The sequence below is a fragment of the Mya arenaria genome, chromosome 15, assembly GCF_026914265.1.
Source record: "Mya arenaria isolate MELC-2E11 chromosome 15, ASM2691426v1".
Taxonomy (NCBI): Eukaryota; Metazoa; Mollusca; class Bivalvia; order Myida; family Myidae; genus Mya; species Mya arenaria.
The window spans coordinates 34,093,317-34,165,405 of NC_069136.1; the positions used below are offsets into that span (position 1 = coordinate 34,093,317).

A 72,089-nucleotide genomic window follows, 5' to 3' on the forward strand; every position below is an offset into this window, starting at 1 on the left:
ATATTTTTTTAACTGAAATTCATTTGGATTTCAGGGTTCCTACACAAAATTTAATGCGAACTAATTAAATTCAAGTTCAAACACTGATTTCGGTAATATCAAATTTTTTAGTCATGGTTGGGAGCTACGGTCTTCAACAATGTCGAATCCCGGAACCGTTAAGATTGTCTTTTATTTGTTATAAAATGGCTGTATTTTTGTGCCTCAGTAGATGGAAATCAGTTCGTTGTGTGCGGGCCTGTGCAGACTGAGCCATTGCGCGACATGGACAAGAACAAAAATGAAAAAAAACAACAATATTTGTGATCAGGTATTGTTATATTTATAGTATACTGATTCAAGTTGTATAACAATCTAGCAAAAAAGGTGGTCTAGTTTCATTCAGTTCTCATTCAGGAGGTTCGAACCATTCCAGGGACGTTCTTTCAATAATGACACTTCAGTACTGGTCACTCACTATTCGGATAATGGAACGGAAATTGATTCATATCAGCTGATTGGTGGCTCACACCGAGCGAAAAAAAAAGATACTAGAAAATAGATGAAAGAAACATACAAACATGCTAAATGATCCAATTTGTATTGCTATTTGTTGTTAATGCTTTAATATTCATAAAAAAGTCCGATATTCATAATATTAAAACACGAATCGTGTAAGTCAATTTTTGCATATTACATGGATCCCTAGTGCGATCCCGGAGAGTTCCAGGCCGGGCGTTCAGCCTATTCCAACTGAATATATGCCAGACGGAGTAGATCAGACTTTGCCAGGCCTTCCCACACCAAACTTACGTAAACCAAAGCGATAACTATCTCAAATACAGCTATGGCAGACATTTATTGGCTTCAATGGTTTTGGTTGGTACAAATACAAACTCAACAAATGAAAAACGGCTATATCTTGCTGACAGCCTAATGGCAAAGCATGTATAAAAAATGACTTTCTTGAGATTAAAAATCCAACAGACGAGAAGAGCTGATTTAAATCAAATATGTGTTTATGTCTTTGCAAATTGGAAATCAAAATTCCATCATAATTGTGTTTTCAAATACATCACACATTGAGGAAAACATAATGTTTGAAAATAAATCAGACCCTGAGTCAAACATTATGTTTTAATTTTTTAAATCTAAACTCCCAGACGCTAATTATGTTACCCTCGACGCACATTATAATCGATGTCGGTTCTGAAAAAAAACTCGTGAGGTTAAAGTTAAAATGTTCCATCTGTTTTCACCCTCGACTTGATATCACCAGGAATTATCTAATAAAGAGGCGTGATCATTGCCTCGCAAGCTTGCATACATGGGCAGTTTACAGCCTCATTTCACTTAAATAGATCACACCTTAGACACAAGTTATAATAACACCTTGAAGGGAGAAAGCCGAAATGTTCCATCTGTTTTTACCCCTGACTTGGTATCCCCAGGAACTCACTAATGAAAATACGGGCTCATACCCCCGCAAAACATACATTCATGGACAGTTAACTTTCATTTCACCTACACACCCAGAGCCGCAAATACTGTTTAAAGTCTGTCCAGGTGACACTTGGTAAGTGTAAACATATAAACACGTGTTACATAATGTTGCCCAGTTGTCATGCACGGTAATTTAAGGACGCCACTGGCTGATCCGCCCCTTTCTTTGTTTGAAACCAACTCATCTAGCTTCTTTAGCATTTTTTTACCTCCAGTGCCCGGTCATCTTCCGGCGTCGTCTCCAGTGATAATATCCGTCTTGTTAGTTTGTCGGGCATCATGGACAGTCATTATGTAATGTTGACAATAATAAGCTAACCTGGTCTTAAAACGTTCTGCATTGTGTAGCATTGGCACAAGGAACCCTTATTTCACATACCTCCCGCGGAAGAATGTAAGTAGTGTTAGTGGTGACTCAACAAATCGAACCGGCAAGCCCTGGATTGAGAAACAATTGTTTTATAACTCAACCAAGGATTCTACAAATGGCTCCATGCAAAAAACTCCAGGTAAATACCCCGGTTAGACTGAAACTTCGTTGGTTGCTATGGTGATGGAAACACTGTCAACGCCCATAAACATTAGCCGTAGCAGTAAAATAAAAACAATTAGGTAAAGTCCAATGATATCGAAGAACCAGGAAAAATATATATGTACCTTTATTGTGGTCATTTACGATTTTAAAGGAGTATCAAATCAATCAGGTTTTCAAAAACCACCATGTTTCAGTGGGCATAACACATATCATGTTAGCCAATGGTCACATATTTCAAGGAACCACAAATCTGATGCGCTCCCGGAGACACCCAGGTCGCCCACTGAGCCTGTTCCCTCTGACTATTAATAAAGACAAAACGCGAAACGGTATATACAAGCTGACAGTGTTTATAGAGTGTTTGTTATAGTCCAAGAAGTGTCAAATAATAAAAACTAATGGACACATGAAAAAGAGACTTTTTAATGATGAATTCTTCTAGTATTCTACTAAAGCGAATTAAAAATACGACCTCTCCCCTCTTTGTATTCAGGGGTGTCACAAGAACCAGACTTCTTAAAAATGCCTAGATAATGAAGATAAAAATAGCGTTTATATCAAGGAAAGACAAATTTATAATAAAAAGTTAGAATACAAATTTTAATAATATTAGTATGTTAAATCTTTATCAGAATGAACACTATTCTTAATCGACGACGATAATACTTTAGTCCGGAGGCCAAATATTTTAGCTAAACATTGCATGGCGGTGTATAGAAAACGTTTTTGCATACTTTGGTAGCCAGGACCCTCAATAAGTCGCTACTTTGGGAATGAACGCCGATTGCAACAATATGTGGCACAGAAAATACATAATTAGAGCTGTATTTGTGTTTGCTTTGTTCTGAATAGGCTTTATGGTTAATAAAATGTGGTCTACCTTGCACTAATTTGGCTTCGCATGTGTTTGTAAGGCTCTGAATGGGGTTCATATGTTTGCCAATAAGTGGTCTATTAAATACTGGGTAGGCTTATTCAGTGCTGCACTTATGTTGTTATTAATCTGAATTTGCTTTATGATTGCCATAACGTTGTAAATTTCGAGCTTATCAGAATCACATGGGTTTCTATTTGATCTAAATGAGCTTTTATATTGCAAAAAGTGTTATTTTCGCATTATGTGAGCCTACAAAAATTACATATGGGTTTGAAATAATTAGAAATTAATAATGGTCTTTTGGAACTGGTGCCATGAATAATAAGGCTAATCTGTCTTTATGAAACACAGATTTAAAATAGGTATGTCCGTTTCAACAAAGAGCACCATACTTAAATTCTTTTGATTTTATAATGGTTTTAAATTGTAGATACATTTGCATTTGAATGAATACCCGTGAAAAAAAATCAAATCGAAACATTGAAGAAAGGATATGTTAAACGTAAAACCTTACCTGTAGTTTTGTATAATTGTGCAATTTTGAATTACTTGTGTCATTATTGTTGTATCTATGAATCGCTGTAAATATATTTCAAGTGATTAAATTTTGAACTTGCAGACACACACGATGTGGATTTCAACACTCCTAAATCAAACAATGACCTTCATTGCATTACAAAATATGCAGGAGATATAGGTGTTCATATTGACCATTATCGTATACTTAGGTTTTACAGAATAAACACATTATGATAATTCTTTAATACAAACTATTGCAGTAAGGTGTACAGCCAGGTGTTCCAAGATAAAGCCATTGATAAACAGATTAAATCATTTTCAATCATTATCACGTTTGTTACATCAAGCTAATGCATACTAATTTGATAACTCCCGTAAGCATTTATTAACGTTTTATTCCATATTTTCATGCACATAATTTTTCGCCTAATAACGACATGTGCAATATACATGTACATATACATTACGAAATACAATATTTCATTTATGGTATTCAAAGAAATCTACGAATGGAACCAAAGTTCGCTACGCGGAAAAAGGTACATTAGACGTCTGATCAAGACATGTCTTCCGTCAGCTGATATTTTGTGTGATTTCTATGGGCGGAAATCGAAGATAGTAAGAGAAATATGCGAAGCTGTCATTGTTCAAACCGAAAAGCAGATAAAAACGCTTACTTAGTGTTCGGACATAGTGGCGGATATTTATCCATCGTATACCCTTGAAAAGGGAAATCACATTGTGTTTGTGATAACACTGAAACAACAAATTGATGTGACACTTTTTGAAGAAAACATATTTTGTTTGCAACTAAGTTACTTGTGTAAGGATGTGCTACTCTACCAAAGAAAAGTCCATGTACAAAATGAAACTGTTGAAAAAATGTCTATGAGGGACCAGCTGAAGGTAAAACGATGCAATGGTACTTGCGCATTATAACCGCAAGCACCCAAAAGTCACCGGGATACAGTCATGATAAAGATCAGCGGCTTTACATTGTGTTTTTCGTTCATGCAAAAGGCTTCATTCCGATTTACAAAGTTCCTTTTGTTGAAACATATGACGTAATTGCTAGAGATGTTCTGGAAGGCGTTTTTACTCCTTATATAACACCGTGTACAGAATACCATGACGACGTTTAAATGGGCTGCAAAATCTTTTGGAGCAACATACGCGGAGGAACCCTTTGGAGATTTTACGATCACCACAAGAATGGATTAGTTGGTGTAACATGCGCACATGCCTTGTTGAATAGTAAAGAATATTAAGAACGTTGTGGAAAACATGGAGCGAGTTTAAGCTTAAAGGACTGACCAGAAGAGTATCGTGATGTCGACATAAGACACGTATTTCAGCCTGAAGAAATCCACAACAAGGTTTCAAAGGGACAGATTGTTGAAGCGGCGTATTTCCCGGAGGAAACAATCGATCTGGGATAGATGCGGTTTTATTTCGAATTGACAACCGGTTACCATTGTCTGGTGAAAGTCCTTTCGTAGTGAGAGACGGTTACTATTATATAGTTGGTACATTTGAGTCGCGTGTTTGGTATGCATTGGCAGTCAAGTGTGTTGGCGTGTGGACGAGTGTCTTGGTTTGCATTGGTTACTACAATAACAATATCAGAAGCCAAACATTTAAAAGACGTTTTTAAAAAGCACACAGTTTATATGTTTTTTTCTAAATAACTGCCTACTATAAAGTATGACATGGTTAGTCTTATATGGTTAAGTTTATTGATCTATGTTGGGACAAGTGTGCAGTCCTTTTCTCCTCGTTTACTGATTTAAATCTCATTTGAACGTGATCTCACTGACCCGGCGTAGCAGAAAAACACTATAAATAACATAGTTAAGATGCAAATCGCTCAATGCCAAAGTACACATAACGAGATAAGCACATTGCCACACGACTTCAAACAAGGTAATCACAGACATTACAACATCGTTATAAATTCTAGTTTGGGTTACCGCTTATATATTTTTACCGCCAAACAAAAAATAATGTTTTGTTTTAGACTACCATATCTGCATTTTAAAACTGTAAATTAACAATTGGCAACATTCGCCATACAATAGTTAAATTCGGTGGTTAAACTTCTTCAAATTCAGTTCTTAGGCACACTTTGTACTGATCTCATGTATAATAACCTTTCAGATCTCTATATGTATTATGTTGAAGTGGACCGGAAGGCGCCGTTCTGTTTTATAATGATGCATGCCAATGATTTTCTTCTTGGCATGCACCATTAGTTTTGTAACGTTTTAAAGTTCCTTGTAACCTGGTCGAAATCATTGTATTTTGACGAGTTCTTGAACGTTTAGCTCTCATATTCACTTTTCTGTATTCATTTTTGATCTCAACGTAAACATAAACTCTATGTATACATATTATTGAAACGTATTTGATTGCCTTTGGTTATAAGCCTTTTAGGTTAACAAATGTTCTCATTTCTTCTTCAGGTGATCACATAGATCCTGCATTTTCATTCAAAACCAGTAAAATATGTGGAACCATACTATTTCGTGAAAAAGAGTTTCAGTAACAAAAGTTTGAGCGGCAACTGAACTCACCGAAGGTTTATTGGCAACCGAAGAGCCATTTGTCTGTTTCAAGACAATGGTTTTTAAAAGGTTGTTTGATGATATCCAGTTGAAATTGTTTAATCAATACCAAGTCCGTATTGCTCCAAGATTCGATTTCTTTGCAAGTCCAGGCGATTCTGGTGCACTGGTTTTAGCCGAGGATTTAGATAAAAGAATATGTGTATAGGAAAAGTTTAGGGCGGGGAGATGAATAGCCAGGTCACTATTGTTTTCAAAGTTCAAGATGATCTGGAACAATTCCAACTGTAAACAGTTTGAAAACGAAGACAGTTTGAAAACAATTGTTCGAATGAGCCCGACAATATACCAGATAGAAGCAATCCTACAACAAATTGGAACGAATATAAGTGGGTTTATGAAAAATCAACCATGAAATAAATTATGACCGGGTCTTTTGTTTGTACGCATTCATGACATTTGAGTCTGTTTGACTTATCGTTTCAGTTGGTTATCATATAAGACATGGTCCTGAAATGTGGTTATTTAGGGTATTTCATTTCTTTTGTTGATTGCTTTTGTTGTTTTGAAATGTATTCATTTAAATTGCAAACATACACACATTAACTATTTCAAATTGGCGTCATGTGAGCAGAACTCACCTAACAAGGTTTGCAAACTTCTACGCGTTTATATTCATTAGATAGATAAGGTCACTGCCTTAACAAACGATGGATTTTAGCTATATAATATTCGTATGCGTACTGAACCAATTTGTTAATTAAGCTTAATTATTATATGACATTGTTTTCAAATTTAGAATATATATACATATATATGTATATGCTATATATGCTTTATATGTTAACTACAGCTGTTATGTTAGAGAGCATTGATAATCGAAAGTGAACGCGAGTTGTTATACCTGCGAACGGACTCTTATAAGAAGGGCAAAGCCACAATACAAGTGTGGCTCGCGTCACTCTTACCATCCCCTACCCAATAACAAAGGGAAATAAATATGACCTTTCACCTTCATGGTAAATGTATGTGAGTTATCCGGATATATAGTAATCACTTGTCGTGTACTCGTAGAAATCGTTTCCAATGTACGCATTTACGTACATTGGTATCAATAGTGCAAGTATTTTGGTATGTTCATATCGGAAGCATTGACATTATTTTTATATTTATTAACCATATATCCCATTAGACGTCGATAGGTTAATGACAGAACCTGCTTTTTAAAAAAAGTTGGTAAAAGAGATATCAGATTCCGGCATTAACGTGGATGGCAGGATCAGGAAAATGAAAAACACACTGAACTATCTCAAAATTTTAATGATAAATTTGACACATGTATTTTGATATTCAAGCAATCTAATGTACAAAGGATAAATTTGTTTTCACTTCTCAAGGTAGTATTATAGAACACTGGTAAAAAAATGAGCTATAAATAAAGATTATGTAATTTTAGATTTGTCATACTTGTATCATTAATGTCATTACTATACATGTACAAACATTCTTGATTTCGCTGGCCTTTCCGTGGTTTTGACTCCTATTAAGGTGCACCTGTGTCGTATTAATGGTTACAAGAAAAGCACGATATATTTATGAAAGTAATTTTCATATATAAGAATGTTTTTAATGTATGAACTATTATTTCTCAATGCGATTTCATAGGTTTTACAGGGCAAAAAAACAACAACCCCGATTGATTATAGAAAAGCATTGTATTTGACATGCTACGATAGAATAAGAAAACTGCTTCATTTACAATAAGCTTATATGTTTTTACGATGAATATATGTATTCATTTTGTACATGCGTGTACATTGGTGATAAAAGAATAAATATAAAAAACGTGTAACTGTTTTATATTACTGATTAAAATATAGTTAATAAGAAAGGTTATGAGAAGCGTATACGGTAGTTGAGAGGCATAACTCAATCTCATAGTGTTTGGTAGTAACTCAATGTACTATGTCGTTACTCTCTTTTCTCATCGTGTAGAGGCTGTGGTGAAGAACATCTGGTAAACATATCGTCAAACATCAACGCTTCTAGGTTTTTTTCAGGTGCTTCCAAGTTAGCTTGGAAACGGAAAGCTTGTAGCAAAGCAGAGAATATCGCACCCTGGATCCATCCATTCGCCCATGAGATCGCTTCTCCTACGAAATAGACAGGTGGACTGGATTTGAAGATGGTTTTCATGCTATCGAGGTACTCGTGTGGCTTCAGACTGACAAAAGCTCCTTGTGTCGACGGGTCGTTCTCCCAAGCTTGTACCATTGCAACTTCAAACTGATTGTTATTGATAAATTCTGGATGTATTTTGCTGATTTGGTTGACAGCGGTCTGGATAGCTTCTTGGTGCGTCTGTGATCCAAGTATTTGGGCATCAGTGCCCCATGTGTAAACCATCAGTATGCCTCTTTTATCTTCAGGAACTTGGTCGTCCTCGTCATCCGTGTCGTCCTTGTCGCCCTCGTCGACATCGTCGTTCTCGTCGTCCTCTTCCTCCTTTTCGTCCTTTTCGTCCTTGTCTTCCTGGTTGGCCTCGAAACCGGGATAGTGCAACTGGCCTATTGTCATGTTGGTCTTGCTGAAGCCTCCAATAATACCTTGTTTTTCCCAGAACCTTTCTCGTGACTGTAGCATTATCTTTGTGGATGCAGTGTAGTTCATGTCAGTGATTGCATCACTCAACTGCAGTGTGAGGAGCTTTGGCATCTCGATGTCTCTCAGAATGTGTAAGGGAACAGTTACAAAAACAGCATCACCTTCGAACTTGTACTGCTGACCAGTTGTAACGTTTCTGGCGAAAACGGTCGTTGACCTGCCTCGACCTTTTTCAGATACCTCGATCTTCTCTGCTTTCATGTTGAAGAAAATGTTCCTTGAAAGATTGATGTCTCTATGGTAGCCATTGTTTTTTCGAAAGAATGCCTTTGGAAGAGCGTCCATTCCGTCCACGGGTATCTGGAGATGTTTTCCCCACCAGTCACCTAGTGTCTCGCGTAAACCACTCACCAACGAACTGTCCAATATCGGGGAGTATGATGCTACCTGAAAACAGGTCGCAAAGCTACAGTCGCGTATAAAATACTTAAAAATAAAACATGGAAATAGCTAATGTGAAAAAATATTAAGTAACTTTAAGGGCATATTAAGTAGAATGTATTGCACGACTCCCCCACTTTAATCAATAACATTTTACTTAATATGCTCTTTCAAACCTAAATATAATTGATTTGCCGACAGCTTATTTGCATATTTACATATTTCAGATGTGTGATAAAAGTTTTCCTACGTTAATTATGGATCCTCAACTCGATATCGGAGATTTGGAATTGTTTTTAATAGGTTGATTTAAAGAGGTGTTTGGACCAAGGAAGCTAATTGACCAGGGTTCACATTAAGGGCCGTCTCGAACGCATTACATGAACAGATAAACTGTCAATAACGCGAGACATTTGCTTATCCTCAATACAAGGACTCAGAAGTAGGATCTTTAAGAAGCCCTCGAAAACGTTTTATTGTTCAATTTAGAGTCATGACACGAATTTTGCACATCATTTTTAAGTTTTGCTCTTCTATCTAGTAGTCTGCAAAATAAGAAGTTTTGTGTGATAAACTCAGCACTGATACAAAGTTGGGGCTACGATAATTAATAGATGCGTGCAGACATACGGTGTGGTAATTATATGGCTGTAATTGGGCATTTACAGATGTAAGGACCAACCTTATAGGCCTTGATAGCAACTTCAGGCCAAGGGAGCCAATGACGCAACAGTTTGACTATACGGTATGTGGTCTTCGGGAAATGGTTTGGGCCTGTGGTCCTCAATAAGTCTATTGGGTCTTCGGTCCTCAGAAAGTCCTCAACCGAAAGCTTGCTCCATGTTTCTAACCAATCACTCCATCCGTCAAAGGTTCGGTTATGTCTAATATGTTTCATCACGGGAGCCGTTGTTCGCTCGAAGTAGTCCACTATAAAGATGTACATATATTCTTATGAACGTGTAATAAAATTCTACAATGTCAGAAACATTTCACAATACGCAATTATATATTTATTATATTCACCACAGAAGTACTGATTGATAAAATAAACATCTATAAACTGCTTTTGATATATTTGGTAATATATTCAAATAGCTGTTCCTATCATTCTGTTCATGTCTTTTTCAAGCCATTCTGTTTTATATCTCTGAAAACAAATAAGCAGGTTACTATATTATTGTGGTCAAACGTGTTAAAAGGGCTATAAACCCAACACGACCAGAACTATGATATTTTGCTTTTGCATTGAGGCTCTCGAAACCTTGCTAATGATAGGGCCCCGTTTGAGGCTCCCCGAATGTAAAGCAACATCATAGCAATAAAAGTTACCTTTAAAATAATTTGATGAATACATTTTTTGACGATCACTGTGTTTTGTACCAATACGGATGAATATTGAGTGGTTGTGAAAAACCAGGTCATGTAATATAAAACGCAAATGGACAGTTGCATATGTACATATACACATATAACGAGCAAATCGTCTCAAATTCGATAATAATTCACCAACATTATTAAATTCGTGCAGTTGAACACATAATGGTAGTATGTTGTAGTGAACTGGAATGGCTTTACAATGTAAATTAAACTATCATAGCGTTGTTAAGAAATAAACACAATTACTCATGATATTACAAAAGAGCAAAACAAGCAATAAAGGGTTTCATATAGTTTTTCATGTTAAACCAAAATATGTAGTTTTTAGTACCCAGGTCAGTTTGTTTATCATCCCTCGCAGACATTACTATTAATTGTTATGTTTTAGTATAGTGACTTGTGTATATACATATTACACATATTAAACACGTCAGCACGAATCAGGGTTTATGAAACATAGATAACCGGTCTGACAACCCTATAAGATACCTTCAAATTAATAAACATGTACATAAAACAATACATTACGTTAAATGTAGCACACATACTCGAAACAAAATGTCATTATATCTGTAGATTTTAACTGTAAATGCGTACATTACAATTATAATGTATAATTCTAAATATTCTAAATACGTTGACTGCAATTATAACGAATAAGCCTACATATTCTAACTACTATCACTACAAGAAAATATATAATTCTAATTAATCTTCACAATTACACTAAAATTATAATGTTTAAATCTTGATATCTTAATAATAACACTTCAATTATTTTGTATAATTCTCAATACTTACAAACACCTGTAACTTTTTCCTTTAAATCGTTCGAAAGATTCGCATCCCAACCAGGCCAATACTTGTCGCAGTACTTCTTATTGTTTTCTGAAAATTCTGCAAAAAGCACATTAAAGTTTGTGTTAAAACACTATGGTATTTGCCATGTATTACCATCATCATTTCTAGACAATGTACAATTTTACAATAGGGCGTGATGCTCTACTTTAAAGCGCACAACGTATGTCTGTGTAGCAATATGATTTGATAAAATTGATTTGATGTGAAATGTTATGATTAAGTTCTGGCAAAGAAGTAGTATTTCCTTTTTTTTAATTGTATTTGTAAATTAACGCGAACTACGCGAAGTTGAACTTTCTTTTGATTATTAAACATTTTTCAATAATTATGAATGAAATGATGACAGCTACGTATATTTACAGAGTTACTTCAAGTGCGCATGCTTATACCTTTCATTGTTATTTTGTCGCCATAGAGATACATGTAAGCGTTTTCCTGGTAGTTTTGGAACGGTCTCAATTCAATGTCAAACTTGTCCAGGTAGGCGTGAGTTAGGAAGTGATTCCTTGGTAGACGCATGGCGCCACCTGTCGGAATGAAATGGATATAGGTTTTACATACAAGCTGCAAATTCATGGTTTGATTTTTCTATTTGTAGTCATCAACTTTCGATTGCTAAATCTTACCTTTCTAGGCGACCATCACTGCATTTAGTGTGCTTTGGTCGTCTCACACATTAAAATAAAAAAACTGCATCGACATACCGGTAATTTCTATCTTTACAGTACTGACATTGAACATATACATTGCGTAGCACGGTCAACACACACATTTGAATGTAGGTAAAACAAACTGAACAACATGATGATGATCAATTACGATTACCAAGGTCTTGGTTGTATGCAGGCTTATTTCAGCAATTTCATGTCAGAATTCCACATCGAGTTACCATGTTCCGTTTATCTGGTTTTTACGTTTTAATTCGTCGTTTTGTCGCCGCATCAATCATCGTAATAATCGAAGCATAAATAAATCACAGATCTCTTTAAAGAAGCCCGCTTACCTTCGCTGTGCATCCCGTCGAAAAACTTTTCCCTACATGTCTTGATCCTTCCACCCACTCGAGATTGGAGTTCCAAAATCTGCACCTATTATATGAGGGTATCGTAAATAAATGTTTTGATTTCTGATAACTGTGCATTTGTATTCAAAAGTGGGATATTTATCTATTTCTATAAAGCAAATATTTCATCCAATAGGTTGTTTTGTTTTCAAATGACGGACTGTAAAATTGTTTTTGATAATACACTACAACCTGCCGTAAGCAGCCAATCATTTAATTGATAAAATATGGGTGATAGGCGAAGGTTGCAATTAATAAAGGTGATTATAGAATGAATGTTAGATATTGTTATCTTAAATGTGACTGCTAATTAGAAAGGCCTGACAGGACACCGCTAACATGGGTTTAACTGAACATCATATTGACATCAACTGGGAGAGGAATGCGAACAGTCGTTTTGCCGTGAGTTTCCCTCTATCCTAAAAGCATATATCAGAGTTTACTAGATTCTACGCTAAAGGGTTCGTCATGCATAAAAAGGATACTATTATTTAAACCACAAACCTCGTGTCCTGCCTGTGCAAGTTCAAATGCCGTAACGAGACCTGCTATCCCGCCACCAATGATGGTTACCTTCCGTTTCTCGCCGGTGGAAACTTTCGTTCGGTAGTACTCGCAATTGTACAACGTGTATTCTAGTTTATAATAGGCATGTTTGAGACCACCGTCGATGATGTCGTTGAAGAAGGCCTGATAGTTGTCATCCTGCTGAATCGGCTGTTACGACAAAATTTGACTTGTTCGAATAAATCAAAAACAGAACAAATGCCATTTACTCACGTTCCTGTATATTCCACTATTCTAAATAGTAACTTTACTGTTTCTTAAGTCGCTATATACAGCAGAAGAAAATGGGGTTTCAGGTTCAAACTCATGTGTTCTTTGATATTTTTGTCTTTCAGCAAGTGCCTGCTCGGAGACAAAACGTTAATTGACTCATTTAGCGTTGGGCGTTGTATAGCTAAGAAACTATTATTACTTTTGTCTTTTTAAAGGCACATCATACAGTTTTGGCGAAAGTTGAAAAATGTCCATATTTCGATTTATTATGACTTTGGTCATAGTGTACATGTAGGTATTTCAACAAATCAAACTGTTTTAAAAAGCTTTATTCAAGTTCACTTTGATTTTGATAATCAATTTTAATAACAAAACAATTAAAAAAAACAGCTGTCTCAGAATTGGTTGCTAATCGCGGTAAAAAGTGAGCCAAACAAGTGCATGTGTAGCTCCATAGTGCCAAATTGACCACATTTTCGTAACCATGAAGCCGATTAAAAGCAAATTCTGTGTATTTATAATAAAGCCCTTTTAGTGCCAAAAAGACTACATTTGGAAACCATAAGCACAATTTGGAGCAAAACATTCCCATGTGCTGCTTTTATTAAGCATATTCAGTACTAAATAAAATCACATGATGGCATCCATACAGCCCATATAAAGAACAAAACCACACATATGCAGCTCAAATTTAGCCTACTTAGTGCCAAGCAGACCACATTTTGTCAACCATGAAGCCTATTCAATTACACATGGTGGCCGTAATAGATTTAGATTACATATTGGATTTAGCCTTAGAGAGTCCTTACCCTAACCGCAACACTAGCGATTACTAAATGATGTTAACGATTCCATAAAAAGTAAGCTAATTTAAATGAAAAATATTCAATTTACATTTATGTCATCCAAAGTTGGATATACATTAATTGAATAAGCATCACAAACTATACAATTATACAGAAATGTTTGGCATTTTCGTTCCTTGACCTTGAAATGGCCTTGACCTTGACCTCGGAGTAGTCCATGCTGTATGCAAATGTAAGGTACATTTAGAATATGAGCAATATACATCGAAATAAACAGTCTTATCTATTTAAATGTGTGCCATATTTAGAGAAATAAAACACTCTATTAGATGTTTCTGGCGGTCATTTTGAACATCATCTTGTATTTCTTGATCCTGATAATACATAGGTTACACGATTTGAAATTAAAAACTCTGCAATACTGGAACACATTAAATGGAAAATTTTGTAGTTATAAGCATCGCCTTAAGAAAATATACGGTTCTTTGCCGTTAAAACAGGTAGGTTAATCATTTTCAAGGATAACATGATTGACAGAGCAACACAAAAACTGGTTTCGAAGAGTATCTGTATGAATATTTTAAAATATTTATAGTCATGATATATCACTAAACATGACCTTTTTTTAAACTATACACATGTTTTCCGCAAGAGTACAAAGTTTCAAAATTTTAATTCAATGAGCACAATTATTTCACAATATAAACCAACTAAAGCTAGGATATAATTACATAACTAGAAAAAAACTCAAAAATATATGTCCGCTAAAAACAGAACAAAAATTGGTTAATTTTGTTACATATTTTGCACCTTGAATATATCATTATTTGGAGAGTTTAAAATGTTTTAAAAAATATTCTGTAAATTGTCTTAATTTGCTTATGTATTGATTGAGACAGATTGAAAATACGCCTGGACACAAAATTGTGTGATGGTATAAATGTATTTTTAATAAAATAAAGTGATTTTTTATACTTTTGAGAACATTCGTTTTCTTGCTTTTATTCTTGCCAATAGTGATCATATTAAAATGTGCATAAATTTATCTTTAAAATTAGTATTATTACTCCTTTTTGTTATAACTTGTATTTACTTGTCTTACTGTGCAGAACATTGCTGCGAAAAATTAAGAAAAATATGTCCGCTTAAAAAACTGTCTGATGTGTCCTTAAATAGAAGATGTAGAATTCTACCACATTTGTAACCTTGCTAAAAGTAAAGTTTTTATCAATATTGGAGTTGCAAAAACAAAAATGACCATAGACAAAAATGTTTTAAAAGATAGAAATACTATTTAGTATATCATATCTAAGAATCAAAGTTGCAAATAAAATTTTAATGCTGAATGCAGATGAAAGACAGTCGAATTAAAAATATATTAATTATGATATCGAACTCTACCTTTGAGATCAAATAATGATACCGATTTAAAGCCTACATTTAGGATATATATATATATATATATATATATATATATATATATATATATATATATATATATATATGAAGCTTATAGACACATTGTGTCAACAATAAATAAAACCAATAAAATATGATAACAAAATATATTACCTCCATCTTATACGTTTTTCCGTACATGATGATGACACTAGCCCGCCAAAGGTCCGTTTAAGATTTACTTCCAACGGTAAGTTTCAACAGTTTATATAGCAATAGTAAGTGTCAAGGATAGATATGCATACTTTATTTTCCACCATGAACAGTACACCTACCGAAACTAACTCTACATTTGCACTGAGGCCCGCACGGACATGAATATGCTTAGACTGCAATTTCGAATATAAACAATATTCGTATCAAAATTGATTTAAAATGTAAACTTAGGCCCGAACGTAAAGCAAACGATATCCGCAAGTCTTGCATATAGGTATGTATGCAATAAAATGATTTTATGCTAACAATTGAATAAATAGACGTAAATAGAATGCACACTACAACACAGATTAAACAAATAAAATGACTTCGAATTAAAATTTGAATTGACAAATGCAAAACAATTCATTATTTGAGCAGCATTAAGGGAACATGTCAGTATTTCCAATTTCCTCAATTGTCTACATTATCTCTCAGTTATGAGAAATATGATATGTATAAAATATTTAGATTACACCGTACTAACACTACTGTTGATAAGAGCAAATTGTCTCGGAGGTCAATGCGGATAGCAACTTCGACTGATAAGCCCGCCTAATCTGGACGCTGATTGGTCAGTCGGGTATCGACCAATTAGTTTGACTGACAGGCTTCGTCATGTTTATTTGTTGATACGATTTACTTAGATATTTTATGAAGCTCAGAAGGTAAACACACCAAATATGACGTTTTTCGTTTCACATATTTTGCTTTTTATTATCGCATAGAAAAACAAAATCATACCGTCGTAAATCTGAAGGTATCGGGGTTTTCATTAATAAAACATCTCATATTTTACCAAAAATATTGCCACCGAACCAGATATGTTTTGTGTACAAAATCACAGTTAAAAAATAACAATACTCGAAGTAGTTTTGTTAAAGGATCTATCTATATTTCCCCAGAATCATCACTCTTTGTATTAACCATAATGATTTTTTTTAGTTTTGAAGACAATTACCTGATGCGAAACGATTATGATCATTTGATTTGGGCCGGATAATGTATTGGCCCCATCTCGAACATAACGTGTTAAGGTTGATCGCAGTGATTTTGGATTTGATGATTTTACTTTATGTGACAAAGAGATTTGGGAGATCGTTCCCACTACCTTCTTCTGTAGCTACCTAAATGAACAACGGTAAATCTACATTCATGAATAGTTCCGTACGCATACAAATATATTACAATATTGGAATATATTGCCATAATAGCCCTTAGGTCCTCTTACTTATTTTGCTTAAATAATTTTAATTTTGCTCAGAATTTTACCTTTCGTGTATTGACAAATGGCAAGATCATGCCCCTTTTCATTTTAGCACGCCTATTGAACACGATCTTTTATATAATTCTCATGAATATGTCAAAGTATTTGATGGAATGATGCACTTTATGACAATTTTCGACGCACTGTTACAAAAATATATTGCAAAATTGCCCATTTTCAACTCTATTGTAAATAATGTAACGTTTGATAGTCGTATTGTTGTTAATGATTGTTGGACAATTTACAGATTTTAATAATTCTGTAGAAGAGCCTATGTTTTGAAAAACTACTATTGTTACCGATAAGCCCTTTGTTGATCAAGACGTATGTAAAAAGGCTGACTGGTTTGATGAATAATGCTTTGAATGTTAAGCGAAAATATATTAATGCACTGAATAAATATACTAAGTGTAAACTTGAAATTAATTCGCGATTATTTTGTGAAAAAAGCTTTGTTATAATAAATGCCTTGTTTAAAAGAAGAAAAGACTTGTCATAACAAGAGAAAGACAATTGAAATAGCTAAGGCACCGTTAACCAAACGAATTTTGGAGGCATTTTTGAAGAGCTTGATATTCCGATCACTGTGCAGCAAATTGAAAATATAGCAAAAATATTAAAGAAAAATAACGCTTTCGCTATAGACAAATTGTAAAATAAATATTCTACTGCAACTATTGACATTTTATCGTCTCGTTTGGTAGACATTTTAACGGTTTTCTACATACCGGATGTTTTCCTGACCAATCAATGGTAAGTATTATAGTTCCTTTGTATAAGAAAAATGACCCCCTTGAAGTATATTATTATAGAGGTATTACGCTTGTCAGATTTTTCTCTAAATCCTAATAAAACCGGAATACCTAATAAACGTATAACAGATTGGGCGGAAAATAGTGATATTATAAGCGATGCCTTCGGTTTTAAAACTAAATTTGGTTTTAGAAAAGGTCGCTCAACAGTTAATGCATTTGTTTGTGCTAAATGCTGCTATAAGTAAATTTTTGAATGAAAATAAACGCTTAATCTGTGTAATTATATAGTTAAAGAAACCCTTTGACAGTATTTATAAAAACAGTCTATGGGTGAAGTTATATAATGATGTAGGTGTTCGTTGTAAAACGTTGAAAATTATACGCGATATGTACTTTAAAGTTAGAGCACGTATTAGGATTATGTAGTTCATGTTCTGATATCTTTGGATGTTCTATAGACGTAAAGCAAGAGAGAAGTATGTCTCATATTGTTTTCTTTATACTGAGAATATCTGGAGTTGTATTTATTTGATAATTTTGACTTGAAGGTATTACTTCAGAAGAAATATTGAAAAATAATTTCTGTCAGAATTGTTGAAAAATTGACGTACAATGGCTTTGACTTAGAAATTGTTGATAATTTCAACTATGAATTAAGTGATGATGTGACATATTGCGATTATATGTGTCAAACATTGTGAGCGTTTACATGCAGTTTTACATCTTATGTATCGTATTGCATGAATATCAGGTGATCCAAGGTATCATTATAAACCGAATATTGGAAAGAGACTTACCTTTAAGGTCATTTCTCCGTGTAAAGTTGGATGTGGACGGCCAAAAATGAAAGTGTTACGAGACTTCATGCTTTATCTAGTTTTGAGGAAAATCTTGTGCATTAGTAAAGCATTCATCCGTTGTTGTGGTGTTGCGACATATATTTGGGGTAATGAGAATTGACCAAACTTTACGAAATTTCCTACCAAACTTTTTTTTGCATCAATTCGAAAGAAAGGTCGTCAATATAAATATGTTTTAGTTGCAAAATGCCCTAGACTATTTAATAAACAATGTCTTGTGGGTTCTTGGAGTTATCTTTTCAAATAACTAAATAAATAAATATATTAATTATGCAATAATTAAAATTGTGGATTAAATTCATTTCCTGGCTACAACAATGCAAAAGCATTTTAAATATAGCTCCAATCACAACAAAGCCACAATATAAATTTTGATCGAGTAGTGTTGACAAACATTTCATTTTGTAAACATCAAGGGCAGTAATGTCAGGTGCGTCCAGGTTTCCTGATTCATTGTTTTTGCTATAACACGTCTTCGATTCGGTGAGTATTACCACTGTTTTTCATATGATTCAACGATATATATCATTAAAGACCATATGAAAAGCAAATGTTTGTTCACTATGACGCTTACTTTAGATAAAAAATATGTCTGTATTGAAAATCATGATAAATAGGTGTTTCTTCTTTTGCAATATCAATCTTAAATAACAAATTTCAGGGGTCAGAACACAAGCTCAACAAACATAAGTGATAATTCACATTATATTTGCCATATCGCCTCCAAGCTTACTAGATATTTGAAGCATGGGATAAACGATTGAAGAAAAATTAAAACAGGAAGTAAAGCAAAATAAACTGATATTAAAAAGAACTGTCAAGCAGATTTCAAATTGTATCATAAACATAAATCTAACCATTTCTATACTTTTTAAAGTGTATGAAGCTGTTGAATATCGTATTGCCGTTAAACATTGTATTGTATCATACATTTACATAATGACAAGGTAACCGCATTCTCTATAAATAACATTTCCAGGAAGGCTGTTACATAGAATTGAAAATATCGGTCAAAGCTGTTATGGGATGGTTTAGTAGAAACGGTATTTCCTAAAAAAGCGTTCCATGAAAACCATTTTGTTCGTGTATAATTATGTTTTTGTGAAGTGTCATTTTAATAATATTTAAACAGCTTTTTTTATTAGACAAAAATATTTTTCCTCTCTTATGAGGCCCTGGATACAAACATTTAAATAAAAGTTAAACATCTGTTATAATAACAAAATTTCGTCTATACCCAGCTTTAAAGAACATAGCATACATGAGTCTCGTAAAATTGTAATTTATTTAAATAGATTTCATAAAGTTAACCTGTAATTAAACAAGGTGGGAATGTGTCTAAGTTCATCTACATCGTATTGTAATATGTTATATGGAATATCTTGTTCAGAAATAAAAATATCCGATTTAAGAGCGCGCGAGTCTGTTAAAACACGATTCTGCCAATTATGAACCAAGCTAGAAATCAAATGAAACTGTTGACTTTTACTTATGAGTTTTGATTGCCACTACTATAGACCCGGTCACGATATTGCTACGAGGCCTTTTGCCTACCATGAGTAGCACGTGCCATCTATGGCCGAATATTTTCTGTAGTGTGCCCATTTGCCGTCCCTGAAAACATGGGAACATTTTTAACAAATTCAATTAGCGACTTTATGTAACATGCCAAATATACAGCTCATTTGCCGATTAGCAACACAAACTGTATTTAAGTTTAGTTTTGATCTCTACATGCATTGAAAGATTCCTAACCAGCCATGGGAACAAATAGTTTGTAGATGATACCTTGTACAGGCAAGGTAAATGCAGGTGCGCCGTCTCAGGTGACAGCCATCAAGGAAGCTTTCGATGCAATCCACACTCAAAACAGTTTTACAAAATTACTGACCTTTAGCGCTTTCATAATAAATTATTTGCTTTAAATATGATTCCATGAAACCGGTAATAAATAACCTTGTTTGTGTACAAAAAATGCATTTACGACATGTATATAAATCAGGGTCGGGTCAAGGATTTGGGGTAAGGGGGGTCGCAACTTCGGGACCAGAATCGTACTATTTACTAGTAATTGGTTGTGAGGATCCTCTCAAAATAACACTTTAGATACTCTTGGTCTGAAAAGGTGATGTCTGATGTATTATATTAATATGTTTCGTCGATTTTACTGCATAGATTGACATTTATACAATAACGATAACATATAGTTTTTCATGAATTATAAAATACTAGAAAAAACAACGAAATATAAAGAGATTATCATCGACATAATCATGTTATCTGTTTTTTGCAGAATACTTGAACTCTTTTGAATCTACCTACCTAACAAAACACACCGACAAAAGGATACCCCATATTACAAGGACGCGGGCTGTTTATGGTTAGACACAAGGATGCCCCATATTACAAGGACGCGGGCTGTTGACGGTGAGACACAAGGATGCCCCATATTACAAGGACGCAGGCTGCTGACGGGGAGACAAAAGGATGTCCCATATTACAAGGACGCGGGCTGTTGACGGGGAGACACAAGGATGCCCCATATTACAAGGACGCGGGCGGTTGACGGTGAGACACAAGGATGCCCCATATTACAAGGACGCGGGCTGTTGACGGTGAGACACAAGGATGCCCCGTATTACAAGGACGCGGGCTGTTGACGGTGAGACACAAGGATGTCTCATATTACAAGGACGCGGGCTGTTGACGGTGAGACACAAGGATACCCCGTATTATAAGGACGCGGGCTGTTGACGGTGAGACAAGACCACTGATCTTTATGTAAGACGATACAGAGGACTGACTTTCTTCATCTGATCACACGAGCATGAATATGTCTGTTTGTTTTCCTTATATTTACACCTCAACTTCCATTCCCTAAATGAACTGCCTTTCGGCAATTGCGTTTATCAATCGATGAACGCAACATCTTCGGATCGCAATTCATCGCATAAAAATATACACGAATTGACACCACGCCGATTACGATAAGGCTACGCCTACACTGCCACGTGACCCTTCAGTAAGGGCCCTCCGACATGAACACAGAAGCAGACGATATTTATACAGAATTTAGACTTGACAATCAGATAAAAAAATTACATGGAACATGGTAAAACATAGCAATAAAAGCTAGTATAACATTTATAAGTTAATCATTATAATTAATTAAATTCGATGCTTGATTCAGATAGCAATAATTTAATGTCTAAACTTTAAAATAATTAATTTCTAAAAAATATCGGAATTTTGTTTCAGTAGACCTCAAAATTTAGGGAAACAAAACATGTATTAATTTCTTTTACGAAAGTCAACAAAAATGGCTTTTGTTTAGATCAAAATGGATTTTGCTGTTTTTCTTCCTTTCTCCATTAAAAATAACCTTTTATACAAGTTTAGTGAATTATTATTATAATTATTGATATAACTACCGTAATGTTTCTCTCAATGAATAAATATTCGTATTAAATGAAATGCGAAACTGTTCCTACAAGGAACATACATTTAGGAGTTAGAAGTGATCATAGTCATTATTAATGCACAGGTTTATACATTGATTTGCGTCATTTACGAAGACGATTTTGTTTTATCCATACGTATATACGTTTTGTGATCTTTTGTTATATGATATTTGATCTTTTATCTAAATTTAATAAAAAAATGTAACTGAAATTAATTGAATTGTCTTTTTCACTAACAGTTTGTCCAATCAAACTTAAAAGCAAATGAATATGCTTCGGATTTAAAACTTTACGCACAAGAGGGAGAAAAATATCAAAATCAAAATAAATGGCGAGATGTCGTCAATATTATACACTAATACTCATAATGATATTTCTTGTTTTTTGACTAACGAAAAATATACGTATATTATCATATTTACGGTCACATTAAGAATTTGGAGGGTTAAAATAGTCTACCGAAAGGTCACTTTGTAATCAAACAAATTCCATTTTTTTTCTGCATAATTTGAGCAGCAATAAGGGCAAATGTCAGTGTTATAAATTTTCTTGTCTTAACTATCTCTCAGTTATAAAAAACAACATAATATTTTGTGTTTAATATATAGAAAACAGAACTGTTGGTATGTGCAGATTGTCGGAGGTCATGGCGGAAAGCAACGGGCAACTGATAAGCCCGCCTAATCTGGACGCTGATTGGTCAGTCGGGTATTGTCCGGCCAGTTTGACTGACAGGCCGCGTCATGTTAATTTTTCGATCTTGTTATTGTTTGTATTGTGTCAGCAGGTGCCTAAATATATAAATAAACATTTTTAAAAGTGTTAAATTATGATATGTTAAATGTATCGTTGCCATATATGTTTCAATTTTACATTCAAAAGTGATTTCAAGTGGGTGATCTTTTCCCGCGTTATCGTGACGTCATTTGATAAAACGTTTCCGGTTACAGTCGGGTCGTTCTATTTACAGAATGAGTAAGAAATGATTACTGAAAGGTTTTCTTAAATGAAATAAAGTATTTTTTTAACAATTCTTGAATCAAATAATGCACTATTGGTGTAAATATAAGTAATGATTTGCGGGATGGATGTCATTATCGGGGATATGAACGCAATTTGGCTGGTCAAAGTACGCATGGAGTCCTTCGGACTCCACTCACTTTGACTAGCTCAATTGCGTTCATACCCCGATATTGACATCAATCCCGCAATGCATTCCTTAATTAAGAAATTGCCGGATGAAATGCATATGATGAATCAACCGACCATTTAATGAGAAGTCGATGCAGACCTAATGAAAACTATCAATTTCATATTCAGATTTAATGACGTATTTAAATTGCAAACACATTCCTGAAGCAGTAAAATACATGCATGGCATATTCACAGCCACAACCTCATGTTTTCAATTAAGCCAACTTAACCTTCCGTTTGAATATTGATCTGATCAACCTATACTCATATATTACTTACATGTATATCTGTACCAACGTATAATAACTATCACATATTGATGAAAATTTCCAACATATTATTCATTAAGACTTTTTTTTATCTTCTTACGAAATGATTTCTCTTGAAAACGCAACGTTCATGACTTGACATTACAACTTGTTTGGAAAAAATCAACATTTACACAGCCGTTTGATTTCACGTGCGTTATCTATTGTTAAACGTTTATTGAAATAGAAACTACTGCGTAATATGACATTCTCATCAGCAGGTCGCTTGTACAGGTCATTTTCACTCGTTACCAGCGGTAGTTTGACGGCACCAGTCGGTGAAAGAAATATTGTGTTTCAAATTCACGATACGGAAGGAAACAATCGGGGATCACTAGGCAACAGCGCACTGTGTTACATTGTTTGTTGAAGCGAAGTGTTTTATATACGAAACTGCTATGACTGCTTTAAAGACATTGGAATCTCATTAGTCCAATATACAACAATTTGCAATTATGTTCTGACCGTTTGATAATATCTTGTATTCTGAACATGTCTGTTTATTTTAAAACACAGGCAATGTACACTTTAAAGAATGTGTTTTCTTATATTCAAATACGCGACGACAAACTCTTTAAAGTATGTACTTTAAGGAAATTAACCGTGTTTTGAAACATACGATTAAATAATATTATAATAGTATAATCAAGAAAGCTTTGGGCGAGCGTGCACATGGCTGTTGCTTCGCCCACAGTGGTCTTATAAGCCATGACTGATCGCTAATACAGAACCGGGGTCGAATAATATCAATGCTCTCTTTTTTAAACAATTTCTAAAAATACAATTACTACTCCGACGAACGGACAGACAGATGGCTCTTTATAGTATATTTTGTCTCAAAAATGTTCATCAAATAAACAAGTCATTTCAATAATAATATTCATATCTACGACTAAACTGCATCTCAGATAAGAATTTTAAGAGATTTTACAGAATACTTAAAACCTAAGATATTTCAATGTCACCAATGGTAACATTATAAAACAACTACATAGAAAAAAGAACAATTGTTATTTTTTTATTTGTAACCTAACAGTTTTTAAACTGTTTTAACCTGCTTAACAAAGCATAAACCTTAGTCCGACTAAGAAAGGTTGTTACATATGCGACATCTAGCTTGACACAGGCTTCATGGGCAGTCACAATCTGATGTCCATCTACGTTTATTATGTTCACCTTGTGAACATTACAGCAGTCATCGTATATATATATATATATATTGCATGTTTTACAAAACAACGAAGCAACCTCTGACCTGTCCCGAGGACGACAAGGTTCACACTGGCTCTCGATTCTTCCACCGAATGCATCACTTCCACATTATAGAAGTGAATCAAATCCCCTGGTAGGCACAGTTTTTTCTAATTAATGTATAGCTTTTTAATGTATAAAACAAACATAAACCCTTCGTCAGGTGAAAATCCGTCTACTTTCGATTAAGGAATGCCTATCGCAGGTAAATATTTAAAGCCCAATCTACCTGTTTTTATCGTTTTTAAAAATATTTGGAATGAATATTCCCACTTTTCCTAACACACTAAAACAATTTGTTTAATGAATGTCCCTTTAAGTTAATTTTCAGATTACATTAGCGAATCCAGTTCGGTGGGGGCGGGGTAACCCCGCACCAAAAAAGATTTAAATCGTCCAAGTTTACTTTTCAATTGAACATCGGGGAAAATAATAAAATACGCACTAAATGTACCATTTTGGACTAGACTTTGTTCAATAAATCTTGTTGGTGAACACACAACCTCGCTCACCAACACTTGAAACCAAATTAATTTTGGTTCTGAGAGAGAGACGCATTTAGTCAAAAGGATACGCCCACTAAGTTACCCCCCCCCCGTAGTGTCAAATCCAGGGTCCTTCCCTAGTGTATGAATGACAAATATGTATCAATGAGATTGATCTATAAAACATAAATAAAAATGGAGAGCCGTTAGCTATTTCGCAGGTGGCAAAATGTTTGCATATCTTCACAATATGACCACATGGGTATTGTAACTGTTGATAACAAATATGGCCTCTCATTCGGACGAACATATTTGTAAGTGTTTAAGTATAACTCATGTACGTCAATTTCAAACAAGTGACCAACAGGGCGGTGACTACAAGCATCCTCATTACTTCCAGGTAGTTTGGTATGGATCTATCAGACGATGCTACACAGAAAATACTACGAATTAGTCCATTGGATTTGGACGAGAAGATTTCCAACGTGTTCAATAATATAATTATATTTCAAACAATAAAACATCGGAGAGGTAACTCTTGACCATAGTTAAATTCAAAATTACTTTACAAATTTTTATAGTCATTAGACCATGGTTCAAACAAAATATCAAGCAAGAATATCTGTTATGTTAAGGCCGTAATGACATGACGAGAGTTCTTCATCAAATCATTTTATCTTTTTAAGGAATATGAAAGGGGATCACCAAGCGAATTCATGTGCAGTTAGGCTTAACATGTACCAATACATGGACAAACACATTGTACGCATTTCAAAGACCTTTATTTTTCATGCATTGAGATGTCAAAGAATACATACAGACATACATAAATCATGGTTTTAAGGAGTTATGAAAGTCTACTTTCAACTCATACTGAACTGACTTAATATGTCGAAATCTATGTTATTCTGCTATAGCAAATATAAGTCATGCTGCATTTAGGATACAAGGTTATCAAACAACTTGATACAAGTCCCCCAAATGCCAAATTGTTAATGGATACAAGTTTTGACCAACATTCATCTTTCTGCACTCAATGAGTACGATGCCAAGTCTATAACAGTACATCAACTTGTTTACTTTAAAAAACTCACGAACTAAAATCATCCCTTACAGACAGCCTCTTTATAACAAGTACATGTATAGCAAGTAAAATGGCAAAAAAAGAAGAACTGTCGCAGAGACAGCGCCCTCGACTATTCCGCCGCTTTTTAGTTTTGGTGAGACATACATGTATCACTGTATTTTACATAAGATCGTACCCAAAAACCTTTTTCGAATAATAAGTGGGCAAAATTCATGTTATATTCAAATAGCGTTATCGAAGGTTGGGTGGTTTTGGTCCTTGCAACAAATTTCAATTTAAAACATGATACATTTGCTGAGATTATTATAACAGAGTTATAAGTGGTTATATTTGAACATGAAAACTCTTTGACAAGATTTCTAAGACTAAGTTATCTTACATTGTTATTCATGAAAGTTGGATGGTTGATTGCTTTGTTTAAAGTTCAATGCAATAAAGCAAGTTGTTGCTGTGATATTAACCTATGTGTGCTAACATGCAAAACTTTAACCATATTTTTAAGTGGAGTAATAAAGGCCCATAATTTGCATTATACTAAAGAAACATTTTATTAAGTAGGCTGGAATGGACAGTTGGGAACACATATCTACATATGTAGAGTTGCAATGCAATAGTTGATGTATTTGCTGAGATAATAACTTTAAAGGCCTAGTTTAGGGAATGTTTGGCATGATAACCACCTGCTGTGCATCTCCTGCTTATTGTGTTGGTGTCACAGAAGGGGCCATATCTATAATAAAACTTCCAAAACTGCACAGCAGGATTTTCAGATCGGAGATCTGATAAGAGGGATCAAGGCCAGTAGATTAAGATTAATACATAGAGGTTGTGTAATGTACACAGTTTTGGGGGAGGTCACTTATAAGAGGCTTACACTAGGCCTTTAAGGTGCTTACATACAAAAGTTTAACCAAACTGAGACACTGATGCCGATGCTAGGTGAAGTAATATAGCTCTCTTTATTCATCAAATAGTCGAGATAAAAACGAACACAAAGTGTAACTAAAAACGTTTCATACACAAATGTAAATGTATTTAGGAAAATGTCTTAGTTACGACTTCTTTAAAAAAAAACAGTGATATGATAAGAAGTAAAGTGGTATAATGTTAATATGTCCGAAGACCACATGCATGATCTTAAATAGAGTGATCAAACGGTGTACGTGTACGACTCTCTATATGCATATTCTTAAGTGAAGTGCTCTTGTGCTCTATGTGCCCGACACTCTCCAGGCATGATCTAAGTGAAATTCTTTAATGGTATTCGTGCCCGTCTCTACTCATTGATGATAATAAGTGCTCCAATTGTTTGCGTGCCCGACTCTTTCTATGAAAAATCTAACGTGGAGTGCTTGAATGGTTGACGTACGGAATCCTGATGCATAATCTTAATTGAAGTGCTCTAACGCTTTACATGCACGACTCACCCCATGCATGATCGTTATTGAAGTGCTCAAAAGGTTTACATACACGACTCACCACATGCATGATCTTAATAGAAGTGTTCTAATGGTTTACATACACAACTCACTCCATGCATGATCTTAATTGAAGTGCTCTTATGGTTTACATACACGACTCACCCCATGCATGATCGTTATTGAAGTGCTCTAACGGTTTACATACACGACTCACCCCATGCATGATCGTTATTGAAGTGCTCTAACGGTTTACATACACGACTCACTCCATGCATGATCGTTATTGAAGTGCTCTAACGGTTTACATACACGACTCACTCCATGCATGATCGTTATTGAAGTGCTCTAACGGTTTACATACAAGACTCACTCCATGCATGATCGTTATTGAAGTGCTCTAACGGTTTACATACACGACTCCACCATGCATGATCGTTATTGAAGTGCTCTAACGGTTTACATACACGACTCACTCCATGCATGATCGTTATTGAAGTGCTCTAACGGTTTACATACACGACTCACCCCATGCATGATCGTTATTGAAGTGCTCTAACGGTTTACATACACGACTCAACCCATGCATGATCGTTATTGAAGTGCTGTTACAGTTTACATACTAGACTCACCCCATGCATGATCGTTATTGAAGTGCTCTAATGGTTAACATACACAACTCACTCCATGCATGATCTTAATTGAAGTGCTCGTATGGTTTACATAAACGACTCACTCCATGCATGATCTTAATGGAAGTGCTCTAACGGTTAACATACACGACTCACCCCATGCATGATCTTAATTGAAGTGCTCTAAAAGTTCACATACACGACTCACCCAATGCATGATCGTTATTGAAGTGCTCTAGCGGTTAACATACAAGACTCACTCCATGCATGTTTTAATTAAAGTGCTCTAACGGTTTACATACACGACTCACCCCATGCATGATCTTAATTGAAGTGCTCTAACGGTTCACATACACGACTCACCCCATGCATGATCGTTATTGAAGTGCTCTAACGGTGAACATACACGACTCACCCCATGCATGATCGTTATTGAAGTGCTCTAACGGTTTACATATACGACTCACCCCATGCATGATCGTTATTGAAGTGCTCTAACGGTTTACATACACGACTCACCCCATGCATGATCGTTATTGAAGTGCTCTAATGGTTTACATACACGACTCACTCCATGCATGATCGTTATTGAAGTGCTCTAACGGTTTACATACACGACTCCTCCGTGCATGACCGTTTTTGAAATGCTCTAACGGTTTACATACACGACTCACTCCATGCATGATCGTTATTGAAGTGCTCTAACGGTTTACATACACGACTCACCCCATGCATGATCGTTATTAAAGTGCTCTAACGGTTTACATACACGACTCGCTCCATGCATTATCTTTATTGAAGTGCTCTAACGGTTTACATACACGACTCACTCCATGCATGACCGTTATTGAAGTGCTCTAACGGTTTACATACACGACTCACCCCATGCATGATCGTTATTGAAGTGCTCTAACGGTTTACATACACGACTCACCCCATGCATGATTGTTATTGAAGTGCTCTTATGGTTTACATACACGACTCACCCCATGCAATATCGTTATTGAAGTGCTCTAACGGTTTACATACTAGACTCATCCCATGCATGATCGTTATTAAAGTGCTCTAACGGTTTACATACACGACTCGCTCCATGCATGATCGTTATTGAAGTGCTCTAACGGTTTACATACACGACTCACTCCATGCATGATCGTTATTGAAGTGCTCTAACGGTTTACATACACGACTCACCACATGCATGATCGTTATTGAAGTGCTCTAACGGTTTACATACACGACTCACTCCATGCTGGATCGTTATTAAACTGCTCTAACGGTTTACATACACGACTCACCCCATGCATGATCATTATTGAAGTGCTCTAACGGTTTACATACACGATTCAACCCATGCATGATCGTTATTAAAGTGCTGTTACAGTTTACATACTAGACTCACCCCATGGATGATCGTTATTTAAGTGCTCTAATGGTTAACATACACAACTCACTCTATGCATGATCTTAATTGAAGTGCTATTATGGTTTACATACACGACTCACTCCATGCATGATCCTAATTGAAGTGCTCTAACGGTTGACATACACGACTCACTCCATGCATGATCTTAATTGAAATGCTCTAACGGTTCACATACACGACTCACCCAATGCATCATCGTTTTTAAAAGCTCTAATGGTTAACATACACGACTCACTCCATGCATGTTTAAATTAAAGTGCTCTAACGGTTTACATACACGACTCACCCAATGCATGATCTTAATTGAAGTGCTCTAACGGTTCACTTACACAACTCACCCCATGCATGATCGTTATTGAAGTGCTCTAACGGTGAACATACACGACTCACCCCGTGCATGATCGCTATTGATGTGCTCTAACGGTTTACATACACGACTCACCCCATGCATGACCGTTATTGAAGTGCTCTAACGGTTTACATACGCGACTCACCCCATGCATGATCGTTATTGAAGTGCTCTAACGGTTTACATACACGACTCACCCCATGCATGATCGTTTATTGAAGTGCTCTAACGGTTTACATACACGACTCCTCCGTGCATGACAATTATTGAAGTGCTCTAACGGTTTACATACACGACTCACCCCATGCATGACCGTTATTGAAGTGCTCTAACGGTTTACATACACGACTCAACCCATGCATGATTGTTATTGAAGTGCTCTTATGGTTTACATACACGACTCACCCCATGCATGATCGTTATTGAAGTGCTCTAACGGTTTACATACTAGAATCACCCCATGCATGATCGTTATTGAAGTGCTCTAACGGTTTACATACACGACTCACCCCTTGCATGATCGTTATTAAAGTGCTTTAACGGTTTACATACACGACTCACTCCATGCATGATCGTTATTGAAGTGCTCTAACGGTTTACATACAATACTCACTCCATGCATGATCGTTATTGAAGTGCTCTAACGGTTTACATACACGACTCCACCATGCATGATCGTTATTGAAGTGCTCTAACGGTTTACATACACGACTCACTCCATGCATGATCGTTATTGAAGTGCTCTAACGGTTTACATACACGACTCACTCCATGCATGATCTTAATTGAAGTGCTCTAACGGTTTACATACACAACTCACTCCATGCATAATCTTAATTAAAGTGCTCTTATGGTTTACATACACGACTCACTCCATGCATGATCTTAATAGAAGTATTCTTATGGTTTACATTCACAACTCACTCCATGCATGATCTTAATTGAAGTGCTCTTATGGTTTACATACACTACTCACCCCATGCATGATCGTTATTGAAGTGCTCTAACGGTTTACATACACGATATACCCCATGCATGATCGTTATTGAAGTGCTCTAATGGTGTACATACACGACTCACTCCATGCATGATCGTTATTGAAGTGCTCTAACGGTTTACATACACGACTCACTCCATGCATGGTCGCTATTGAAGTGCTCTAACGGTTTACATACAAGACTCCTCCATGCATGATCGTTATTGAAGTGCTCTAACGGTTTACATACACGACTCATCACATGCATGATCGTTATTGAAGTGCTCTAACGGTTTACATACACGACTCACTCCATGCATGATCTTAATTGAAGTGCTCTTATGGTTTACATACACGACTCACTCCATGCATGATCGTTATTGAAGTGCTCTAACGGTTTACATACACGACTCACCCCATGCATGATCGTTATTAAAGTGCTCTTACGGTTTACATACACGACTCACTTCATGCATGATCGTTATTGAAGTGCTCTAACGGTTTACATACAAGACTCACTCCATGCATGATCGTTATTGAAGTGCTCTAACGGTTTACATACACGACTCTTCCATGCATGATCGTTATTGAAGTGCTCTAACGGTTTACATACACGACTCACTCCATGCAGGATCGTTATTGAAGTGCTCTAACGGTTTATATACACGACTCACCCCATGCACGATCGTTATTGAAGTGCTCTAACGGTTAACATTCACAACTCAACCCATGCATGATCGTTATTAAAGTGCTGTTACAGTTTATATACTAGACTCACTCCATGCATGATAGTTATTGAAGTGCTCTAATGGTTAACATACACGACTCACTCCATGCATGATCTTAATTGAAGTGCTCTTATGGTTTACATAAACGACTCATTCCATGCATGATCTTAATAGAAGTGCTCTAACGTTTAACATACATGGCTTACCCCATGCATGATCTTAATTGAATTGCTCTAAAAGTTCACATACACGACTCATCCAATGCATGATCGTTATTGAAGTGCTCTAACGGTTAACATACACGACTCACTCCATGCATGTTTAAATTAAAGTGCTCTAACGGTTTACATACACGACTCACCCAATGCATGATCTTAATTGAAGTGCTCTAACGGTTCACTTACACAACTCACCCCATGCATGATCGTTATTGAAGTGCTCTAACGGTGAACATACACGACTCACCCCGTGCATGATCGTTATTGAAGTGCTCTAACGGTTTACATACACGACTCACCCCATGCATGATCGTTATTGAAGTGCTCTAACGGTTTACATACACGACTCACCCCATGCATGATCGTTATTGAAGTGCTCTAATGGTAAACATACAAGACTCACTCCATGCATGATCGTTATTGAAGTGCTCTAACGGTTTACATACACGACTCCTCCGTGCATGACCGTTATTGAAGTGCTCTAACGGTTTACATACACGACTCACCCAATGCATGATCGTTATTGAAGTGCTCTAACGGTTTACATACACGACTCACCCCATGCATGATCGTTATTGAAGTGCTCTAACGGTTTACATACACGACTCACTCCATGCATGATCGTTATTGAAGTGCTCTAACGGTTTACATACAATACTCACTCCATGCAGGATCGTTATTGAAGTGCTCTATCGGTTTACATACACGACTCCTCTATGCATGATCGTTATTGAAGTGCTCTAACGGTTTACATACACGACTCACTCCATGCAGGATCGTTATTGAAGTGCTCTAACGGTTAACATACACGACTCACCCCATGCATGATCTTAATTGAATTGTTATAACGGTTTAAATACACGTCTCATTCCATGCATGATCTTAATTTAAGTGCTCTAACGGTTTTCAAACACGACTCACACCATGCATTATCTTAATTTAAGTACTCTTACGGTTTCAATACACGACTCACCCCATGCATGATTTTAATTGAACTGCTCTAACGGTTTACATACACGACTCACTCCATGCATGATCTTAATTTAAGTGCTCTAACTGTTTCCATACACGACTCGCCCCATTCATTATCTTAATTGAAGTGCTCTAACGGTTATCATGTAGGACTTTCCCCATGCATGATCTTAATTGAAATGCTCTAACGGCTTACATACACGACTCGCCAATTGCATGATTTTAATTGAAGTGCTCTAATGGTTTGCATGCCCGACTCTCCCCATGCATGATGTTAAGTCAAGTGTTCTAACGGTACACGCGCCCGAATCCTCTATGCATGAGGCTAAGTCAAGTGTTATAATGGTACACGTGCCCGACTCCTCCATGCGTGATGTTAAGTCAAGCATTATAATGCTACACGTGCCCGACTCCACCATGCATGAGGTAAAGTCAAGTATTCTAATGACACACGTGCCCAACTCCTTCATGCATCATTTTAAGTCAAGTCTTCTGATGGTACACGTGCCCAACTCCTCCATGCATGAGGCTAAGTCAAGTGTTCTAATGGTACAAGGCCCAACTCTTCCATGCATGAGGTTAAGTCAAGTGTTCTTATGGTACACGGGCACGACTCCTCCATGCATGATGTCAAGTCAAGTGTTATAATGGTACACGTGCCCGACTCCTCCATGCTTGATGTTAAGTCAAGTGTTCGAAAGGTACACGTGCCCAACTCCTCCGTGCTTGATGTTAAGTCATGTGTTCTAATGGTACATGTGCCCGACTCCTCCATGTATGAGGTTAAGTCAAGTGTTATAATGGTACACGTGCCCGACTCCTCCATGCTTGATGTTAAGTCAAGTGTTCGAAAGGTACATGTGCCCGACTCCTCCATGTATGAGGTTAAGTCAAGTGTTCTAATGGTACACGTGCTCGACTCCTCCATGCATGAGGTTTAGTCAAGTGTTCTAATGGTACACGTGCCCGACTCCTCCATGCATGAGGTTAAGTCATCTGTTTCCATTTACTATTTTTGATGCTAATTACAGTAATTAGCAATGTAAATAAATTGGACGCATACAAAGTTTTTCGGCTGACTGAAATGGAATTGAAGTAGATAACAAATGTAAATGATGTAACACTAACAGTAAGCTACGTTATTTAATCATGACTTTGTGTATTTGAAATAGAAACTGTGAAATGTAAGATTGTTTGATCACTGTGATAGAATCACACTTCAAACATGTCATGTCGGGCCGTACCTTTTGTCGAATGATGTCCGCGATAAGGAGTTCACGGCGTTCACGCTCAACTAGGGACTTGTTTACCTACAAAAGTCACACAATGGAATGAGAAATACATGTAGGTATATAATTTCATATTATGTGAACAGTCATTATGTTAATTCTTGCCGGGTGTCGTCGTTTGACTTGTGGCTTTTGTTCGACGAGCTTAAAAAATTATCATATTTAAAAACTAGATGGGATATTTAGGCGGCTATAGCTCGCGGTGAATTATTTTCTTCATTCTTAGAAACTTTGAAGGTTTTTAAAAGAAATGATGAATATTTTTCTTTCATTTTATCATTCATTTTTATTTATGTTGATTTAACTTACACACCATTCAATGTACCTTATTAAAACTTATTCATGTTATTTTGATTACGTTTAAAAGTAAACTATGAGCTGTCTCTTGTTTGGATTAACTTAGAATTTATTGAATCAAATTTGCAAAGACGGTTGCGGTATCTTCATAGCAAATAGCATACTTAAGTTAATAAAGTGAGGAACACATATGATGCTATTCAGCACACTATTGATATAAGCGAAATTAAGCTTTTCTGTTCTGTTCATGTATTTAAAAAGACAAAGCAAAACATTAACTATAAAGAATAAAAAGAAAAAAGACACTAAATAACTAACCTTTCTCTGATACGAAGCAGCTTCTCGTGGAGAATCTCTCATGTCAGCCATAATGAACAAAATATGTTCTCCGTTCTTGCAACATGTAAGGTTTTAAAGAGTCGGCTCCTTGTATCGTGATAATAATTCTTAAGAGTTTATGTCTGACGGTTAAGGGAGTTTTACGGATACATATAGCATTGGATACACGTGTAATTTTTCACGAGTTTGTAATCATCACTTTACGTGGACATCCTTAATTGACGCGTGTTTTGATAATTTTGTTATATTATCATTTTAAATATTCAATCACAAACTTCCTTCAACATACTAAAAGATGTATTTGGTAGCCCTGTGTCAGCCCGCTCGTTCGACATTTAATTATCGTTTTAGAAGAAACAAACCATTGTGTTCATTTCTGGCTTTTAAGACCCTCTTGTGCCATGATTACGAACAGTCTCATGTTTGAGTTTAGACTCAAGTGGCAAAACTGCAAATCGTCATTTTTTTATAATAATTTGAATGGTGCATTGCGCGATATTGGTTTATGACTCCTTCGGATGTGTCATCTCTGACGGTCAAATCTGTCCATCGTTTAAAACCTGCGAGAGGACATTGAAAGAAATATACTTAAGATTACCACATTTATTGTTTGAACCAGTTTTAGGGATTTTCATAAGTTAATATGCTTTATTGTTTATAATTTGGCAATTATCCCGTAATTTTTACTTTTTTATATATCAAAAATGTATTGCAAGAAATGGAACTTGATTGGATATTTTAAATATTAAAATATATATTTGATAACCCTATGTTAGATTGAACAATTAATTGTGTCAACATCAATATGCCACCATCCACAGCTCCACCCGCAAAGAGCACTCCTAACCCAGTTTAGCCGCGATTTAACATAAAACTATTTACATTACGATGCATACAATTGAAAATATGTGCATCTTAAACTTATTGTTTAAAATAAATATAATGTACGAAAACCTTCGTAACAAGCCACACAGTTCGTCTGGGCGAAAGTTCGGAATTTTGCCGGAGATGGCTGAGTTGTTACGATTTTTGAAATCTATTTTTAGAAACTCACGGAAATGACCGACATTGTAAGCGTATTGTAGGCGTATGGCTACGTGGTATTCTTCCTGATTCTTGCTGGGATTTGTTATTCATGTTTACGATTAAAAAAAATAAGCCAGCAAAGAAAGTAAGCAAGTAAGCTACAAATGTATAAAGACAGTACGACTTAAAAGATAGCTGAAACACAATTATAATGGAGAGAAAAAAGTAAACTTTCACCAAGCTCGCGATGCAGATACTCGGATAACTAATTCATGATGCAATGAGACGAAAGTACAAGTAAGAAAGCAGGATGAACCAGTCAGAACGCAATATGTATCTTTTGCTTCAATGTCCTTCCATATAAACGCACATGCATGTTATCAGCTCATGATATCGTTATCTCATTGCGACATCATATGATATTGCTGACATCACGTAAATATAGCTTTTTGGAAAATCGTTATTTATTTTCCTATTTAACATTTACTCAATCGTGTAAATTGCTTGTTAAAATATAGTCTTTAATCTATTGAGGTTGGATTTAAGCTGTTTTTCAACCATGGAAAAACATTCCAAACGAGGTGACCTTTCTAATCGTACTAGTAAGTATGTTATTGTACTGATGCAGATTTTCTATATATGGATCTGATTTAATAACAACGTAAGAAAAACAAGAATACAAAGGAACGCAAGTATTTCAACACAATTAAAAGAATGATATTTGGATACATATATGCTTTAACTTGATTCATGAAAACCACGAATATTTTTACAACAACTAGGGATCCCACACACACTGGGCATCACACAAAACTGGGTATTTTACTATTATAACATGAAAACTGATATTAATTTACTTATCATTTAATTATATGTGGGAGTATGTTTATTATTTGTCAAAGATAATGTCTATTTCATATCTAAACGTTAGTCAAATGTGATTCATTTTCTAAAACCTGCCGGGTTTTAACACACATCTGTTTATAGCATGGGCTTTGCAATGGACATTGAAGAGAAATTAAATAATATAAGCTACTTTTATGAACTCTCACTCGCTCATTGTGAGGATGTTTTGTGGTTGGTATGGCAAATTGAAATACCAAGTTAAAAATCTAAAACCATTTGTAATCGTTCGATCTTCTAAATCCCTGGTCAAAATTTATATTCTAAAGTTGAGGGCTACGGTCCAAGGGAATGCCCTCCCTTACGTCAAATCCCGGAACCACTCCCGAGTGCTTTGTTTATTTTCATATTTTTCCGCACCCACTGAAAGTTTTTTTGTAACTGTTTTTTATCATCAAGGTCGTTCCGATAACGAAGGGAAATCTGCGTCAGGGCACGAGAGGGGCAAGAAAAGAAAAGGTAGGTAACAGTTTAATCCAGAATGTGTTTAAAAAACAGACCCAAAAGTAATTCTTATCAGCTTGTTGATGGCCTACACACGAACTGACTTAAATAAGTATGTTAACTAAAAACATCCTTTCATCATGCACATTGTGCTGAATTATCCACGTGTTATTGCTATTTGTATTCAGATCTGTAATGATAAAACAACCGATTTGCATGGAGTTGAGAGGACATCAGACATATCATGTTAGTCAAGGTTATATTTTTCAGGGTCCGACGTATCCGCTGAAGTCCCGAAGAGATCTCGGTCGGGTGCTCAGCCTGGTCCTTCTGCAAAGAACGGAAATGAAAAGGCCACACGGTATACATAAAAGCTAAATGTGTTTTGATAGTAGCTTATATCGAGAAGTTTCAAATAGTGAAACACAAAGGCATACTTGAAGCAGTGGCGAAGGGCGAAGGCAAATACAGCTGACCGAGGACAAATAACTGGGCCAATATGAAATCACCTAACTAAGAAGAATTTCTTAATTTACTATTACCGTTTTTGCTAAAAACATTCTTATAACTTACCTTTAGTTCACATTGAAGCCGTATTTATCCCTTATTAATACATGGTGTCTGCTTTTCTAGACTGGACTTTGCTGATTTTGACATGCATCCTTATAGTGACATTGCACATACTTATGAATAAAGCACTGTACATTGTAAGAAAGCATGTCTTTTCGTCTTAATTTTGTAAATCGTTTGCCAACACGTCAAATGTTTCACCTTCGTCGTCCATTTTGTCGGCGTACATAATCATAATAGTCGTAAAATCCACGAACGGGTTAAATACAACTGTAATATCAAACCGTACAAAGTGGTTCAATCGTTCAATAGGTTCAAGTATGCCAAATAGGTTTATACGAAGCACCAAATTTTCAACAGTCGGAAATGAAAAACAAAATGGCTACCTTTAAAATTAATTTCCAGCTTATTTCTCATATTAGGTGAGTTTCGACAGCCAATGAAAATGGCTCATTTCTCAAATCCTATATTAAGCGAGATTTGTAGCCAATCAAAGCGGATGAAACTCATATTAGGCGAGTTTTGTCAATATTGGCCGAGTTTGGTCGATATAGAGCGAGTTCTGGCATATATTGTCTTCATTTGTCTTGTATTGATACGGCAATTGTCTCTGTATCTCGTCAAATACGTAATAGTTGATTAATAATGAAATTTAATACAATTCTCAGGAAAACTACTTACTTTTTCGGCATGTATATAAACCAGACTTAATCATGCTTTTGACACTACTCATGAAAGCCAAATAAACTTTATATAGATATATACACATTTAGACAATATATGTTTAAGTTTTATCGGAGCAAACACGTGGGAAAAAGTTATAATTTTATCATGAACCCATCTAAACGCGTATACATTTTGTCTGAAAGTTGAAATATAGTTTTTAACCTAGTCGTATTAGGTTATTAACAGTTCAGCAACCACGGAAAACAAATTGGCTTAAAGAGATGACCGCTAGTAACGCTATAAGGTTTGTTTTATTTACTGATGCAGATTTTTTTGGATGTCCTTATCAGTTTGAAGGTTTCAGTTTTAAACAAGGATTATGCCCATTTGGGTACCAGTGTACATAATAAGGTACAAAGGCTTGAACACAAAGGCACATGAGACGAAAACAATTCGGAGACATGTTTGCATCAAAATGGTTCGTGAAAAACCATAATAATCTTGCAACAAAAAGGATTAAAGAACCATATGCGTTTAGACAATGTACACTTTTAAAAAGTATAACATTAATACCGTGATAAACTTATTATACTAAATTCTGTATGGGATATATGTTTGTTAAAATGGTGTTTTGTGATATAAGTGTTCAAGATGATCGAGCTATACTTTATTTTGGCTTCTTTTATAAGGACACCTATTGACTATGGTGCCATTCAATATACAACTTAAGTTTATCTGAATATAAAGCTACATCGTTCATATATTCAATATATATACGACTTATAACGAATACCGGTCCAGGTTACAATCCATGAAAACGGACCCGAAAATGATTCATTTTAGCCAATTGATGGCTGACAATCGAACTGAACTGATTTAATACATATAAATAAAACCCATCAACGAAAACTCATTCCACCGTGCACATTGTGATAAGTGTTTCAAGATTGCATTTCTTTTCGTGTTAAGTGAAGTAAAATAAAAACTATCTGATGTTCATGGAGTGTTAAATTAAGCAGTTCTTCAGCATGTTTCAGACGACAACAAACATTTCGTGCTAGTCAACGTTCACATTTTTTTAGGGACCAAACAATCTGATGTTGCTTGGAGAGAGAAAAGTTAAAAAGTATACATTAGAGCTGACAGTGTTTTAATAGTAATTAAGTATGCAAAACTAATTCAAGCATGAAACAAAAGCACATTAATAAAGATATACATATACTGTTATTTTTCCAAAACATCCTCTATCTTTTCAGGAATGACCTGCTTTACCTAAATCATAAAAACTCTTACATTAATGTATGACAAAATTATATATTAATATATTTATATGCCTTATTTTAGTCAACAACAGTATTTGTCGACGTCAGTTCAAATATGATCATAAACCCTTATAACGTACAAAAATCTTATCAACTAATGCTACAGAAAATTCCTTGAGACAATACATTAATTTTGCTTTTTGGGGAAATCCTTATTTGTATAAAAATGCATGCATCTCTTCAGTCGTGAACATTGGATGGTTGAAATGTAGTGTTTGACTAAGTCATATTGTGTTTTCAGCAGTGCAGCAACCACTCGAGGCATAAATACTCCACGCAAAGCCCCATTTACGTGTAAGTATTTCATTTTACTGATGCAAACTCTGTTGGACAAAATTGTAGTCTTAAATTTAAACAGAATCTGGTAAATCAAGAACTCGGCTCATATGGGCATCAATAAGAGTACAGCAACGCATGAACACAAAGGAACAGTTAAAAGAAAGATATTCGGACACATCTTGTGAACATACATTGATTAACCATTAAATAATATTAAGGTTATTTCGTGGGAGTGTGATGGATTGGGGGCAAACAATATCAAATATATCTTACTGAATATTTTAATACGTCTGCAATCAAATCTTGGAACCGCTCATACTGATTTGTTTAATATTAGATTATTTTCCGACTGTTTCAGATAAAGATGATACCATTAAGGACGGGGGTGGTAGCACCAAGACAGAACACCACAGGGGTAGAAACAATTAGAACAAAAAATACTATTTATAGATCGTGATTTTGTTAGTGTACCGAGTTAAGTTGTAAAACAATTAAACCAAAAAAATGTGATCTAGTGGTATCAGCGCTCGTTTATTAAACATAGTACTAAGTGTTTATTGCGTACGAAGTTCGTACGAAGTATCTCTGACTGTATTACAGTTTGTTTTTTTTTCTGAAAAAGCACTGTTTTTGTAGATATACGCAATTTCTACGAAAGCTTTTAGGGTGTCTTAAGATTTTCGTGAATAAATGGCCGCCGCTAAAGCTAAACAATTTTAAGTGGTGATCTTTACTTTGCTTTGGAGTATTTTAACTAAACCAACTGCAAATTTTACGACAGACGGCGATTCTGTGGCATCTTCTATCGGTGAGTAAATAAACATTTCGTTACAATGCTGTTTTCACTGAATACTAAGGGGTCGCAACCTCTCCCGATCTGTCAAATGTTTTAACAAAAAACAAAATGCTATTATTTCGATGCATTTCATGAGATACTTGTGATTCCAATGCTGGAATCTGAGTCTGAAATACTATCAAAACATCTTACTCAGGTTATGTGCTTTTTTACATTTTTTAAGTGAAACAAACGAGCTGTGGTAATTTCCATCTTTCTTAAAGATACCAATTTACAAAGGTTTATTTGGGGTTTTATCTTTCCTTAAGATATCTGCATAACCCGTATATTCGTCCTAGAAAGTGGCTTTTACCTTCTACAGCAAGCATGCTCCTTGCATGAAACCCCGCTTTTGGCTCCCGCTGTCCCGTTGTCATGGCTCTCTTGGACTTATCAACAAGGTAGGTACCAGTAACGGACGATACCATACTCGTCCGTTTTATTATTATACCCCCACAAACGAAGTTTGAGGGGGTATATAGGAGTGAGCTTGTCGGTCAGTCGGTCGGTCGGTCGGTCGGTCGGTCGGTCGGTCGGTCGGTCGGTCTGTCTGTCTGTCGGTCGGTCTGTCGGTTTTCATGGTTTCCGGACGATAACTCATGAAAGGCTAGACAGATTTGAAATTTTTTTGGTACACAAGTGTAACATCAGAAGATACAGGTCAAGTTCGATATTGGGGCTGGTGGGGCCAAGGTCAAGGTCATTGTTACTAAAAATAGAAAAACGGTTTCCGGACGATAACTCATGAAAGGCTTGACAGATTTGAACAATTTTTGGTACACAGGTGTAACATCAGAAGATACAGATCAAGTTCGATATTGGGGCTGGTGGGGCCAAGGTCAAGGTCACTGTTACTAAAAATAGAAAAACGGTTTCCGGACGATAACTCATGAAAGGCTAGACAGATTTGAACAATTTTTGGTACACAAGTGAAACATCAGAAGATACAGGTCAAGTTCGATATTGGGGCTGGTGGGGCCAAGGTCAAGGTCATTGTTACTAAAAATAGAAAAACGGTTTCCGGACGATAACTCATGAAAGGCTTGACAGATTTGAACAATTTTTGGTACACAGGTGTAACATCAGAAGATACAGGTCAAGTTCGATATTGGGGCTGGTGGGGCCAAGGTCAAGGTCACTGTTACTAAAAATAGAAAAACGGTTTCCAGACGATAACTCATGAAAGGCTAGACAGATTTGAACAATTTTTGGTACATAGGTGTAACATCAGAAGATACAGGTCAAGTTCGATATTTGGGCTGGTGGGGCCAATGTCAAGGTCATTGTTACTAAAAATAGAAAAACGGGTCCGGACGATAACTCATGAAAGGCTAGACAGATTTGAACAATTTTTGGTACACAGGTGTAACATCAGAAGATACAGTTTGGTACACAGGTGTAACATCAGAAGATATAGGTCATGTTTGATATTGGGTCTGGTGGGCCGAAGGTCAAGGTCACTGTTACTAAAAATAGAAAAACGGTTTCCAGACGATAACTCATGAAAGGCTTGACAGATTTGAACAATTTTTGGTACACAGGTGTAACATCAGAAGATACAGGTCAAGTTCGATATTGGGGCTGGTGGGGCCAAGGTAAAGGTCACTGTTACTAAAAATAGAAAAACGGTTTCCGGACGATAAATCATGAAAGGCTTGACAGATTTGAATAATTTTTGGTACACAGGTGTAACATCAGAAGATACAGGTCAAGTTCGATATTGGGGCTGGTGTGGCCAAGGTCAAGGTCACTGTTACTAAATATAGAAAAACGGTTTCCGGACGATAACTCATGAAAGGCTAGACAGATTTGAACAATTTTTGGTACACAGGTGTAACATCAGAAGATACAGGTCAAGTTCGATATTGGGGCTGGTTATGATGGGGGTGACCAGATTAAGATTGTGGTTGGAATGACTAGGATTCTTTAAAGGAGAACTGGCCGGACTTATCTGAGGCTAAGACAATACCTCGCAGCTACAGACGTTTATACCAATTTTACAAAAAAAGTGGCTCTGTGAAAAAATATGTGAATGTTAAAATGATTTCGTTTTAAATGTTTACTTAAAATTTTATTTCATCATTGTTTCCTTTTTGCTCTTGAATAATAACTTATGATTTTGGTTTCAGTGACCCGTGGCCATCTTACAAATAATTCAGAACCTAGATTGAAAGCTGCAGAAAGAGACATGCCATTCTCTACAAAATTCATCTAAACCTTGTTTGATCGTATTACTTGAGGCAACCACAGAATTTTCAAGGACAGAATTCACAAAACTGTGTATGCCAACATCATATATTTAAGGACTATGCTTGAGTTAAACCGCCTTCAGCAGAAAATGTTTCAGTTTAATCTTGCAGCGATCTAAGCAATCTTTAACATCATTTCAACTTTGTAAATAGTTTTAACTTGATTTTTAGAATTGACATTTATTTCGGCTCTATACAGGAAGAAAAGACCATCTTTATACTTGCTTGATATATCATACGAAGAAGGGATAAATATTTCAAAACCAACCAGCACTGGTATGTCATTCAAGAACTCAGCTACTCGCTCCATTGTTTAGTAGAAACGTCTGTGTCAATGTTATTTTTTGTGCATGATGAGGCGTTTCCTTAAGCTCACCTGAAGCCTCTAAATTTAGTGTACATGATGACCATTTGTAGCATGTTTTTCTTTACTTTTTATAAATTATTTTCGATTATTTCTTCCCTGGAACCATTTGACTAATTATATCTCCTTCATAAATTGAAAAATTTGTTTTTTGTCAAGTTGTATGTCCGTCTGTCTGTCACAAATTGTGGCCGCAGCGTATTTCTTGAACCGCTCGAATTATTTGAAATCACTCGCAAAAAATGTTCAAGAAATTGAGAGGATGTGCAGAGCGCATGTTACAACCAGCTTGGTTCTATGTCAAAGTTAACAGGTCAATAGTTGTATAACTAAATTTCGGGTCCGCTCTATATCTCTTGAACATCTTGAAGGATTTGATATTTCTTGCCACATGGTAACCATTTTGAGAAAATGTGCAGAGGGGAGACAACAGTTTTTGATTACAAAAACAACCGAAATAAAGTAGTACTTAACACTCAAATATTTAATGAGAATCTGCACTTTTAAAGGTGTCTTTATAGTTTTAAGAGATAATATATAGTTCCAACATTTCATCTGGTCCACTACTGTTTTATGTTTGCAACATGTTTTTTTTTAAATCTTTATTTAAATTGAGTAATATATCATGACTTTTATAAACAAACACCAAACAGCAACTGGCAGATATACTTTTGAGCAGAATTTTGTGAATTCAAGCCTTAGGTCATTCCATTTTTCAATGTTTTTTTCGGAAAATGTTTTTTTTGTCACATTCAAAGATAAATGTTAACAATAAAGCTCAAACTTGAATATTATCATCTTTTTGTGCATATTTCAAAATGAAAGGATTTTTTTCTTTGATGTTTGACACTAAAACGTGAACGAGACCTTTAAGCTTATGTTCTATGACAATTTTGTGTTTGTCTATTGGTATTTGTTTATTTAAAATATTTGTCAAACTAACTTAATATGAATAAAATGTTTGAAATATTTCATATGTTTTTATTTTTAAACAATTTGCATAGGTCATGAGTGCATTTTTTAATACAATACTTATGTGAAAAACTACAGAAACAAGCTCAGTAGTCAAAAGTTTTAACATGAACCCTGTTTTATTGCACACGCTAAAGACATAGAACACAAAAACAAAAAAACAAAAAACAAACAAGAGCCTTGCAATATCTCAATTTTAAAATGCCTGTATACATAGTTGAACAATGCAGTATATGCATTGTTAAATACAACTTGGAGAAAAAGGTTGCATTTATCAGCATTTATACATACTAGAATGTTGTGTGTAATATAAAAAAAACTATATTACATGCATCTCATTATTTCAAAACCATTTCGTATTATTAATAAAAGAAAAACGGATTCTTAACAATTTTATATAACTAATTTTTAACCAAAATTCATTTTATGTTAATTTAAAGTTATTCTTTAATTATCTAATTGTTTTTCGGATATCTATAAATTAAAATAACAAACAATTCTAATAATTTATTTCATATGACAAAAAATGAATTTATTTTTACATCATGATCAGTCATAGAGCTAGAGTGAGTGTAGTCTAGTATAAAAGGCGTTTGTCTGACTTCCTCCTGCTAAGGAGGGAATGGGTTTGATCCCTAAGTGGGAAAATGAGTTTACAGGTCAGTTGATGTATCTTGCTCGCGGGCAAAGAAGTACTATGTATAATGGGCACCTGTAAAGTAAAAGACGCATATATGTATTTACTTTTCTCCTTCAAAGAGAAATTTATTTGTAAACAAAAAAGAAAAAGTCGTCCATTTTGTTCAATTGCTATTTCTAATAATATTTGTAAATTTTATATAAGCTTACTCACTTTATAATTTAAATACTGTGTCAAACTTCAAATTAAAATTAAATGCCTGCACCGATCAGTGATATTTTGTATTAATTAGGATTAACATCTATTGGTAAAAATAGATAGATGGCGAGAAGCAATAGCCATTACTTATATCCTATTTTCATACATTATTTAATGGCAATTTAATTTGTTATTTCGAACACGTTTTATTATGGTATGCATAGTATATGCAATAGTTCAAATAATGATTTGCTGAGCTTTATAGTGATACCAAAAGCTTTTCAAGATTCGCAAGATTGCATCTCAGATGAATGTTAGAGTTTATCTTTCGAAAGATTGCCTGAAATGAAAAGAACTTATAATTAATAATATCACAAGTATACACATAGAACATACCTCATTACATTACTTGTATATGTATATGTCATTGATCAATAGTAAACCAAGGCTACTGTAGAGGCAATTAACATTAGCCGTACTGATTTAGTAATGAAAAGAGGCATTTGCCTAGTATATAGAATGGTTAATTACAACATATTTTAGTGTGTTTAAATATTTCTGAGAAAAAATCGAATAATATGTACTTTCTAAAACATTTTCTTTTACCCAGATTTGCTCAATTTATCAACGAACGTAATAATACCGACAAGTATGCGTATTATTTTAACCTGTTAACGCAATAATATACACAGTAAATGTCTTATTAAGAAAATTGTTGACAATTATCATGATGTGTCATAACATTGAAGTGCATTGAAACACAGAAAAGGCTGTTAAAATGTATTTTTCGAATAGCAAAGAAGATCAACCCACAAGACATTGATTAATTAAGGGTACTCACATCTACGGTTTGCTTACATTTCGTCGGTTTCCATCTCCTTTTAAAGATTGATTACGTACGTGTTCGATCGAAATACTGCACAAACGCGTTAAATTAAAGGTCGCAGAAATCTTCGAACGTAAGTTCGTATGACGTGATCGTAGATTTAGGGTCTAGTTCGTACAATTTTTAATAAAACTGGCCCATGCTGTTCGCCTTTCACCAAATCATGTGAACTTATACCTCACTTAATATCGAGCTAAAACAATAAATGTATAAACTCAAGAACATTAATAAAATGAAAACTTCAGGGACGACCCCAGAAGTTAAAAAGAACAAGCATATTGTGTTACAAGATTCAAGGTTTTATTGTTATTTGTAGTTAGCGGTATCGTGAAACAATGTGAGTTTTAGGGACTATAAATTAAAGCAGGTTTTAAAATAAATCATGTTTTCGATGACGCCACTCATATCACAGGGTGAGGAATCAGGTGTCTTAAAGTGTTCTCACATGGTCACAAAGGGTCACAACCGATGTAAACAAACAATTTAGTAACGTTGATTTCTGAATAACATTTTGACAGAAATGATTTGAAAATATATGTCTAAGCCTATAATAGATTATGCTATTTTGTGCTTCTACGCGTGTGAAATATTTTAGATTTGCTTGTATTTTAATGATTTAAAATGGCAATGTTCACATTTAAGTATAAAACTTTCCTTTTGAATAAACATTTAAACACTTGAAAATACTTGAAATCCGAGTGAATATATTCTAAAATATCAAAACGTTATATTCATTAGTATATTTCTCAATTATTGTAATATGTGTTGGGTGTTTGTTTATAAGTGCTTGATATTCACCGAAATTATACATGTGTTTAACTTGGTTTATTATTCAATAATGCTTCATATGATTTATTTTTATCCTTTTTGCTATTTGAATGATAGTATACATACGTGGATTGTGTACCTTTGTCTAACATGATGAATTATTTATTCATGCTTTAGATGACTTGTTGTTTATCGTTTTTAATGATATTTGAATAATAGTATCTGTACAAGTGTGAATTGTGTAATGCTGTATGTCATTATGTTTTGTTTAAGAATGCTATATTGAAAATATTATGTTTTATAGTTGACACTGTATTTAAGCCATAATGTGTTACATTCTTCTTCGTCTTCTTCTTCTTCTTCTTCTTCTTCTTCTTCTTCTTCTTCTTCTTCTTCTTCTTCTTCTTCTTCCTATTATTATGATTATTATTTTTATTATTATTATTATTATTATTATCATTATTATTATTATTATTATTATTATTATTATTATTATTATTATTATTATTACTATTATTATTATTATTATTATTTTATTTTTTTATTTATTTAAATGATGTAAGCCTCAAACTTAACTTGACGTCACTTAATTCTTTGTTTACATCGGTTGTGATTCGTGGTGAACAATGTCAGAACCCCTTTAAATCACTTACCTCCTCAACCTTTATCCAGTAAGTCAAAGTTCCCATTTTTCAGGGACCCACACATCTGATGCGCGTCCGGTTAAACCCAGGTCTGTTGTCGATGATGACATACTGGTTGGGGAAGACCTTCCCGAACCAAATTTACGCAGGGATCGACACTAACTATATTTGCCTAAGATCCTGACCGGACACCACTAGTTAAAAAGTTAAAATCAAAAGACAATTTGACTTTGTTTTCTTCTAAATTATATGTGTAAGTAAGGGCTAAACGAATGATGTGTTTGAAAACATAGAATACGCAACAGGCTTAACTTAAAATTAAATTTGATTAAAAATAAATAAAAATGAAAATAATTTAGATATAATTAAAATTACCAAATCAAGCAAATTTAATCAAATTAGAATTATATTTAAAATTTAAGTAAAATTATAATAAACATACAATGGTATTTAAATCAAAATTTAATTGAAATCGTCTCTCGTTCCATAATATAACATAGTCAGTTATTGCTATGACAATTGGCATGCTCTTAATTTGGTTAGTTCTTTCTCGAATGTATCTTGATTCCTATAACCTGATCAAGAAATCCTCTTTTTTATTTTGATTGGGTGATATGATTTACATGTAAGAAGCGCCAACTTTGCAATGGTAATACAATTTCGTTCACAAACATCTGCGTGAGCATATTCGAGTATGTAATTGACCACTCAAGGGCAAATTACACCAATTCGGAAGTGAGTTCTCATTGTTGCGTGTTTGTTTATATATCTTTTATTGATACATGGCAGATTATATCGTAACTATAAATTTATATACAGATTTTGTTACAATTTAGCTTTTTAATTAACTAGGAATTACTCTTTATAATAAGTTGAGAACTGTTTTGAAAAGTGTTATTATAATAACAACACAATGTTTTGTATTGTCTTGAAATATTTTTAATTGCTACTTTCTTGAATTTTGTTGATAACAATTATAAATTATGATTTACCATGTAAACAGAAGAATTGCTAAAGCATAATTTTGATTTTCTATGTATCATGTTTGTGAGTGTTTAAATAAATAGTTTCACCGGTTAAACTTACAGTTGTATATTTCGGTTGTAGTTATGTTTTTTTATACAATATGCGGGACCTCATTGAACGACGATACACACAATACAGTTTGCATGTTTTGGTAAATGCACCAACATTTTGGATGCTTGAGAGGTTAAAATCTAGTGTAGCCAAAACTAATTTTATCCAATGTATAAATAATTAATTACAAATGATTAGAATCTAGATCAAATACATCAAAGAAGACGGTAAACAAAGCCAACGGTGTGCACCATATTACGTCATTTTGTAAATAATTTTCAAATCAAATGTATTTTTCGATTGTGCCAACTGAACTTAACATGTTTGTTGGCTTCATATCTAACTTCCAGACAAGTTATGGTGTCCCGTCACGATACATGACTCGAAGGCTCTGGTGTCCCCCAATGGGAGTTGATATGTCATCGGCCAACCTGGGGCACCGCAAGTGTCGAACGCTGCTTACTGTTTGGTTATTCCTTCAAGTCTGTATAAAAATAAGTACTTTCGCCTGAAGCAAGTTTATTCATATGCGTTTAGATGAAAAGAAATATCATATTAATCAGTAATAGGTATGCTTTTGTGCAAAATAATCAGGAATTGAGCTATATCAGACATTTCGTTTCTTACTTAGCTCATACATGTTGACATATTTGATATTTTATATGTTTTGTGTTGTTGACGATGAACAGGTCGGAAATAAACTGGCCTTTTGCACCACAGTTTTGCAATAAACATGCGAATATGTTTATAACAGTTTAAGTCAAATATATCATACACTGTTGCTCTACTTACACGCGGTTGCAAAATTCTAAATAGACTAAAATCCTCGTCTGACAGAGTTCGTGCTGACCATAATGAGGTATCTTTCAATGAAACAATAGTTTTAACTGTATGTTTCCATTGACGTCTAGAGAGAATTCGTTCTGGATTAACTAAAGCATTGTTGATAAAGCTTTGAAGTCCATATGTACATAGGATTTTACATATATCAGGAATAAAACCTAAAGAAACATTTCTATCTGTTACAAACTGAAAGTATCGTCGTAGAAAAATATTCTTAGTGGTGCATTTAGAGTCTAGACAAAGTATCAAATGTAAGAATAGCAATTTCTTAATGATCACCGATGAATACAATTTGTGAAGCCCAAGCATTGATTCACACATATCAGATCTCGTGCGAAAATGAAATCCCTGTATTTTCTTAACCATAAAATGCTGTAAGCGATTAACTGAAGTTATATCGCTTTGTACAATATTATTCCATAATTCACTACAATAGAGAACAATTGGCATTATGATTTTAACATAGAGATTAACCGAAACTAATGGATTAAGACCATGTGGGTGTACACCTTGAGCAGTCATTGCAAAAAATGCATTTTTAGCTTTTTGGCATCTCTCTTCAATTTGTGCTTTGCACTTCATGTTAGAAACTTGTTTCACACCCAGGTGGTTCGCACTATTAGTTTGAGGGAGTATCTGGTCACCATACATTATTGCAACTTTGGGTGGATCACGTTTTCTTGTAAATACGATTATTTCTGACTTGTTTACATTCATGTCTATTCGCCATGACTTACAGTAGCGATATACGATGTCCATCAATTTCTGAAGATTCAAGGGAGATAACGCCAACAGGGCAATATCATCGGCGTATGCAGGATTGCCGGACTTGGTTGAAAGAACACAACAGCCTTTGTTACTGATCTCAAGATCTTTCAGAAAGTTGTCGACGTAGATTAAATAGTAAAATGTAGATAAAACACCTCCTTGGCGAACTGATTTTTGTATGTTGATGCTATCTGATGTATCGCCATTAAGCTTAACAACGCATTTAAGATTGCTATAAGATACTCAGACTGCAGACTAGTGGCAAGTGGTCTGATGTTATAATGTTTGCACTGTCTTCAATTATAAAGTTAGTACACAAAGTAACACATGATGATTCAAGCAATATGTGGTCGATTACTTTCCCCGTTGGCACAAACGTACCGTCATATCTATTTCCACGTACATGTTGTAATGATACCAAGTTATTGTTCATTATTAATTCTGTTAGCAATCGTGACTTGGTGTTAGCACTCTTGAACTCATGGTTTCCAATTAGCTGTCCATTGAAATCCCCTGCTAGTAAAACGTCCCCAACCTGGGTGTAATAGGCTATTAATGACTGGATTTCACTTAAAACCGACTTATAATATTCTATGTTGTTACACGATGGCATATACTTACACTACGGGCAGTGTTGCCTGTTGGTCAGGTAAAGATACTTACACTACGGGCAGTGTTGCTTGTTGGTCAGGTAAAGATACTTACACTACGGGCAGTGTTGCCTGTTACCTGACCAACATGCAACACTGCCCGTAGTGTAAGTATCTTTACCTGACCAACAGACAATAATGTCCGTAGTATTTTGCATTTCACACTAAAATGTTTGATAAGAATCTTAATGAATACTCATATATATTGCCAACGCCTGGTTACCCTTATAAATGTTTGGTATTATTTGAAAGCGTTTAATGTAAAGAGAAAAGAAATACTAAGCTGATTTAGGTATTTCAAACATGCAAATTTGGCCTTGAAATATAGCCCGAGAATGAAAATACAAACTGTATTTGAACACAAAAACATTTTTCTGTGAAAACTACCTTAAACAAACTTATACTTAAACTAACATTTATCAATCCAATACCAAAAAAGTAAGGGAAGAAACTTCAGGTTTGATTGTCATATACTGTCAAATACTTCCATAAATATATTTCAAATCCATCACCATCATCATCATCATCATAAGCAGCAGCAGCATCAACAGCAGCATCAGCAATACCACCACAACAAATACCACCACCAACACCACCACCACCACAGACACCCATGTAATTGGATTATTTTAATTTCATTTAAGTTTAACCTTGTCACTTATAATATAAGACACAAAATACATGATACAAAAATCTTTTATTCTAATTTTAAAATTTATATTCGGGTATATGTTAACAAGAAACATTAGCTCAATGAGCATTTTCCGACATGAATAACAAACATACATAACATATTAACGCACAACAATGAGCATGTGTTCGGAAAATAAATCATATACACATGCAGTTTAAAATTGGTACACATGTTGGAACAAGTATTTACAAAAGCCGTTCCTTATTATATTCATGCATATTATTACAAAAAATAAGATGAATTAGAGCATTGAAAACAGTGATAACATCAAAAAGTTATGGGAAACAGCTAACAATATTCTGGAAGGCGTTTCATAAAGAATCTTAGAAGTATGATTTTATGTCCTAGGGGTGTTTCATCATTTTTCAATCGTTTATAATTAGAAACATATTAATCTTATTAACATATCAATTCAAGAGAAATAATGGTCGTTGTTTCATAAATATACATTTTATAACTACAAGAATCTTATTCACAACTAATGTTCAAGCAGAAAGTTACATTTATTTTTATAATAAATAATACAAAACTGTTTTATTTATTTCTTAGCCTGAATACAACAACACTTTTATTGTACTATTTTAAACAGTTTCAGTGTTTTCAGTTGTCTCGCATCACCTGCACTGTTGGTCACGGCCATTCTCGAGCCATCCCTGGAGACGGCAACGGCGTACGGATACATCATGTCGACGTCACATGACGCCAATATGTCCCCGTCCGGCGATATCTGGATGACAGAGTTCGTGTTTGCACAGCAGACAAACACGGAGTCATCGGGACCAACACTAGCGCCTCTTGGTACCTGTATCCGCTCATCAATCAACTCGCTTCTCTTACCGGTCAAGGTATTGTACTTGTAAACTATGTGAGCTTGACTATCAGTAAGAACAAGACTATCCTGGGATGGTAGGTATGTACATTTACTTTCATCAAGCTTATATGTTTTTCTGTTAAACTTCACGTTGTCAAAGTCGCTCTTCTTGCCGTCCACGTCAATCATCCTGGCAGGCCGTTGGTCGTCAATAGTGCTCACTACGAACGTGCGGTCGTTCACGGGATAGATGGAGAAGCAGTTGGTGGACGTGTTCAGCGTCTTCATCAGCGTGATCGTGTTATTACTGTTCACAGTAAGCAGACAGATTTTTCGGTTATTGAAGGTTACTGCAATATTGTTATAAGAGTAGGCTGATACGTCATAAGGATTTGTCTTAAGTTTATAAAATGTGTCGAACCTTTTCAAAGTTTCACTCAATATAAAACATTTACAGTTAAAGCTATCCACGGCGACGATCCTCCCGTCCAGCAAAAAATCCAGCCCAGTAACAAATGGCTCCTTCTTGTCGTCCCCGGTCTTCACGAGCTCCATGATTTCCAACAGTTCCAGACTCACCTGCCTTTGTTGCTTTGTATGTTTCTCAGTTGAACTTTTTGCTGTTTTGATTACATCGTCTCCATTTAATTGTTTTTTTGGCTCTCCTGTTTTATCTAATGAGAATAATGCGACATCAGTTGTTTTTATTTTTAAAATGTTTTCGTTGATTTGTAGTCCAACTTTGACGGTGTAATCATTCTTTAATAAAGTGTTCAGTGTTTGTGCTGCCTTGTCTTGCATCCTTTTAAGAATGTGGTTTAGAATGAATATTTCCGTTTCTGTGCCAATCTCGCGAACGCTATCAGACATTGCCAAATGCGTGTTAAGTTCTTTCTTCAGGTTTTCAGCCGCAGTTCTCCTAGTATTTAGACGTCCGTTTTCCTGTGAGTTATGGTTCGTCATTTCGCTGACAATTCGCGCCTTGGCTTTCTCAATTTTTGTTAATAAGTCTTCCTTGTAAGTATCAATTTCTTTTACGATTTCTTCAATTCGCGAAACGTTGTTCAATTGATCCTCCTTGCATTTCTTTATAACATCTGAGGCAGTAACAATGGATGCACGTATCTTATCCCTTTCATCATCTTTCAAATTCTTAGCGACCTTTGCTATTTCGTGGATATTATCGCATCTACGATGACGAGAAAAGGCACACATTTCACAACACAAATCTTCGTGGTCTTCACAGTGAAACATAAACACTCGTTTATGTTCGCAACACTGATCCAGTCCCTTCATATCGACATCGGGCTTGACACAGTCTTCATGTGCAGCCACGATATGATGTTCATCTACGTTAGTCATGTGCACCTTGTGCCCAACACAGCAGTCCTCGCATAGATATACCTTGCATGTATTACAGAACAACGAAGCCACCTCTGACCTGTCCCGACGACGACAAGGTTCACACTTTCTCTGGACTCTTCCACCGACGGCGTCACTAGCACATTCTGGAAGTGTATCGTCAATTCCCACCGAAGCCATAGCTTTCTTGTTAACTTAGTGCCTTTAATGTATAAAACAAGCTTAAACGTTTGGTGGGGTGAAACACTCATGCACTGTCGATTTAGAAATATTTCAAACCGAAATCCACCCACTCCCGATTGAGAAATATGTACAATGTTTCAAAAGGCCATATCTTGATAAGCGTATCTATATCATCTGATCATTTTAACGTTCAACAAGGTCAGATAATGAAACTGGTGGTTAAAATCTTTAAATTTATTGAATGTCATCGTTTTTTAAAAAAAAATATTTGAAATGTGGAGGAATGTGCTTGACTTTGCGTTTACATGTCAGTAAATAAATCCTTAGTTTATAACATAATTTGTTAAGTGCATTTCTCTTCAAAATCGTTTTCAGTTTACACTTGCGAATCCAGAGGGGTGGGGGCGCATTCGGTGTCCCCCGTGCCGCCCCCAAAATCGTCAAAGTCTACCTTCTTCTTCAACATAGCAGAAAAAAATGATAAAATACACCCTAAATGCACCATTTCGGACTAGACATTGTTCAAATTTGCTTAAGAAGGTATCCCCAAACCCTCATGCCAACACTTTAATCCAAATAAATCCGGTTCCGGGAGGGGTGCAAGTCAAGAAAACGTTACGCCCCCTAAGTTAAGCCCCCCTCCCCTAACGTCAAATCCTGGAACCGTCCCGGGTTGATTCATAAGAGGTAAGTTTATATGATCTGGATTATTAAAAAGATAAAGAAATATGGAGAGTTGTTTCCTATTTGGCCAATGTCATAACTCGTTTACTTCACAATAGGACCACATAACTTCATCTAATGTTGTGGAGGACCTTTAGTCGATGACACACACCAAATATCAAACATGTTGGCCTGGCGGTTTGGGGCATGGAAGTCTAAAAGCTGCACTATCACTGATTGACAGTTTTGACATGTTTTATTTCATTTGTCTCATAATCATCAATAAACTCATTTAAGATGCCCCACAATATAACATTTCTCAATTGTTCGTAAAACGGCAAAAAAGTTCAATTTTCTTAAAGCGTTAGTTACGCTTTTAAAAGCCATAAAACATCAATTTTCGACCATAAATATGAAAAAAACTGCGATCTTATCTTTAGTCAGTCTTCTTATAGTACTATTGTACTGACGTCTACGCAAAACAGGCTAATTTCAAGTCACACAAAATGTCGAAACGATCCATCTATGAGAGTGCAACTTTAAAGTGTTTCCTTATATTAATGTAAGTCAAGCAAGTGATATCAGGTTTGGGGCTGATATTGACCCCAGTTGAATACTTTTAAAAAAATAAGGTAGACGATTCCTCATACCAAATATCAAACCTCTTGGCCTTAAAACATATTATAAAGAAGTTCTTATATAAATATGTACATTTGAAAAAAGGAGCCAAAAGGCCAGGTAGACGATATTAGTATGGACCAACTAACCTCTAGGCCTTGTAGTTTTCTTCGTTGATAAGATCATTTTAAACCAGTGACTCCCGGCCCACGGGGCGGGGCAACTGTGACAACTTACATCTGCATAACTTACAGGTTGTTTGGTTAGGATCTATCAGACGATGATACACGAAAATAACACAATCAAATGACTTGGATTCGGACGAGATTATTTTAAACGTGTACTCTTTATACAATTATATGTCTAACAAGTAAACCTCCCAGGAACAACCTTTGACGACTGATAAATTGTAAATAAGTTTGTAAGTTGTTATTAGACCTTGGTTTATACAGATCACCTAGCAAAAAGATTTGTTATGTTTTTGTCGTCATGGCGACGAGAGTTCTTAATCATTCAACGAATGTGAAAGAATATCACCAAAGGAACAATTGAAGCTTCTAACATGAGTTTTTATATGTGAAAACACACATATTGTAAGCACATTTATACAATAGTTTGTGTGCATTAAGATAGCTAAAACTTTTTTAAGAATATGAGGTAAAGATCTTAAGGATTTTTGTAGTATATTCAGGACCATTCCTTTTGATATAAGGGCAAATTTTCTCTTATCTAAGAATTGATTACTAAGAACATTTTTAAGTTATGTCAGGTTAATATACCAATCTTTTGTGGGTGTTGTTGCTGGATAAACATATTGCTCATATAGTGCATTCAGTATTGCTCACAGTTTTCCATTCTGTGTACATTGATAATTACCAGTGGTTCAGTGAAGATATTGTGTGACATATAGGAACTTGGGCTTAATTTTTATTCTAGGTATTTTAATTTGAGTATTACTTATTTGAAATTTATTTTGAACAGTTGCTTGCTTATAAATTTTGTTGTTGTTACATACAGAAGGGAACTAAAAATAAGAAGTTAATTAAGTTGCCAGGTCTCCTGTATTATTATTTTTGCCAATCATATACATGGATGTATCAAGCTTTCCCAAAAATGCAGAGTCCTGCATAAAAATGCTCCTTAAGTCCATACTTAATTTTTACTACTTAAACAATTATTAAACAAAATTCAATAACATGTTTGTTTACATTATATACATACAAATCAACATTCTACCATGGGCGCCATACATTGTCTTTGGACACTTCATTGACATCATCAGAGTTACCTCGGTCAAATGACAAACAACCATCTGACCCCAAAGATTCACATCGGGTTGGTAATTGGCTGTCAGCGGACAGGTCGAAATTTGAAAATCCAGAATCACTGCTCTCGAAACTCAAACCGGAAATGCTTGAATTACGTATGATGACGTCATCGTCGCCTTTTGTCATCCGCGAGATCGGCGAATATTCTGGAATACTCAAAGAGGATATTGTGATTTGACTAGTTAATCCACTTAACCGTTCGTCCGATCTTCTCGGCGTTGACATTAACACGGCCTGTGGGTTATACCCTTGATGACTATATGTATAGGGCTCTTGATTCTCAATCAGCTGAATTCGATTCTCCTCTGCTTCAATCCGTCCTTTAGTAGCCTAACTGCTATTCTGCTTCTGCGCGTAGATGCTCCTGAAATGTTCACTCACATTGGTCGCCACTACCGAATCACAAGCGTCGTCTGCAGCTCTGTATGTGACAGCTTCCCGTAAGCAATCCAGGAAACCGGTCTTGTAAGAGGTTGCGGATGAGGCGGCTTCTATTTCGTGGGCGACACGGACGGCCCTTTGCTGATGCTGGAGCCGCGTCATATGGAACACGGTGAGCTCCAGGATGTCCGCCTTGTCCACACGCGTCATCGGTGACACCTACATTAGCATATAATTTGTAAATTTAAAAAACTCATACTTTTCAATTAATTCCAATGAAGCTACATTTTAGAAAAGATCTTAAATTTTCATGATGAGGTTTTAGTATATGTCATCTTATTCCATTGACTTTCCTTATTTTCATGTTTATAGGTTAATTAGCAATGGAAATAAAAAGGACGCAAACAATGTCTTTTGGCGAACTGATGTAAAGTTTGAAAAGCTACATTACCTACAATCATGTGTATTTTCGATGTATATTTAATACATTAATTTGTAAGAATCACACTTGAAACATGTCATGCCGGGGCGTACCTATTGTCGAATAGTGTCCTCGATAAGGAGTTTGAGGCGGTCAGTACTCGCGTTCATCCGCCCACGGCGTTAAAAATCAACTCGGGGCTTGCGTGCCTATAAGAAATACAATATCAAATGTGGAATATATGCAGATATACTTTAATAGTATATTCATTGTAAGAAATAGTGTTCATTCTCACTACGGTGTGGATTTCGCTCGCAAATCTTAAAAAACTAACCAAATGAAAAAATAGATGGGACATTTAGACGGCTTAGGCTCGCGGAGGTTTATATATTTTCTTCTCTCTTAGAAACTTTGAATGTTCTTGAAAGAATTCATGAATATTTTCTTTTATTTTATCATTCCTATTTTGTGTTGATGAAACTTACACATGATTCAATGTAACTTAGTTAAACTTCCTTATGCTATTTTGATTACCTTTAGAAGTCAGCTATGAGATGTCAAATAAATGAGTAAGTATAATTTAAAATGATTGGAACTGAATTCAGTCATTCTAAAACGTCCTTCAACATACTCAAAATTGAATTTGGAAGCCTCGTATCCTACCGTTCGTTGGTAAGTTATTACCGCTTTAGAGTTTATTTTAGAAACAAACTATTGCGTTCAATCCTGGCTTCCAAGACCTTGTCGGGCCATGATTATGAACAGTCTCAAGTCTGAGTTTAGACTCGAGTGGCAAAATTGCAAATCTTCATTTCATTGTTGCTTTCTTTCTAGTTGAGTTTTGATGATGAAATTGGCTTGAGTTTTTGTTCTATTCGAAATTTCATTAATATTAGGGATGGAAGCGAATATCCGAGTATCCGGATATCACGCAAGTATTCGGATACCAAAGTGGGTATTCGAATATTCGTTAAGAATTAAAATTTCAATGAAATAGCTTAGCAGAGACATAGCAATTGTTTCAGATGAAATATTTCAGGTGATCAACAGTGTCTGTCGCGAAGCGGGTATGTCTCACAAATCGTCTGCTAATTGGGTGTTTGCACAACGCTCTACCGATTGAGCTAACCGGGTGGACTGTGTGACCTTGTTTGAAATGACAAGTGTTGTTTTATGATCTCAGATGTGCTTAATTGACACTAATTGGCACTAGTTGATATTAAACGGACTGATCATTAATCCGTAGGAATTGATCGTCCAATTACAAGATAAGGGTCGTGCAATCAAAGCTATTAATGACCAATCGTATTTTTGATGAATATGCATGAAGAAATTATTGCTATCTGAACAATAAATACAAAAACAAATTTGTTTATCTTTTCACTTTTCAATCAAAGACTTATTTCATATTTTTCATACGATATGTAAACATGTTTAGTTTATTGATAAATAAAAAAGTACACGCATGTAAATAAAGAAAAATCAGATCGTCTTTTTGTCTTCTTATCTTTTCCGCAAGTATATCTTTCATTACAAAACACCGCAGAAATTGTAGGTATTGCATTAAATCAAACAATGTAATGAAATAAAATTACAATCGACTATCAAATAATAAAAGCGTCATTTAACATGAAACCTGCCGATAAATAACAAACTCGAAAGCACGTGGCAGTAACCAAGCAACCACCTCGGCCGAAGTGACTATCAAATTCGCGAGGTGTTTATGTGGTGTTCATCATGAGTTTTATGACGTAAAATGAGTTGTTTAGCTTTGATTATAACATTATAAATTATTAAGACTGAGGAAGAATGAATGAAAAAGTGAAATTGCCATATGACGAATTATAAATTAAGTGGACAATTATGTCAAATAACAGAAGGTGGGTGACATATAATAGGAAATTTACTTATTAGGAAAACAATTTGATACGAGTATCCAGATAGTATTCGAATACTTGATACGAATATCCGGATACCGATTTGGTATCCGGTTTCCATCCCTCATTAATATCTACTGTTATTTTTTTGTAAAACGAATGAAAAAGATGATTCTTTGAAATTTAATAAAAGTGTTTTTCTGTGTCTGAGTCTAGACTTGTACATGCGACTGCCCGTTATCATATAAGCCAATGAGTCTAGACTTGTACATGCGACTGCCCGTAATCATTTTAGCCAATGAATCTAGACTTGTACATGCGACTGCCCGTAATCATATTAGCCAATGAGTCTAGACTTGTACATGCGACTGCCCGTAATCATTTTAGCCAATGAGTCTAGACTTGTACATGCGACCGCCCGTAATCATATTAGCCAATGAGTCTAGACTTGTACATGCGACCGCCCGTAATCATATTAGCCAATGAGTCTAGACTTGTACATGCGACCGCCCGTAATCATATAAGCCAATGAGTCTAGACTTGTACATGCGACTGCCCGTAATCATATAAGCCAATGAGTCTAGACTTGTACATGCGACTGCCCGTAATCATATTAGCCAATGAGTCTAGACTTGTACATGCGACTGCCCGTAATCATATTAGCCAATGAGTCTAGACCTGTACATGCGACTGCCCGTAATCATATTAGCCAATGAGTCTAGACTTGTACATGCGACTGCCCGTAATCATATTAGCCAATGAGTCTAGACTTGTACATGCGACTGCCCGTAATCATATAAGCCAATGAGTCTAGACTTGTACATGCGACTGCCCGTAATCATATTAGCCAATGAGTCTAGACTTGTACATGCGACTGCCCGTAATGATATTAGCCAATGCGTCTAGACTTGTACATGCGACTGCCCGTAATCATATTAGCCAATGAGTCTAGACTTGTACATGCGACTGCCCGTAATTATATTAGCCATGAGTCTAGACTTGTACATGCGACCGCCCGTAATCATATTAGCCAAGAGTCTAGACTTGTACATGCGACCGCCCGTAATTATATTAGCCAATGAGTCTAGACTTGTACATGCGACCGCCCGTAATCATATTAGCCAATGAGTCTAGACTTGTACATGCGACTGCCCGTAATCATATTAGCCCAAACTCAGACTTAAGACTCAAATTTGCAAATGTGTAACTTTTTTTCAAGCGATAACTGTTAAAATTATAAGCACAAAACAGCTTCACTATCATATAGATTGATGTTGTTGGTGGTAATGGTAGTTTTGGATTTGTTATTTTGCCTTCGTCGATATGTCTATAACTTCAAAACAAATGTTGATCAATACTCATTACAGTTTTATAATATATTAATATAGTTACATATTCCAGGACATAAATGAGTTAAATTATTAAAGCTGCACTCTTACAGACTTACTGTTTTGACAACTTTTTTTATTTTTTGTCTTGGAATTACATTTTTTTTGCGTAAATATCTTCTAACCAGTAATGAAAGACTGCTGACAAAAGATCATATCGCAGATGTTCATGTTTCCATTCCAAATTTAATGTTTCATGGCTTAAACCGTTACTAACGGTTTAATAAAAATGCATAAAACATCATTTTTGGGACGGAAATATGACAAGCTGCGATCTGATCTTTTGTCAGAAGTCTTGTATCATAGGTTTGCAGATATTTACGCAAAAATTTGCTCGTTCCAAGACAAAAAATAAAAAAAGTTGTCAACACGTTCAATCTGTGAGAGTGCAGCTTTAAGAACAGGCCTTGTCAACTCAACACGTTTATTCTTTCAAACTCATGTACACCATGAGAACATTGAGGCATATGATATAGACTCCAATGTAGAGGCTCACATGAATCATTGAAAATATAAAATATGGAAATATTACAATGTTGGTATAATGGTATTTTATATACACCTTAGAAAACTCATAACTTAGCCGATTTTGATATCGAATAACTTGTCAATTAATCAATATTCCGGCATGGAATTTTTTTATCGCCTTTAATTAAAATTCAAAATTATTATTATTTGTATTGCAGCAAGATCAACCCTATATTAACCGAGATATGGTCATATACCTGCTTAGATATAAGTTTTGCTAAGTATTTAAAAGTGTTACATCATGAGGAGGCGCGTAAAGGGGAGTCGGGAGGCGAAGGGGGGTGGGAGTACACCCTAATCACTATGCATCAAAATATAACATTAAACAATGACTAGTTAATTTGTTGGTTGAATACCGGGTTGAATACCTTAAAGGGACATACCATCAGAATCTCAAATTAGTTAAAGGCGCACAATGGAGGTTAATGTTTCAAATTTTAATACCTTATTATGTTAACCTTATTAGTATTTTATGATGAATAAAAAAACGAAAAATATGCATGTGATTTGTGTACAGAAAAACAAACAACAAAAGCGATATTATGGCGCCTTTTAATTTGGGAATTCATTGCCATGTAGCCATTTATAGCATAAATCCAACATATTTAAAGGCCGATATTTCTTATCTTTACACATATTATATGCACATTTAAGACATGCATATATACACGACAAATTGGGCATAAACTGATAGTGTGCGCTTTAAAATAATACAAATACACAGGTTTTGGTAAACGTTGATGTTCAGGGTCTTTGGGATGGTGGTGGTGAGAGGGCGCACGAGTAGAGTGGGGTGAGGGAGGGCGGCGCTGTGGGGGGGGGGGGGGGGGGGGGGCTTGTAGAGTGGGAGGGGGTACATCCGCAAGAATATTTATAGTAATTATAGTACTTTTTGGCAAAAAATGAGCATATTTGTATTCTGATAAGTACGAAAAGTTTCATCATTTGATTGTGTTATGACTGTTTCTACTTGATTCAACAAACTTTATTAGACCAAAATTTTTCATTTATTTGATTTTTTGCCATCAGATAGTATAATAATAATGAATTTTCGATATACCTTATTTAACTTTTTCTTAATAGATATGAAAAATATCTTGGCCAGAGCAGAGTGTGCCCTTTAACGCAAGGGAAGAATGTCCATATAATGGCTTAGATGTGAACTCATGTTAAACAACCTAATGGCCCCTATCAGTAAGGGGCATTCATGTCCATGTACATATTTGTCTTTACATGTCACTGACGTTTATTTGCAAAACTTCTTTTCAATCAAACTTCATTTCAGAGAAAAATGCGTGTCCGGGTGGTCGGCTAGGTAGGAATGCAGCATCTCAGTGCTACGGATGGACGAATATGTAGACACGCAGAAAGCCAGACAAATTGACGGACGAGAAGTAGGCGCGTAGCAAGCCAGACAGACGGTTGGTCGGCTAGGTTGGAATGCAGCATACCAGTCAGACGGACGGACGAATATGTACACACTCAGAATGCCAGACAGATGGGCGGACGCATAACTAGGTACGCAGCAGGCAGCAGTGGACGCATGGAGGGATAGACACATAACAAGCCAGACATACGGACCAGACAGACGGGTGCACGGATAAGTAGACACGCAGCAATTTACACGGGTGGACGGACGGATACGTTATGTATGTTAGTAGACAGGTATTCTGAATGTTGTTGTATAACCACCAATGTAATTTAGATATTGATTGGTTTGGGAATAAAACTTATATAATCATGGAAAACTTACAGTATATGCTCAAATTGTAAGGTTAAAACAACGTGTACTCATTCTGATGTATTTTTCGTTTGTAATAAAATAATGAAAAATACAGAGACAGGCCAAGTCTCCATCTTGAACGAAGACAATAATAATTATAATGCGAAAAATTCTTATATAATCATACTTGTTTTACAGAAGCACAGAACGTCACTTAACAAAGACGGACGAAAGATGTATTAAAATTAGTATTTCACCAGAGCCTTATCGGGTGTGAAAATTTAATATATACATATACATCAATACATTTTGGGGTAACCGCCTTGGAACATTCAGGGAAACAGGAGTCCACTAGGGTTAGAACTAGCTAACTGGTTCCCAACCTCACACTTGTCGAAACTTTTGGGTAACCGCATTGGAACAGTAAGGGAAACAGGTGTCCTCTAGGGTTAGAACTAGATACCTGGTACCCAACCTCAAACTTGTCGAAACTTTTGGGTAACCGCATTGAATCAGTCAGTGGAACAGGAGTTCACTAGGCTTTAAAATAGTTCACAGGTATAACACCTTACTCTCGTCCCATTATTAGGGTTACCGCCTTGAAACAATCAGTAAAACAAGAATCCACTGGGGTTAAACTTGTTTAAAATTACTCTCACTTATCGAAATATCTGGCTGAACGCCTATGAACAGTCAGTAAAACACGAGACCACTGGGGGTTAAAATAGTTCACTGGTACTCAACCTCAAACTTGTCTCATCGTTGTCAATGGGTTACCGCCTGGGAACAGTCAGCAAGGCAGGATGTCACTGGCGTTTAAAATAGTTTGCAAGTATAAAACCTCATACTTGTCCTTATATTGGTGTTTCCGTCTTGGGACGGTCGGAGAAACTGGAGATTAAAAAAGTTTAGGGGTAACCAACCTCACACTTGTCCGAGTATTGGGGTAACCGTCTTGGGACGGTCGGAGAAACTGGAGATTAAAAAAGTTTAGGGGTAGCCAACCTCACACTTGTCCTATCATAGGGGTAACCGTCTTGGGACGGTCGGAGAAACTGGAGATTAAAAACGTTTAGGGGTAACCAACCTCACACTTGTCCTATTATTGGGGTAACCGTCTTGGGACGGTCAGAGAAACAAAAGTCAACTGGGATTTAAACTAGTTTAGGAATAATCAAACTCACTCCTGTCCTATTATTGGGGTAACCGTCTTGGGACAGTCAGAGAAACAAAAGTCAACTTGGATTTAAACTAGTTTAGGAATAACTAATCTCACACGTGTCCTAAGATTCGCGTAACATCCTTGGAACGACTAGTGAAGCAGAAGTATTTGGTGTTTAAACAAGTTTTTGGGAATCCAACACAATACTTGTCCAAACATTGGGGTAACTGCTTTAAAATAGTCAGTGAAAAATGAGCCACTTGGGTTCACACTAGTTTACGCTTCTCAACCTCACAGAGCAAAATGTTTATTTCGTAAAAAATACTAAAAATGCAGAGCAAACTTTGAACTTAACAAAACGCATGACATGCTCTGTTTTGAATTGTTCATGTACTTAAATCATAAAATACAGAACTCACATAGAAAACATATTCCAGGCAAGGACATTTCACGAACGGAGAAATCGCGATCAGAGACTTACCTAAACAGTCGAAAGAGTTTCTGAAGTCCGCCGTTGCGTGCTTCCATGTTGGTCAACGTTCAAGTATTAAGGCAGTTATAAGCTGATATGAATCAGTCCGTTTCTTGTGGTGTGGCGGGGATCACACCCACGGCTATTTTGTGAGAGACAAACTCTTTCCGATTAATTCTCTTTATCATTGTCGTAGAATTACAAAAATAGCTGTTTTACATAAATAAATAACGTTAATGTTTCGGTGCAAGGCTGACAATAAAATAGATAAATCAATAAGAATAGGATTGTACATATGTTTCATCGTATTGTACACTTAATATTAATGAACGTTAGGAAGCATGTTCTAACAGCCGATAATTATCAATCTTGAAAAATGGCCGCGAGTCTGTTTGAGTGATTCACAATTATACTATAGTCTGAAGTCCTGAGTTGAGGCTTAATCCTGAACTTTAAAACCCATGCAACTAAAACAGTGACCGCAAAGGCTTCTTGGTAAATGACCCGACCATTTCTATTTCAGACAGCACCGGCTGCAATATCTTGGCGGACCTTGGTGTTCACGACATCGACAAGGTTGTCTGGCTCACACGTGCACAGAGGCCAGAGGCCATCTACATAACATGCAACGTGCACGACGAGCAGTTACACGTAACTTGATCGTATATACATATAGTCCATCAATTTAAATATACCTTTTATTTATCTTATTGGAACAACGCCGATTCCAGCAGTCTGATAAACATTCAATTGATCAAAACATGTACAGATTAATTAGTTTCACATCAACCAGCCAATTAAATCAAAGCCTCAAATTACGCCTTTTTTAAGTGCCGGAAACATACTGTTCGAAATCGATTTTGATGCATAATGATTGAGCTTCCAATAATTGACAAGCAATACGTAGTGTGTGAATATTGAAATGTCGTTGTCATTTACCAGCACGCTAGTTATTGAACGGTACGACTGGGTACCGTTCTGATGTATGAAGAACTACAAAACCCAAACAAAGGAACACCTTAAGATATTTACAAAGCGTGAAAAGTCACTTTTTCACTTTGTTACTTTCCTCTTCCAAGGTAAAACATAAAACGAAATTAAAAAAAAATGGTCGGGTCTTTTTATGTCAGCAATGCGGTCAGCCTGAGTAGATGGCGGGCCTCATTAAGTAATACCCGGATGGAGTCTTGGTGACCATGGGCGTGTTCCAAGAGAGCGTTTACGGCTATAACATACGTCTCGGGGTTCGCATCGTTTGGTAAATAAGATTCATTATACCAGTGAAAATTCAATTGTCTGAGAGGTTGCGAAAGACCACGTGTACGTGTACTTGAATGTGTAGCTACACGTACACATTAAAAATGAAATTGAGTTTAAAAATCGTTTGTTAATATTCACTTCAATCTTGAAGGCTCGCTAAAACTCGCATAAATCATATCCCTAGTTATATCGTAAATCATAACAAAAAGAAGATCACACGTACTCTGCATTAATTCTGGTATTCTCGATCATCAGTCGGCTCATCATTTCTTCACTAACATACATTGTAGAACACCGATGGTCATAAATTATGGACACATCGCCTATGTCGGTGATCTGATATATTACCGAACGAGTCCATGACTTTGTTTACGCATTATGTGATCAAATCTGTATCACATTAATATTAGACATTATTTTATAATTTGTAAACTCATCAGTTGTCGTGGCCGAGTGGTTAATGTGATGGAATAGAAATCCATTGGGATTTTCTCGCGCAGACCTGTGCGAATCCTGCCGACAATGTAGAATATTTTGTTGAAAAGTTCTTGTTCCAAATTGTAGGCATTTTAGACGTGCACCCCTCCCACAGAAATCTTACAATATAATCCCTTTAAGTGTAACTGGTCTTTGAGACGAACCCCAAGAAATAGTTGTTCATTTTAGTAAATAGTAGTGTATTCCCTTTTGAATATGTATATTTTTCCTGCTGTCAAAGGATGTGTTCTACCGACTAAACTACGGGGCCGACTTCACATTTACTTAAGACCGGTGTAGGTAAAGAACTAAGACATACCAACGTAGATTTCGCCCCCGATATTCAAAGAAACAGATGAATGTACACATGATCGCGAAAAAAATAATTTTGGGTGTTGTATTTAGTACATATACAATCATGGTCCCTCGTTGAGCGCCAAATATTAACAGGTGAGAAAAACATATAGCCAGACCGGGGCTCAATCCCGGGACCACCCGCAGTTAATGTGAATGTAATACAGACTACGCTACCGAGCCGTGAACACCCCTTCATAACACCTGGATAGGTAACGTATAGCCAGACCGGGGCTCAATCCCGGGACCACCCGCTGTCAAGGTGAGTGTAATACAGACTGCGCTACCGAGCCGTGAACACACCTTTATAACACCTGGATAGTTAGCGTATAGACAGACCGGGGCTCAATCCCGGGACCACCCGCTGTCAAGGTGAGTGTAATACAGACTGCGCTACCGAGCCATGAACACTCCTACATAACACCTGGATATGTAACGTATAGCCAGACCGGGGCTCAATCCCGGGACCACCAGCTATCAAGGTGAGTGTAATACAGACTGCGCTACCGAGCCGTGAACACACCTTCATACCACCTGGATAGGTAACGTATAGCTAGACCGGGGCTCAATCCCGGGACCACCCGCTGTCAAGGTGAGTGTTATACAGACTGCGCTACCGAGCTGTGAACACAACCTCATAACACCTGGATAGGTAACGTATAGCCAGACCGGGGCTCAATCCCGGGACCACCCACTGTCAAGGTGAGTGTTATACAGACTGCGCTACCGAGCTGGGAACACATCTTCATAACACCTGGATAGGTAACGTATAGCCAGACCGGGGCTCAATCCCGGGACCACCCGCAGTCAATGTGAGTGTAATACAGACTGCGCTACCGAGCCGTGAACACACCTTCATAACACCTGGATAGGTAACGTATAGCCAGACCGGGGCTCAATCCCGGGAGCACCCGCTGTCAATGTGAGTGTAATACAGGATGCGCTACCGAGCCCTGACAACACCTTCATAACACCTGGGTAAGTAATATTACACAGACTGGGGTTCAATTTCGGGACCACCTCGCTGTCAAGGCGACTGAGATACCGAGCCGTGAACACACCTTCATAACACCTAGATAGGTAATAAACATTACCCTGACAGTCGTATTATTAAGAAAACTAAAATCACCAGCAATTTCATTTTTTCAAAAAAACATTTTGGTTCAGTTTATTTAACCTCTTTTCTATTTGGTAAATCGAACATTATCAGATTTTATTTTTTAAAAAGGCGCAAACTATGGGTTGATACAATTTTATCTTCTTATTTTAGAATAATTTTGGCACAGCTCAAAGATGTATGTGCCTTAATTACTGTTATTTTTTGCCACGTGGCCACATATTCTGCAGTGAAAATTGGGTCAAAATTTCGCTTATATCTTGTATCTGTACCTTAACAGTATGCAATTTCTTTTGAATCATTTAATTCAAATCAGTTAAATACGATAATGCATTAAAATTATAAAAGAACACTTTTTTCATCAATCAGTCTTGTGCGCCTTTAATATTGAGACATAAACAGTCGAAACCCGCTATGTCGAACTCACTTCGATTGTCTATTTTACTAAAAAAAAATCGGAAGAGTTGAGTTTAGTTAGACAAGTTTTGGTCATATCGAATATTCGATATCTCGAAGTATTCCTGCGTCCCAACGACTTCGACATAGCGAGTTTTGACTGTATATACTGTATTGCAGTATCGTAGCTGCCGAAACGCACACTACGCCCGTGCGTACAATTCATCTCACAGTAAGATGAATGTTTTTCTTATTATAAATTAGGGTTTACATAAATCTTTATAATTATGCTACTATGTAAACTAATCAGATTATTGTTTAATCAAACGATTGACTTCGCATCCCAATACGAGATATATTTGGAAAGAATCTTAAAGAAAGATTAAATTAACAAATGCATTATCTCATATCTTTAACATGGCTACATGTTTCTATTGAATCCTCACAAAAATATATTTTGTGAGATAGTTATACGGCGATTTATCTTTTGTCGTTAATCAAGATAAACCAGATAATTATGAATGTTTATTTGGTATTTGTTCTATACGGTGCATTGTCTTGAAATGTCATCGTTATCATCATCATCATCATCATCATCATCATCATCATCATCATCATCAGCAGCAGCAGCAGCAGCAGCAGCAGCAGCAGCAGCAGCAGCAGCAGCAGTAGTAACCTTAGTAGTTGCAATAGATCAGTAGCAGAAGCAGCAGCAACATCACCAACACTACAACTACTACCACCACCACAGACACTCTTGTGGTGGGATTTTCATATTTTCATTTAAGCTCGGACCTTGTCACTCATATATGTCTAAATAAAACTTAAGTTATCGATTTTCTTCGAAGCTTTGACTATAACATTTCCACATTGAAGCATTGACTATGGCATTTCGACGTTAGGGATATAATTGTTTCATGATCAGCTCCCTCCAATGAGACTGTGTATATTGACACCAAATGGAGACGTAAATCGCAATACAAGGAAACAATTCCAATAAACTTTACACATTTTTATTTCAATAACTTCAATATTAATCAATGCAAACAGACTTCTAAATATTCTAAGGTATACTTAATTAATCGATAAACATCTCACAAGCAATAATGTCAATAAAGTGACTATTTAGAACAAACTGACTGTTTTTAAAAAAGGCAAGGAATAATAATAACGTGAAGCAAGAAAAAAATAACTGGCGGGAAAATTTACAGTTACAGTAGTCGAATTCAGGATTGAGCTCAGAAATTTACCAGGAAAAAACACAAGAGTTTTTAGGAGTAAGATCATGAGCTTATCAGGAGTAAAATCAGGAGCTTAACAAGAGTGAACTGAGGAGATTATCAGGAGTAGAATCAAAAGCTTAACTGCAATGAAATCAGAAGTTTAACAGGAGTGAAATCAGGAGCTTATCATGAGTAAAATTAGGAGCTTAACAGGAGTAAAATCAGGAGCTTAACAGGATTGAAATCAGGAGCTTAACAGGAATGAAATTAGGAGCTTATCAGGAGTAAAATAAAAAGCTTATTAGGAGAAAAGCATTAGTTTGTCAGGAGTAGATTCAGGAGCTTATCAGGAGTGAAATCAGGAGCTTAACAGGAGTAAAATAAGAAGCTTAACAGGATTGAAATCAGGAGTTTAACAGGAATGAAATTAGAAACTTAACAGTATTGAAATCAAGAGCTTAACAGCAGTGAAATCAGGAGCTTAGCATGAGTGAAATCAGGAGCTTAACAGGAGTGAAATCAGGAAACAGGAGCTTTTTAGGAGTTAAATCTGGAGCTTAACATGATTGAAATTATGAGTTTAACAGGAGTGAAATCAGAACCTTAACAGGAGTGAAATCAAGAGCTTTACAGCAGTGAAATCGGGAGCTTATTAGGAGTAAAATCAGGAGCTTATAAGGGGTACAATCACGTGCTAAACAAGAGTGAAATCATGAGTTATAGATTAAAAGTTAATTGTATAGGCTAAGAAAATTGAAATGTGCAAAACTGTTAAATGAATACTATAAAATATATTCTATGACATGATATTATTATTAGCATAATAACCTGGAATTCAACCATAAGTCATGCAATCACTACCATGGTGATTGAAATGATAAACGAACGGGAAGCGCGAGTTTAATATAACTTAAGTAGCAACATCAGCATCCTGAACCACTCGCACCTTAAAACTGATAGTATACTTACACATGCAATACAATAATACATCACAGTTGAAAAATATGTTTTTCTATTTAGGACATGTATTTTGATTGTTAAAGTTTCTCGTACACTTCAGAAAATACAATAGTATGGCGTTTCATTAAGAATGTTAGGATTTGTGTTCGAATCTAAGTGCGATAGTCTCTCCTAGGTGTGTTTCATCATTATTAAATCAATTATATTTAGAAACATTTATCTTATAAACATATAAATACAAGACAAATAATAGTCTTTGTTTTGAAAATGCATTTTATAACTACAAGAATCTTACTAACAAACTATTCGCCAATTCAAACAGAAAGATATATTAACTTTTAAAATATACACTACTTAACATTTATATCCGATCTTAAAAATGTAGTTTTATTGTATTATTTTAAACAGTTTCAGTTTCTTCACGTCGCCCTTATTGTTGGTCACGGCCATTCTCGAGCCATCACTGGAGACGGCAACGGCGTACGGATACTTCTTGTCCACGTCACATGACGCCAATATGTCCCCGTCGGGCGATATCTGGATGATGGAGTTTGTTTTCCCACTGCAAACAAATACGGATTGATCTGGGCCAGCAAATGCGCCTCTGGGTTCTCGTATACGGAAATCCTTTACCTCGCTGCTCTTGCCGGTCGCCGTGTTGTACATATACACGGTGTGAGCATGCTTGTCAGTAAGGACAAGAACATCCCGGGATGGTATGTAGGTACATTTACTTTCTTCCAACTTATACGTCTTTCCAGGAAACTTCACGTTATCAAAGTCGCTCTCTTTGCCGTCCACGTCAATCATCCTGGAAGGCCGCGGATCGTTAAAACTGCTCACTACAAACGTGCGGTCGTTCAGTTGACAGATGGAGAAGCATCTGGTTGACATGGTCAGCGTCTTCATCAGCGTGAACTTGTTGTCACTGGACACTGTCAGCAGGCAGATGGTTCGGATATCTCCGGAACTGACGGTTACTGCAATATTGTTTCCAGAGTACGACGTCACGTCATTAGGATATGTCTTAAATTTATAAAATGCGTCGAACCTCTTCAGTGTATCACTCAAAATAAAACATTTCCAGTTCCAGTTATCAATGGCGATGATTCTCCCGTCCCGCAGGAAGTCAAGCCCAGTAACTAACGGCTGGTTCTTCTCGTCTCCTGTTTTCACGAGCGCAATGGTTTTCAACGGGCTCAGACTCACCGGCCAGTGTTGCATTGTTTGTTTCTCGTCTATAGAGCGTTTTGCTGTTTTCATTATATCGTCTTCATTTAATGATTGTGCTTTTGACTCTAGTGTTTTATTTAATGAGAATAATGAGAAATCAGTAGTTTTTATTTTTAAAATGTTTTCGTGGATTTTTAGTCCCACTTTGACGGTGTAATCATTCTTCAAAAAAGTGTTCAGTGTTTGTGCTGCCTTGTCTTGCATCCTTTTGAGAATATGGTTTAGAATGAATATTTCCGTTTCCGTTCCATTCTCGCGAACGCTATCTGACATTGCTAAATGCGTGTCAAGTTCTTTCTTCAGGTTTTCAGCCGCATTTCTCCTCGTATTTAGACGTTCGTCTTCCTGTGTGTTATGGTTAGTTATTTCACTGACAATTCGCGCCTTGGCTTCCTCAATTTTCGTTAATAATTCTTCCTTGTAATTATCAATTTCTTTAACGATTTATTTCACTCGCGAAACATTGTTCAATTGATC

At 35.8% G+C, this 72,089-nt stretch overlaps 4 protein-coding genes across 4 annotated transcripts in view; 1 reads left to right on the top strand and 3 right to left on the bottom strand.

The window, feature by feature from the left end:
• Positions 1-7,281: 7,281 nt before the first annotated feature.
• LOC128218780 (L-amino-acid oxidase-like) lies at positions 7,282-15,743 on the bottom strand. Its single transcript, XM_052926470.1, has 7 exons — positions 15,485-15,743; positions 12,831-13,043; positions 12,267-12,351; positions 11,653-11,790; positions 11,204-11,299; positions 9,705-9,952; positions 7,282-9,028 (listed from the first exon to the last, which is right to left on the bottom strand). The coding sequence occupies exons 1-7, from the start codon at positions 15,509-15,511 to the stop codon at positions 7,949-7,951; spliced, it is 1,887 nt and encodes a 628-aa protein (XP_052782430.1). The 5' UTR covers positions 15,512-15,743; the 3' UTR covers positions 7,282-7,948.
• Positions 15,744-36,362: 20,619 nt separating this feature from the next.
• LOC128218707 (uncharacterized) lies at positions 36,363-47,902 on the top strand. The gene is made up of 6 exons (XM_052926384.1): positions 36,363-36,505; positions 37,206-37,265; positions 37,521-37,611; positions 40,050-40,102; positions 40,446-40,502; positions 47,696-47,902. The coding sequence occupies exons 1-6, from the start codon at positions 36,463-36,465 to the stop codon at positions 47,803-47,805; spliced, it is 414 nt and encodes a 137-aa protein (XP_052782344.1). The 5' UTR covers positions 36,363-36,462; the 3' UTR covers positions 47,806-47,902.
• Positions 47,903-52,243: 4,341 nt separating this feature from the next.
• LOC128219308 (uncharacterized) lies at positions 52,244-54,028 on the bottom strand. Its single transcript, XM_052927117.1, has one exon. It carries the CDS (start codon positions 54,026-54,028, stop codon positions 52,244-52,246), a length of 1,785 nt encoding a protein of 594 aa, XP_052783077.1.
• A 15,785-nt stretch (positions 54,029-69,813) lies between these two features.
• Positions 69,814-72,089, bottom strand: part of LOC128219309 (uncharacterized) — a 2,797-nt gene continuing 521 nt past the window's right edge. The window contains exons 1-2 of the mRNA XM_052927118.1: positions 72,066-72,089; positions 69,814-72,029 (exon numbers count right to left, since the gene is read on the bottom strand). The exon at positions 72,066-72,089 is cut by the window's right edge and continues 521 nt beyond it. Of these exons, the coding sequence (XP_052783078.1) occupies positions 70,767-72,029; positions 72,066-72,089 (1,287 nt within the window). The 3' untranslated portion in view covers positions 69,814-70,766. The remainder of the gene's footprint in view (positions 72,030-72,065) is intronic.

What these genes read in the sequence shown, in the direction of transcription:
- LOC128218780 (XM_052926470.1), bottom strand. Translation starts at nt 15,511, where the DNA reads ATGTACGGAAAAACGTATAAGATGGAG. An exon ending in GAAAAACGTATAAGATGGAG is followed by an intron (nt 13,044 to 15,484) that starts GTAATATATTTT and finishes TTGTCGTAACAG; the next exon opens with CCGATTCAGCAGGATGACAA. An exon ending in CGACGGGATGCACAGCGAAG is followed by an intron (nt 11,791 to 12,266) that starts GTAAGCGGGCTT and finishes TCATTCCGACAG; the next exon opens with GTGGCGCCATGCGTCTACCA.
- LOC128218707 (XM_052926384.1), top strand. Translation starts at nt 36,463, where the DNA reads ATGGAAAAACATTCCAAACGAGGTGACCTTTCTAATCGTACTA. An exon ending in GGAAATGAAAAGGCCACACG is followed by an intron (nt 37,612 to 40,049) that starts GTATACATAAAA and finishes TTGTGTTTTCAG; the next exon opens with CAGTGCAGCAACCACTCGAG. An exon ending in ACGCAAAGCCCCATTTACGT is followed by an intron (nt 40,103 to 40,445) that starts GTAAGTATTTCA and finishes CGACTGTTTCAG; the next exon opens with ATAAAGATGATACCATTAAG.
- LOC128219308 (XM_052927117.1), bottom strand. Translation starts at nt 54,028, where the DNA reads ATGGCTTCGGTGGGAATTGACGATACACTTCCAGAATGTGCTAGTGAC.